The sequence below is a fragment of the Oncorhynchus gorbuscha genome, linkage group LG03, assembly GCF_021184085.1.
Source record: "Oncorhynchus gorbuscha isolate QuinsamMale2020 ecotype Even-year linkage group LG03, OgorEven_v1.0, whole genome shotgun sequence".
Classification (NCBI taxonomy): domain Eukaryota; kingdom Metazoa; phylum Chordata; class Actinopteri; order Salmoniformes; family Salmonidae; genus Oncorhynchus; species Oncorhynchus gorbuscha.
In genome coordinates, this window is record NC_060175.1 from 34,512,418 (window position 1) to 34,584,506 (window position 72,089).

The following is a 72,089-nucleotide window of genomic DNA, read 5'->3' on the forward strand; positions in this document are numbered from 1 at the left end:
TGTGTGTGTGTGTGTGTGTGTGTGTGTGTGTGTGTGTGTGTGTGTGTGTGTGTGTGTGTGTGTGTGTGTGTGTGTGTGTGTGTGTGTGTGTGTGTGTGTGTGTGTGTGTGTGTGTGTGTGTGTGTGTGTGTGTGTGTGTGTGTGGTAGAAGAGGGGACCCCCTGAGTGAGAGGAAAGTAGGGCATCAGGGTCATACAAGAGGAGCCACTGCAGATGTCATGGCATGTGACAGATCAACCATCAATCACACACCTGACCTCTACTACCTCTCACACTCCTATTGTCTCAGACTATACCCATACACCCCTAAACACACACTAAAGAACTGGAATGACTGTAGGCCATGAGCACACACACATACATATGTACAGACACACACACACACACACATACACACACCTTAATAAACTGCACACACCAGTGGAGGCTGCTGAGGGGAAGATGGTGCATAATAATGGCTGCAGTGGAGTCAATGGAATGGTATTAAACGTGGTTTCCATGTGGTTGATATCATATCAATCCATTGACTCCATTCCAGCCATTACAATAAATTATCCTACCCTCAGCAGCCTCCACTGGTACATACAGATGGACACATACACTTTGCCTTACCCGCAGAAACCCTGCTCCAGCCAGGAATGTGATTCAAAGTCAGAAATTACTCTACAGAGATAATTTGGTAGCCATGTTCAGCTCAATCAAACCAAATTGCCTTGACGTTTAACTGTTTGTGCTTGTATCTATTGCACGTACATGTGTCATACATAGTGAATGACGTCTGTTTGGCGCAGTTTTTCCATGCTGCAGACAGTCGAGAGAAGTAGAAACACAGACCGATTTGCATGGGGGAGAGGGAGAGACAGTGATTAGTAGAGCATGCTCATAAGCTCAGTGCTAGGGTTGAAGATTTGCCCCGTATTTCACAAATGTTCAACCTGGTATTTCATGCCCAAACCAGAAGTGTAATTCTAAAGCATATAAATACAGTATGTCTGGATTTGATTAGAGATTTAACCGGCATGAAAATTCCAGCCTGATGCTACCTGAGGGTGTTGAGCCATACATTAAAGACATTTTATTTTTTGGTTGATTCTTTCCAGTTATCTTTTTGTTTTCTTATAATTTGGTTGGGTCTGATTGTGTTGCTGTCCTGGGGTTCTGTGAGTCTGTTTGTGTTTGTGAACAGAGCCCCAGTACCAGCTGGCTAAAAGGACTCTTCTCCAGGTTAATCTCTCTGTAGGTGAGGGTTTTGTGGTGGAATGTGTGGGGATGGCTTCCTTTTATTTGGTTGTAAAATTTAACAGCTATTTTCTGGATTTTGATATTTAAAGGGTATAGTCTCAATTGGGGGCTTGTCCCATTTAGTGAATTCTTGGTTGGTGAGTGGACCCCAGACCTCACAACCATAGAGAGCAATTGGTTCGACAACTAACTGAAATATTTTTTAAGCTAGATCCTAATTGGGATGTTGAGTTTTATGTGCCGTTTGATGGCATAGAAAGCCCTATCTCTTAGAGTGTTCATAGCCTTGTGGAAGTTACCTGTGGTGTTGATGTTAAGGCCGTGGTAGATATATTTAGTTGTGTGCTCTAGGGCAACGCTGACTAGATAGAATTTGTATTTGTTGTCTTGGCAACTGGAGCTTTTTTAGAACACCATTATTTTTGTCTTACTGAGATTTACCGTCAGGGACAAAGTCAGACAGTATCTGAGCATAAGATCTAGGTGCTACTGAACCTCCTTAGCTCTCTCTCTCTCTCTCTCTCTCTCTCTCTCTCTCTCAGATCAGCAGCTGGATATAACGGTAGTGGTGAAGAAAAACAATGCTGTTGAAATGGCAGTGGCACCAGTTTTCTCATAGATGCCTGATTGATGCCTGATTGTCTGCAGCACAGACGTTGGAGTCTGTTAGACCCTGTTAGACCATTGCTCTATGCCCAGCGAATGGTGGAGGAGGTTAGAGCCTGTCTGGCCCAGTAATGTGTTTCATAACTGGGCTGAATGCCTTGCCTGCAGTGTAGTGCGGCCGGGTCCATTGTCCCTGGGCACAGGCCTGTGTGATGGGGGAGTCACCCGGGCCAACCTCACATAACAGTGACTCATCCATCAACCCTGCCTGCCTGGTGACTAGGCCAGAAACTCACCTATTCATTCATGCACATACACATACTTGCTTATACACACACTGGTGCACACAAATAATCAAACAGACACACACCAAAACACAAGCGCTTATGCACACTCACACACATACCAGTACACTAACATACAGTCCAGTGCACTTGATGTTTGGTTAAGTTGGGTGTTTTTCCGCTGGTCCATTTCCCTGCTGGTCTGTCTTCCAGAAAGCTGGATTAGAGTGAGACCGATGTCTCCGATGTAGTGCAAGTCCTGGGATCAGAGGCAACGGGAGCCTACACACACACACATTCATAAAAAGAATACATATTCACCAAGAACTCCTAAATCCGGAAATGGTTTAAATTGTTTCTTCAAAATACATTTTTCCGTCAGGATTTTAGAACTACTTCATATAAGGTCTGTGTTTAGTGTAGGCGTACCCTGGAGTAATGTATTGATAACCGCACAAATCTCCCAGACAAGGTAACTTGTATCAATATATTCGCCTGTAGTCATCACCCCAAAATGAAACGCTAAATAGCCGCTAAATGTGGCTATTATACAGAACTACACATCCTGTCACAAGCGTTGACGTCATCCATCAAAGCAGTAGCAAGTTTTTTTTATTAGTAGCAAGTAACTTTTTAGTTTCTTGTGTACATAACTGTTATTCTTCATGTGTATTCTTGTTTAGCATTTTTTCAAATTAACTAGCTAATTACTTTAGCGTTTCTACTTAAAAAATGTTTTTACCCTGGCCTTTGTAGCTAACCTTAGGTCTCTGTTGATCAGAAGAAAGGATTGTTCTGTGCTATGTACCGGATTGTAACCACTATTCTGATAAGCACATGTGCATTTGATAGTTTCCCAACCTCTGTAAGCGAGAGGCATCGCTGGGGATGTGTGATAAGGTAAGCCCTGTTTGCTAGCTGCTAACAAACTATTTTAGTTAGATCAAAGAACTGTGTTACCTAGATACTTTAAAAAAAATTGCAAAAGAATCAGCTACAGTAGTTACGTATAAAACACACGTTACCTTCCTTACAAGTAATAAAGAAAATCAGCACAGGCTCGCACAATGATTGTCGTCCCCTTTTATTAATCTTTAGTGTGAGCTAGCCAGCTAGTTAACGTTTGCTCACGGTTGGTGTAACGTTAATCATACTTTTTCACATGGTGACATGCTAACTTTAGCCCACCAGCGTAGAGATATAGCTAGGTGGTTAAATATCGACTGGTGGGCTAGTTAGGCACCTTGGCTGGCTAGTTGACTACATTAGCTAGCTAACGTTGCACCTGATCTCAGCATGGTGTAGTTGGACTTTCCTGACTGGCGGTGACATACTAGCGAATCTGCGTAACATTGGCGCTAACGTTAAATATCCCTGCCCTGTTGGACCAGCTAGCAAAGTTAGCTAAATATCCGTGCCCTGGTGGGCTAGCATGTGGCCATATGGAAAAATAACTACACGAACGGGGTAGTCAGTTAAACGGTACCAGTCAAAGGTTTGGATACACCCAATCATTCAAGGGTTTTTCTTATTAATTTTTTTTTCTTCCTACATTATAGAATAGTGAAGACAAACTATGAAATAACACACAGAATAATGTAGTAACCAAAAGTGTTTAAAAAATGTAAATCCTTCAAATAGCCAGCCTTTGCCTTGATGACAGCTTTGCACACTCTTGGCATTCTCTTAACCAGCTTCACCTGGAATGCTTTTCCAACAGTCTTGAAGGAGTTCCCACATATGCTGTGCACTTGTTGGCTACTTTTCCTTCACTCTGCGGTCCAACTCATCCCAAACCATCTCAATTGGATTGAGGTCGGGTGATTGTGGAGGCCAGGTCATCTGATGCAGCAATTCATCACTCTCCTTCTTGGTCAAATAGTCCTTACAGTCTGGAGGTGTGTCCTGATGAAAAACAAATGATAAACCTACTAAGTGCAAACAGATGGGATGGCGTATCTCTGCAGAATGCTGTGGTAGCCATATTGGTTCTGTCTTGAATTTTAAATAAATCAGACAGTATCACCAGCAAACACCCCCAAACATCACACCTCCATGCTTCACAGTGGGAATCACACATGCGGAGATCAACCGTTCACCTACTCTGCGTCTCACAAAGACACAGCGGTTGGAACCAAAAAACTCACATTTGGACTCATCAGATCAAAGGGCAGATTTACACCGGTCTAATGTCCATTGTTCGTGTTTCTTGGCACAAGCAAGTCTCTTCTTCTTATTGGTGTCCTTTTATTACTGGTTTCTTTGCAAGTATTCAACCATGAAGGCTTGATTCACACGGTCTCCTCTGAACAGTTGATGTTGAGATGTCTGTTACTCGAACTCGGAAGCATTTACTGGGGCTGCAATTTCTGAGGCTGGTAACTCTAATGAATTTATTCTCTGCAGCTGAGGTAACTCTTGGTCTTCCTTTCCTGTGGTGCTCCTCATGAGAGCCAGTTTCATCATAACGCTTTATGGGTTTTGTGACTGCACTTGAAGAAACTTTCAAAGTTCTTGACGTTTTCCAGGTTTTCTGACCATTTCTTAGAGTAATGATGGACTGTTGTTTGTCTTTGCTTATTTGAGCTGTTCTTGCGGTAATTTGGACTTGGTCTGAATTACTGAACAAAAATATAAATGTAACATGTAAAGTGTTGGTCCCATGTTTTCACAAGTTGAAATAAAAGATCCCAGAAATGTTCCACCCCACACAAAGCTTATTTCTCTAAAAGTATGTGCCAATTTTGTGTACATCCCTGTTAGTGAGCATTTCTTCTTTGCCAAGATAATCCATCCACCTGACAGGTGTGGCATATCAAGAAGCTGATTAAACAGCATGATTGTTACACAGGTGCACCTTGTGCTGGGGACAATAAAAGGCCACTCTCTAAAATGTGCAGTTTTGTCACAACACAATACCACAGAGGTCTCAAGTTTTTAGGGAGCGTGCAATTGGCATGCTGATTGCAGGAATGTCCAACAGTGCTGTTGCCAGAACATATTATGTTAATTTCTCTACCATAAGCTGCCTCCAACGTCATTTTAGAGAATTTGGGGCATGCATTTTATACATATTCTATAATGATAGGCTACTCAATCAGCTACATCTGTCGGTACAAACTTTGAGGAAATTGTCATAAAAAAAGAACTCCCTCAGTTAAAACTACACCACTGGTCTGTAATGGTTTTTGATGAGAGGGGGAGCCATTATTTTTGTTTTATATTCAGACTAGCGCTCCTACAAGCCCAATTTAGGCCAAGACAACAACGGAGAGCCCTTCTCACCATCAGTTCATATCTCCTATCATCTCAGTTTCTTTGTCCCTCTCCATGCTCTGTATCAGCTGATAAGAATGACAAGCCAAACAGGATAAAAGAAAGGGAAAATGTTTTAACTTTCCCTCTGTGTTCCTCTATCCCCCAGATTCAAATTATCTTCTGCATTGGCATCAGAATGCAAAGTAGAGTTTTGCAGAAGCAGTTACTAATTCAGCAGATATTAACATAAATGTATTTATCCTCCTCTAAATATCACAGGAAGCTGCTGATGGACAAAAGGCTCATAATAATGACCGGAACAGAGCAAATGTAATGGCATCAAACACCTGGAAGCAATGCATTTGATGCCATTCAACTAATTCTGCTCCAGTCATTAACACGTGCCTGTTCTCTGCAATTAAGGTGCCACCAACTTCCTGTAAATACTGTAGATATTTTTTGTCTCTGTCTGTTCCCTAAGCTTGCTTTTCTCCCCTCCCCCACTTTCGCTTGTCTCTCGTTCCTCTTTGTTAGCTTGTTCCTGTTCCTTCCTCAGTGCTTAGTTCCCGCCCAACAACAGCTGCTGGTCTCTGATAGGCTGAAGCTGGGTAGGAGGAGGCGCTGAGGAAAATGTTTTGATCCTTTTCTTGCTCTGAGTTCAGTACAGACGTCAGTTCAGTATCATCGACAGACAGAGTCAGGAACAGCCCACACTCGCTCTCACACAGAACCTACAGCCCCGGAGCTGTCTAAAACAACAATTTGTAGCACTGTGTACACGGGGAGATTACCTTAACCCAAGCCTGGACTATACTACTCTGCTTTTGGACCAGGAAAGAACAGGGAACTAAAGGATTTTTCTCTTTTCTTCTCCTTCCTGCTATGCCCTTTGTTTTCTCCACTGTTGTCTCTGCTGTCCTAGCAGGCGTCCACTAGCGCCTCCCAGTGAAACAGAGTGGTACAGTCAGAGCATAGGGAGCCCGGGCAGCCTCATCGTGGGCCCCTCCAGTTTAGCTGTCCGATGCGGAGTGAGGATGAGTCCTGCTCTAGAAGCCCTCATGCAGGCAGACGGGACACCCCCCTATCCCGGAAAAGGGGTGATGCTTGAGCCTTTTGTGCACCAGGTGGGGGGCCACTCATGCGTGCTACGTTTCGGCGACCAGACCATCTGCAAGCCCCTCATCCCCCGAGAACATCAGTTCTACAAGAGCCTGCCCCCCGAGATGAGGAAGTTCACCCCCCAGTACAGAGGTAAGCTTATTCCCTTATCCCACCCTAAACCCACAATATAACACTCTCATTGGAATAACATCCATTATGCTGTGTGTTTGTGCGCTATTGCTACTGCCCAGTATTAATCTCCCCATATTCCTGCTTCAACCTGGTATCAGATCATTTTGTATTATTCTGTATGAAATCTGAGATACTCCATTTAGTATATGTTACGTTTCGTGTATTAATTTGTGGATGTCCATCACCCATTTCCTATGATATGTTACGAATTTGTCAAATGTACTATAATGTTACGAATGATCACAAGATACAATATGTTACGGATTTTCAAAATGTATTACATGTTACAAATTTGTAAGACGTACTATAGGTTGAGAATTTGATATGTTACAAATTCTGTCCAGATGGCCAACATTAGCTGGCTGGCTAACATTAGCTAGTATGGAGGTTAAGTTTAGGAGTTAGGTTAAAGGGATCGAGGAAGGGTTAGCTAAAAGTTTTGGGGAAGGATTAGCTGACATGCTAAGTAGTTGCAAAGTAGCTAAAAAGTAGTAAGTAGTTGAACAGTTGCTAATTAGCTCAAATGCTGAAGTTAGCCTTGATGAGATTTAACCTCTCAAATCATTGGGTTAATTTTGCCTTAAATAACCATCTATCTTATGTAACCAGACCAAATGTAACATATGATACTAATTTGAGTGTCATGGATTTACGTTTGCTATGTTACGTTTAGTCTATGAGGCCAGGCTGCCTTCTCTCTTTCTCTACCTCCACCCCCGTCTCTCAAATGTATTCTCCCTGGTCCTCTACTGATATGGTCGGCTGGTGTGTTTTGTATTATTGGCTGCATTTAGGATTACAGCAGGTCACTGGAGATGGCACTACCACAGCACAAAGGAATTTGTTTTATGTTGGTGCTTAAGTGAGGGTGGGGGACAGACAGTATGTGACTCCATGATGCATCAGGGCTATGCAGTAGTGAGAGGTCGTTCGGCTATTTATTTTAATTGATCTTTTTGGTGAACCCGAATCGCATCAGTGAAAAAGCTTTTCATTTGTCTCCCTGATCTGCATTTAAAAAAACTTTTATTTAACTAGGCAAGTCAGATAAGAACAAATTCTTATTTACAATGACGGCCTATGCCAACCAGATCCTAACCCCGGACGACGCTGGGCCAATTGGGAGTCCCATAGGGTGGTGCACAATAATGGCCGGTTGTGATACAGCCTAGAATCAAACCAGGGCCTGTAGTGACGCTTCTAGCACTGAGATGTAGTGCCTTAGACCACTGCATCACTCGGGAGCCTACTACTACTGCCCTTTTAAGTTCAAAACAAGTTTTTCTGCAGATAACTAACAAAATGATTATCTAAATCAAATCAAATCAAATTTTATTTGTCACATACACATGGTTAGCAGATGTTAATGCGAGTGTAGCGAAATGCTTGTGCTTCTAGTTCCGACAATGCAGTGATAACCAACAAGTAATCTAACTAACAATTCCAAAACTACTGTCTTATACACAGTGTAAGGGGATAAGGAACATGTACATAAGGATATATGAATGAGTGATGGTACAGAGCAGCATACAGTAGATGGTATCGAGTACAGTATATACATATGAGATGAGTATGTAGACAAAGTAAACAAAGTGGCATAGTTAAAGTGGCTAGTGATACATGTGTTACATAAGGATGCAGTCGATGTTGTAGAGTACAGTATATACATATGTATATGAGATGAATAATGTAGGGTAAGTAACATTATATAAGGTAGCATTGTTTAAAGTGGCTAGTGATATATTTACATCATTTCCCATCAATTCCCATTATTAAAATGGCTGGAGTTGGGTCAGTGTCAATGACAGTGTGTTGGCAGCAGCCACTCAATGTTAGTGGTGGCTATTTAACAGTCTGATGGCCTTGAGATAGAAGCTGTTTTTCAGTCTCTCGGTCCCAGCTTTGATGCACCTGTACTGACCTCGCCTTCTGGATGATAGCGGGGTGAACAGGCAGTGGTTCGGGTGGTTGATGTCCTTGATGATCTTTATGGCCTTCCTGTAACAACGGGTGGTGTAGGTGTCCTCACCCCTAAAGAGGGTGAGTCACTGCAGAAACGATACATAATGGGGAGAGGGCGTCAATCTGGTCCACAAAAATTGTAGCCTACCTTTTGGGCTTTAAATTGGAGATGAATTTTTTTTCAGTGGTTCTAGTTCAATTTTGAAGTATTTTGAACTAGGTGCCGTCAGAATCAAATGAGACGTCTCTTTTACGTGAACGGAGCCAAATGAGACGTCTCTTTTATGTGAACGGAGCCAAATGAGACGTCTCTTTTACGTGAACGGAGCCAAATGAGACGTCTCTTTTACGTGAACGGAGCCAAATGAGACGTCTCTTTTACGTGAACGGAGCCAAATGAGACGTCTCTTTTACGTGAACGGAGCCAAATGAGACGGCTCACTGAAAAGACTCGGAATGCACATCACTACTCTGCAGTGGCAGGTAATGTAATAGTGGAGACTGGAGAGGGGTATGGCAGGATCTTTATCACCTGGCGGCTAGGTGTGACCCCTTTATCAAAGGACAGGGTATTTTGCATTAGACAAAGTGGGAGAGATGACTGTCATGGAAAATAAATACATACACACACACACACACACACCTTGGGTGGAATATCACATTCTGTTTAGTTTTTCCATTTACCATGAAGCTACACTCGTTGCCTCCTGACACTTGCACGCACCACACACACACACACTTTCTATAGCGTCACTCCTACTCCGGTTATGTGACAGAGTTGAGGCGCTAGTATGGTATCAGACTCGGCAGCAATGTATCGTGGGACTATAAAAAGACCCTTGGGATTTGGAGAGGAAGATATAGAAAGAAGAGCGCAGACATCTGACACTGAGAAATATTCCACATCAAACACACATGTTCACTTCTGCTCAAAAACATTTACACACACACACACACCCATTCTCACACGCTTACAAACTCATTTAGGCTGCCCATATACAGTCACTTTCACATACTCACAAAGTACATTAGTCACAGGTTCTCAAACACTCATCCTCACATGCCCTCTGACAGTTGGAACAGGCCTGGGCAGTAGAGGGTTAACTGTTGCAGGGTAGTGTTATCACTGTGCATGACATCACTCAGGGCAGGCTCTGCAGAGGAGAGATAAGCGCTGGGTTCCATTGTCCTTAATGTCACTAGCCCCCCCTAGTATCATCTCATACACATAGGCCCTAATGAAGGATCTGTCTTTATGCTTCATAGAACCTTTTCTCCAGTGCTAACCAAGGATGTTTTGTTGTGTAAATATTACAGAAAGGCTGGGATTTTATTGTTTTGTGCTGTCATATTTTCATGTTTATATCCAATGGGATGATGTATATTCATCTCACTCCCCCTCCCTATCTCGCTCCATCTTCCAATCCCTCCCCCCCTCTTTCTGGTTTATGTGTCAGCTCCTGCAGTTGTGATGTTTTATTCTTCCTGTCTTGAAACCACCAATCTGCAGTAAGAGCTGCAGTACACATGGGGGTTTATTGGGTAGAGCAGGGTCCCCCCCCAGGTACACGTTTAGGTTTTTGCCCTAGCACGGCTGATTCAAATAGCCAATTCATCATCAAGCTTTGATTATTTTTAATCAGCTGTGTAATGCTAGGGCAAAAACCAACACATGCAGGCAGGGGTGGCCCCAGGACCGAGTTTGGGAAACCCTGGGATAGAGGTAGGGGGTGCGTTCATGTTTGGGAAACCCTGGGATAGAGGTAGGGGGTGCGTTCATGTTTGGGAAACCCTGGGATAGAGGTAGGGGGTGCGTTCATGTTTGGGAAACCCTGGGATAGAGGTAGGGGGTGCGTTGTTTGGGGGTTTGGGAAACCCTGGGATAGAGGTAGGGGGTGCGTTCATGTTTGGGAAACCCTGGGATAGAGGTAGGGGTGCGTTCATGTTTGGGAAACCCTGGGATAGAGGTAGGGGGTGCGTTCATGTTTGGGAAACCCTGGGATAGAGGTAGGGGGTGCGTTCATGTTTGGGAAACCCTGGGATAGAGGTAGGGGTGCGTTCATGTTTGGGAAACCCTGGGATAGAGGTAGGGGGTGCGTTCATGTTTGGGAAACCCTGGGATAGAGGTAGGGGGTGCGTTCATGTTTGGGAAACCCTGGGATAGAGGTAGGGGGTGCGTTCATGTTTGGGAAACCCTGGGATAGAGGTAGGGGGTGCGTTCATGTTTGGGAAACCCTGGGATAGAGGTAGGGGGTGCGTTCATGTTTGGGGAACACAGAAATTATCCCTGGACTAAGAAACGGTGTGTATACAGTTATCTATGAAAGTGTTCTGGAGACCACCACCCTCCTCCACACCACTCTGTCAATCCCTCCCCTTTTTCATTTGTTAGTGTGTTTAGATTATTGCCTTCAATTGAACTATATAAAAAGGCAAGTCAGACCTGAAAGGTCTTGTCTGAGAGGCTGTGTATGCAAAGTGCCTCACTTGATGGAACTTTTGTATCTCTATGAAATAATAGAATACCACACTGTTGGGTGAATATGTCTTCATTTCTGGTGTGATGTCATGGTTGTATTTGAGTTTATACAGTGTATCTTTGCTGTGATTTCTATTGGGTTACCTTGAAATGTTGTAGCACTGTATGCGTATGAGTTGACTTGTGGTTCTGGGTGGGTTTAGTATTTGCTTAATAAAGTTTGGACTGAGTGTCATACATTCGAGCCTCCTGTGGTGTTTGTGTATCTCTTTGATTCCTGGGTTCATTCTCACATTTGTATTACTTGTTTATTTATTTAACATATACATTTGAAGTACTTGGACACTGTTTTTGTTGCCACTCAATGATCTCTGCTGTGTCCTTGCCCCCCCCCCCAACCTGCTCTCTCTCTCTGCTCCCTCCATAGGAATGCCTGTGTTTTGTTTGCTTCTCTCTTTACAGAGTGTATTTGGCTGGAGGCAGGACCTAGTGGGTAAGAGCTGCCTATGACAACCCAGTTACGGGGAGGTCTTGGCTTCATCATAACATTATAAAATAAAAACTCCAATGCCGGGTAATAACCACCTTCCTATCCTTCTCTCTCCCCCTTTCCTCCATCTCCCCCTCTCTCAGGTGTGGTGTCAGTCAGCTTTGAGGAAGATGAAGAGGGCAACCTATGCCTCATTGCCTATCCCCTCCACAATGAACCAGAGAACCTGGAAAACAAGGACCCCTCAGCCGACTGCGAGCCCAAGAGCAAGATGATCAAATGGGGTAACAAGAAGACATCGTCCCTACTGCTGGAGAATGACAAATACAGCAAAGACCGGGCCAGACAGAGCACTAAAGAGAACAAGAGCAAAAGGTGAGCTCATACACTTACATCCATACACATACTATATATCCAAACACCAACATGCAGCAAAGATGTATGGTGAGGGGGTCTAACCTCTTTTCCCGCTCTGTGTGTAGTCATAACAGTGCGGAGGCACAGCAGCAGGCTGAGGTTCTCTGCTACAGTCTGGATCAGAAGCAAATTAAACACAACCCCTGGAGTCTGAAATGCCACCAGCAGCACCTCCAGAGGATGAAGGAGAACTCCAAACACCGCAACCAATACAAATTCATCCTGTTGGAGAACCTGACATGGCGTCACGCGGTGCCGTGCGTGCTGGACCTGAAGATGGGCACACGGCAGCATGGTGACGATGCGTCAGAGGAGAAGAAGGCCAATCAGATTCGCAAATGTCAACAGAGCACTTCCGCCTCCATCGGTGTCCGCCTTTGTGGCATGCAGGTGTACCAGTCAGACTCAGGCCAGTTGATGTTCATGAACAAGTACCATGGGCGTAAGCTGAGCCTGCCGGGCTTCAAGGAGGCCCTGTTCCAGTTCTTCCACGATGGGCAGCGTCTGCGGCACGAGCTGCTCTCCCCGGTGCTGTGGAAGCTCAGGGAGATGCAGGAAACCCTGGAGTCCTGCGAGTCTTACCGCTTCTACTCCTCCTCCCTCCTCATCATCTATGATGGGGAGCCCCCCCGCACCTGTGCCCCCACCCGACCCCGCCACCGCGGAGGAGAGGAGGGTGACGATGACGAGCCCTCAGATGAGGAAGAGGAGGAAGAGAAAGAAGGTGCATTTGGGTTCCCCCGTGGATCGCCAGCTGGCAGCAGTGCTGGTGGGAGCAGTAATGGCAGCAGTAAGGGAAGCGCTGGTCGCTCATCCCGCGGTGGAGGAGGGGAGGCCAGCAGCCCGGTGGTGGATGTGAGGATGATAGATTTTGCCCACACGACGTGCCGCCATTACGGGGAGGACAGTGTGGTGCATGAGGGTCAGGACAGCGGCTACATCTTCGGCCTGCAGAACCTCATCACTATCATCTCCCAGCTGGAGGAGCACAGCGCCGACTAAAGACTGAGCCTCCACTCTGGAAAACTCTAATCGAACCTGGGAATAACAGCACTGAGCTGTAGCCTTGGTCTGCCCTCCTCCGCCATTGGCCTGGTCCTAATGGCCACGACACAGCCGGGGGTCTGACCCCCCCCCCCACCTACTGTAGTGGAGATACAGGAAGCTCCAGGGTTGGTGATGGGGTCGGTCCCGTACCGCCCCGAACCAACACCAACAGGACTGCTTGTGCACTCGTTTGCAACTTGTCTCTGTGACTGTTCTTCCTCTTTCTTCCTCTTTATTTTCTATGTAATGGAAGTGATAGTGTCTGAGACTGGTATATTAACAGGCTCAGGGACTCATGTAGCATCCTGTCCTCCTCTCTGTTCCTCGGTTAGACTGTTTTCTTTACTGTATGGTCACTCTGAGAGAGGGACCAAAAGCTGAAGTGTAGTTCTGGAGGTTGTACTTGATGCTTTTAGACTGTATGGTGATGTGAAGTGTTTGTGGATGGCGTTTGGACTGCTGTTCCCCCAACAGCACAGCACACACGAGTGGGGGTTGCTTCTGTACAGGCTGAACGAGGCTAGGCTGGTCAGTTGGCAACTCCTCACTCTCCAATGGCTGATTTTTGTATTTCTTCTAGTGTTTCTGCAGACCCCAGCAACGAACAGAATTTTGTTATACTTTTGGCCGTCTGGATTTACAAAAATAACAACGCATGGAAGGAGAATAAGATTTAGGTGAAAAAAAATGGATTTCTACCTTTTGTCAACAATAACCCCCCGTACTGTTTAATCCCTAAATCAAAGACATTTAAAGTGGGGGTTTATAAGGGTATAACATCATTACTTTGTCATTTTCTTTGTTTTTGTCTGATTTGCTCCTCTTCATTCCTGAAATGGTGACTGAACACAATAATATATTGATAAGGACAATAAATACAAAGACTATAGACTTTATTTATTTGTCATATTTCTTCAAAATAAACAAAGAAATTTAAACAAAATGGAGCAATGATGACTACATTCCATATTACTGTTCTGATAATGACTAGTGAATGTTGTTTTTTGCAAGATACCTCTCTTGTAGACCTGTGTGTCACTAGTATGTTGGAAGAAAAATAAAGACATTTGTGGTAAAAGCACTTTTCTGTCTGTCATTGAGTGCATAGTACTTCTAGGAAAGGGATGGGTGGGGGCACAGGGTGATGGAAAATAAGAGGGGTCAGTGGCAATGTTCCCTCTAATTTTCAGGTCTGCTGAGTGCAAACTTGAACGTTGTGAAAATTTTGTGCAATTTCCAGCACGCGTTTACTGTGAACACTGAGGCTGCACCCACCTTAAGTTAGTTTTAACAGTGGCCAAGTAGGCTACTGTGGCTATTTGAGCTTGACAATAACCTGTTTATGCACTATTGGTGACTGAAAATATTTTTGTGTTGTTTGATTAAAGAAACCACTTCATTAAATAAAATGCATTATTATTCCCTTTCCATTATTACAGAGAATCAGACAAATTATGATACCCTCTGCCTATTGGCTATTCAGGCTTAAATAAACTGTCTCAAAATACAACACTGCCCCTTTGACAAAAAAATGAAATCTTGACCTGACTTGCTTTTCAATGATGGCTAGAAATACAAATGTTTTGTGCTCTTGTAGGAAACAATCACTCCCCACTTGCTTACTACAAATGATCTATAGCTGGGCTAATCTCACCAACTAGCAAAGGATATGAACAAAATGTGCACAAGTGGCTACATGAAGCTCTTGCTTTGATCTCTGAGCAAGCGCATCTACTCTCAACCAATGTTCCCTCAACGGTGCACAGTAGCCCTAAGACTGCGATGGAGCTCCATGGGACTACCTGGCAAGTCCAGAGGAAATATCAGCCCACAGAGAGAAGCACAAGATTGAACTTCACTCAACGTTCTAAAGTTTTCCCTGTTAACACTATCAACGTTTCCATTGGCAATTGTGATCGAATCAACGTAATACTCGCCACTTTTAATGCCAACATACCAAAACAAAACTATGCAAGAGATTTTGTTGTAGGCAGAACAAATCGGAGTAGGATTCTATTACATTGACACGGAGTAGGATTCTATAACATTAACACGACTCAGCCATACTCTGCAGAGACCGGCATAACCAATCAGAGCTGCAGTAGGCCTATATGCAAACAGACCATTGCTATTATAAGCCTGCGTTGAGACAATGATTATCAATGCTTTAGCATTATGCTCACCCTGCACTAACATAAATAACATGAGAATATATACTTCTGCTAAGCTTCCCAGTAAAGAAATGAAAACAAGCAAGCATCCCAGAAAAGTGCTCAAAATAGCCCAAGTTAACAGATGTAGCTTAAGAAACAAGGTTCATGATATTAATAACTTGTTAGTTACAGATGATGTTCATATTCTGACTCTCTCTGAAAATCACGTAGACAATACCTTTGGTGATACTGTGGTAGCAATACAAGGTTTTAACATTTACAAAAAATACAGAAATGCCAGTGGTGGAGTTGTTGCTGTTTATATTCAGAACCACATTCCTGTAAAGATTAGAGAGGATCTCATGTTAAATACTGTTGAAGTAATATAGCTACAGGTTCATCTGCCTCGCCTAAAGCACATTCTGGTGGGAAGCTACTATAGACCACCAAGTGCTAAAAGTCACTATCTGGATAACGTGTGAAATGCTTGATAATGTATGTGCTATCAACAGGGAGGTATATTTTCTGGGTGATTTAAAAATTGACTGGCTTTCATCAAGCTGCCCACTCAAGAAAAAGCTTCAAACATTGACCAGTGCCTGCAACCTGGTTCAAATTATCAGTCAACCTACCAGGGAAGTTACAAACAGCACAGGAATAAAATCATCAACATGGATTGATCACATCTTTACTAATGCTGCAGAAATGTTCTTGAAAGCACTATCCAGATCCATCAGATGTAATGATCACAACATAGTAGTCACATCTAGGAAAAAACTAAGTTCCAAAGGCTGTGCCTAAAATAGTGTATAAGAGGTCATACAAGACGTTTTGTAGTTGATGTGTTGTTGATGTAAAGAATATTTGTTGGTCCGTGGTGTGTAAGGAGGAGCAAACAGATGTTGCACTTCACACATTTATGAAATTGCTTATCTCAGTCAATAATATGCATGCACCCACTAAGAACATGACTGTAAAAATGGTTAAATCCTCATGGATTGATGAGGAATTGAAAAATTGTATGGTTGAGAGGGATGAGGCAAAAGGAATGGCAAATAAGTCTGGCTGCACAACCGATTAGCAAATGTACGGCAAATTGATAAATCATGTAACTAAACTGAGTTAAAAGAAGAAGAAACTACACTATGGAACAAAGATAAATGGCATAAGTAATGACAATAAAAAGATTTGGAGAATCTTCAGTTACATTTTGGAAAAAAGGCAAACTCAGCTCCATCATTCATTGAATCAGATGGAGTACGGGCTGGGTAACAGGGAAAACTAGAAATTTGAGTGAAATTCAATCTGGTGCTTCTCTCCATGGGTTGATATTCTGCTCTCAGCAGAATATCGGGGAGCTGCGCAGCAGCACAGTTTAGAGGGAACATTGGTTTGTGGGATGAAAGACGATAAATTAAAGTGAAAGGGCTGTTAAATTGACCACTGAAATACTGTTGTCACCATGGCACACCACATCTGCAGTAAGTCAGTTTAAATAAGACAACCTGTGGGAAAATGTGTCACTCTGTACAGGCGTGGATGATGGAGTCACCTCATAGTAATCTGATAGTGAATGTCCCTTTACCTGTCATGCACTAGTCTTAGGGTCTAAGAGTGCCCACAGGGAAAATAAGAACGACATGTTTCATTACATGCATCACACTCTTTAACCTCTCTGGGGTATGTGGAACGGTAGCGTCCCACTTGGCCAAAAGCCAGAGAAAATGCAGAGCGCCAAATTCAAATAAATTCCTATAAAATCAAATTTTCATGAGTTCACACATGTAAGATACCAAATTAAAGCTACACGTGTTGTGAATCCAGCCAACATGTCAGATTTCAAACAGGCTTTTCGGCGAAGGAAAACGAAAAATCAAAATCAATCAAATCAAATTTTATTTGTCACATACACATGGTTAGCAGATGTTAATGCGAGTGTAGCGAAATGCTTGTGCTTCTAGTTCCGACAATGCAGTGATAACCAACAAGTAATCTAACTAACAATTCCAAAACTACTGTCTTATACACAGTGTAAGGGGATAAGGAATATGTACATAAGGATATATGAATGAGTGATGGTACAGAGCAGCATACAGTAGATGGTATCGAGTACAGTATATACATATGAGATGAGTGTGTAGACAAAGTAAACAAAGTGGCATAGTTAAAGTGGCTAGTGATACATGTATTACATAAGGATGCAGTCGATGATGTATAGTACAGTATATACATACATATGAGATGAATAATGTAGGGTAAGTAACATTATATAAGGTAGCATTGTTTAAAGTGGCTAGTGATATATTTACATCATTTCCCATCAATTCCCATTATTGAAGTGGCTGGAGTTGGGTCAGTGTCAATGACAGTGTGTTGGCAGCAGCCACTCAATGTTAGTGGTGGCTGTTTAACAGTCTGATGGCCTTGAGATAGAAGCTGTTTTTCAGTCTCTCGGTCCCAGCTTTGATGCACCTGTACTGACCTCGCCTTCTGGATGATAGCGGGGTGAACAGGCAGTGGTTCGGGTGGTTGATGTCCTTGATGATCTTTATGGCCTTCCTGTAACATCGGGTGGTGTAGGTGTCCTGGAGGGCAGGTAGTTTGCCCCCGGTGATGCATTGTGCAGTCCTTACTACCGTCTGGAGAGCCTTACGGTTGAGGGCGGAGCAGTTGCCATACCAGGCGGTGATACAGCCCACCAGGATGCTCTCGATTGTGCATCTGTAGAAGTTTGTGAGTGCTTTTGGTGACAAGCCGAATTTCTTCAGCCTTCTGAGGTTGAAGAGGCGCTGCTGCGCCTTCTTCACGACGCTGTCAGTGTGAGTGGACCAATTCAGTTTGTCTGTGATGTGTATGCCGAGGAACTTAAAACTAGCTACCCTCTCCACTACTGTAACATCGATGTGGATAGGGGGGTGTTCCCTCTGCTGTTTCCTGGAGTCCACAATCATCTCCTTAGTTTTGTTGACGTTGAGTGTGAGGTTATTTTCCTGACACCACACTCAGAGGGCCCTCACCTCCTCCCTGTAGGCCGTCTCGTCGTTGTTGGTAATCAAGCCTACCACTGTTGTGTCGTCCGCAAACTTGATGATTGAGTTGGAGGCGTGCGTGGCCACGCAGTCGTGGGTGAACAGGGAGTACAGGAGAGGGCTCAGAACGCACCCTTGTGGGGCCCCCGTGTTGAGGATCAGCGGAGAGGAGATGCTGTTGCCTACCCTCACCACCTGGGGGCGGCCCGTCAGGAAGTTCAATACCCAGTTGCACAGGGCGGGGTCGAGACCCAGGGTCTCGAGCTTGATGACGAGCTTGGAGGGTACTATGGTGTTGAATGCCAAGCTGTAGTCGATGAACAGCATTCTCACATAGGTATTCCTCTTGTCCAGGTGGGTTAGGGCAGTGTGCAGTGTGGTTGAGATTGCATCGTCTGTGGACCTATTTGGGCGGTAAGCAAATTGGAGTGGGTCTAGGGTGTCAGGTAGGGTGGAGGTGATATGGTCCTTGACTAGTCTCTCAAAGCACTTCATGATGACGGAAGTGAGTGCTACGGGGCGGTAGTCGTTTAGCTCAGTTACCTTAGCTTTCTTGGGAACAGGAACAATGGTGGCCCTCTTGAAGCATGTGGGAACAGCAGACTGGTATAGGGATTGATTGAATATGTCCATAAACACACCGGCCAGCTGGTCTGCGCATGCTCTGAGGGCGCGGCTGGGGATGCCGTCTGGGCCTGCAGCCTTGCGAGGGTTAACACGTTTACTCACCTCGGCTGCAGTGAAGGAGAGACCGCATGTTTTCGTTGCAGGCCGTGTCAGTGGCACTGTATTGTCCTCAAAGCGGGCAAAAAAGTAATTTAGTCTGCCTGGGAGCAAGACATCCTGGTCCGTGACTGGGCTGGGTTTCTTCTTGTAGTCCGTGATTGACTGTAGACCCTGCCACATGCCTCTTGTGTCTGAGCCATTGAATTGAGATTCCACGTTGTCTCTGTACTGCTTGTTTAATAGCCTTGCGGAGGGAATAGCTGCATTGTTTATATTCGGACATGTTACCAGACACCTTGCCCTGATTAAAAGCAGTGGTTCGCGCTTTCAGTTTCACGCGAATGCTGCCATCAATCCACGGTTTCTGGTTAGGGAATGTTTTAATCGTTGCTATGGGAACGACATCTTCGACGCACGTTCTAATGAACTCGCACACCGAATCAGCGTATTCGTCAATATTTCCATCTGACGCAATACGAAACATGTCCCAGTCCACGTGATGGAAGCAGTCTTGGAGTGTAGAGTCAGCTTGGTCTGACCAGCGTTGGACAGACCTCAGCGTGGGAGCCTCTTGTTTTAGCTTCTGCCTGTAGGCAGGGATCAGCAAAATGGAGTCGTGGTCAGCTTTCCCGAAAGGGGGGCGGGGCAGGGCCTTATATGCGTCGCAGAAGTTAGAGTAACAATGATCCAAGGTTTTACCACCCCTGGTTGCGCAATCGATATGCTGATAAAATTTAGGGAGTCTTGTTTTCAGATTAGCTTTGTTAAAATCCCCAGCTACAATGAATGCAGCCTCCGGATAAATGGTTTCCAGTTTGCAAAGAGTTAAATAAAGTTCGTTCAGAGCCATCGATGTGTCTGCTTGGGGGGGGGTATATACGGCTGTGATTATAATCGAAGAGAATTCTCTTGGAAGATAATGCGGTCTACATTTGATTGTGAGGAATTCTAAATCAGGTGAACAGAAGGATTTGAGTTCCTGTATGTTTCCTTCATCACACCATGTCCCGTTAGTCATGAGGCATACGCCCCCCGCCACTCTTCTTACCAGAGAGATGTATGTTTCTGTCGGCGCGATGCGTGGAGAAACCCGTTGGCTGCACCGCCCTGGATAGCGTCTTCCCAGTAAGCCATGTTTCCGTGAAGCAGAGAACGTTGCAGTCTCTGATGTCCCTCTGGAATGCCACCCTTGCTCGGATTTCGTCAACCTTGTTGTCGAGAGACTGGACATTGGCAAGAAGAATGCTGGGAAGTGGTGCGCGATGTGCCCTTTTTCGGAGTCTGACCAGAACACCGCCTCGTTTCCCTCTTTTTCGGAGTCGTTTTTTTTGGGTCGCTGCATGCGATCCATTCCGTTGTCCTGTTTGTAAGGCAGAACACAGGATCCGCGTCGCGGAAAACATATTCTTGGTCGTACTGATGGTGAGTTGACACTGATCTTATATTCAGTAGTTCGATGCTATTATCTGAGGATAGCACCTCCATAAACAAAAGAGAGAAAACATATTTTAACCCTGCAGGTGCGAAACAAAATGCAGAAATAAAAATATAAATCATGCCTTACCATTAACGAGCTTCTTCTGTTGGCACTCCAATATGTCCCATAAACACCACAAATGGTCCTTTTGTTCGATTAATTCCGTCCATATATATCCAAAATGTCCATTTATTTGGCGCATTTAATCCTAAAAACACTGGTTCCAACTTGCGCAACGTGACTACAAAATATTTCAAAAGTTACCTGTAAACTTTGCGAAAACATTTCAAACTACTTTTGTAATACAACTTTAGGTATTTTCTAAAGTAAATAATCAATAAAATTGAAGACGGGGATGATCTGTGTTCAATACAGGAAGAAAACAAACTGAAGCATGCTTTCTGGTCATGCGCCTCTATCAAACAGTACACATGAAGTGACACTCGTTCAAGATGGCCGTACTTCTTCATTACACAAAGGAATAACCTCAACCAATTTCTAAAGACTGGTGACATCCAGTGTAAGAGGTAGGAACTACAAGCAAGTCCCTTAGAAATCTGGATTCCCAATGAACACTCATTGAAAAGAGAGTGACCTCAAAAATAAAAAAATCTGAATGGTTTGTCCTCGGGGTTTCGCCTGCTACATAAGTTCTGTTATACTCACAGACATGATTCAAACCATTTTAGAAACTTCAGTGTTTTCTATCCAAATCCACTAATAATATGCATATCTTATCTTCTGGGGATGAGTAGCAGGCAGTTGAATTTGGGCATGCTTTCCATCCAAAATTCCAAATGCTGCCCCCTATCCTAGGGAAGTTAAGAGTTTATCCTATTACGCAGTTTATGTGTTTTGGTTTGTACATTTTCTGCCCGGCTGAGACGTCTGTGACTCCCACGAGTGTTCTAGCACTTTTATGATCTTCGCATTAGGGCCCACCCAAGCTCGATTATTCTCACCAATCCTGGAAAACAACAAGAATGGAAAACATTTGGCATTGTGTAAAACAGTTGGCTGGTACAACCAGGGAGTGGTGTGATGTTGGCTGATGCAAGTAGTTGCCATGGGAATCTCCCTAAGAAACGTCTTGGGCTTACATGTTCTCTCTGACCCTCGTATTGGGAGCCGTTATTTCCGAGTGGCGCAGAACCTTTATTCCATATCCAAATCCGCTTTCCGGGATTGTAAAATACTGAGCTGGGTAGGGTAAAACCACAGAAGGCTTGATGATGTGGAAAGTATGTGAGGAATGCTGCTTCACATTACAGGCATGGCTCAGCCTGCTGCTTGCTCATAGAAACAAGAGGGATGGGTGGGGTCACCACTGAAAGGCCTGTGAAACAAGATAGATTCCCACTGCACAAAGTGGTTGAACCAACTAGTTTTTCAATGTATTGTGATGTAGAATTCAGTAGCGGGACATGCGTAAAATCACTGGGGAAGACAAGCCCCCCACCCCCCAAAAAGCCATATTACAACCTATGTGTTGTGATAATTGCGTTGTTTGCTCTATAACATGTCAATTCATATGACTTGCGACCGTGATATATAGGCCTAGAGACAGAGACAATAAGAAGACATAGAAGCAGAATAAAACCAGATAGCAGCCTCTGTCCAGTGAAGTCCACAAAGCATATTGCATGTACAGCAACAGACAGTTACATCCCCTAAGCATGGCCAAGCAAGTTAATGGTTATGACATTTTCAGACCTCTAAACAACTATTGATTTAGAAACAGAGAGCGTTACCACAAGTCGCAAAGAAAACAGGAGCTGCCTCCAATATTCCAGCACCATTTCAACTTCAACATTTTAACATCATCAAATCACCTATGCTTAGTCTAATACAGTGACAACTAAAATATACCAAAACAAGTTAGTCCAATCAACGTAAGATAAATATGATGCGTCTGTCCATGGTTCTGATTTCTGTGTGTGTATGTGTGTCTGTGCATGCATGTTCGTGCAAGTAGAAAAACATGTTGACTTACCCTACTCACCCAGGGGCACAACCTTAGTCCAATGTATAAATGTATGATTGGATCAGAATCGCCGTTATAATAATTGGCCAGTACGGAGAATTAAGTAAAACTACAAGTCCATATCACTATCTCCATCCATGGCTAATTTAGAAAAGGGCCACTTTTAGCTAGCCACCGGAGGACAACACAACGAGATGTAACAATACAAGTTTTTCTTGATGTGTGCTCTGAATGGGATTTGATAGGAGTGACGACAAAATCCAAGCTGGTTTCCCCTGACACTATTTTGGGGGTTTGCCAGGACCATTCACAGTTAAACTCGCTCAGTTTAGCTCAACGCTGATTTGAAAATGTTTTATAATGCTAGCTGGCTTCCCTTGCATTCAATGCTACTGGCGGCAACAATATCATACTGGACCAGTCAGCATCAGATAGACGTAGAGAGACAGAGGGGTGCTGTTTCACTCGCTCGGATGCCTTCTCCTGTGAGATACATTCAGCCTCTTGCAAATTGTAGGAAAATAATGAAACACAGAGAAACGCCACTGGTGGAATCTATGTGGAAAAGCCAAACCAAGTCAGTGGCACAGATGGAACCTTCCATCCTTCAAATGTTGATATTTGGTTGTATTGGCAACCAAACACAATTCAATATAACTTTTGAAATACAACAAATAGCCTATTAATTTGTTGACAAGTTAACAAATTCTATGTTGGATTCACATCACCAACTCAACCAAAAATAAAGGTTAAGAATGGGATTAAGCCATTGGCTCAGACGGAACCACCCAAGCAGTAGATACATCTCCTTTAAATGGTTTCATTGTCAAACTAACACATTTCAATATTACTTTTGTAATACAGTAAATAGCCTAAAATTAAGGATATCTTACAAACTAATGTAAAATGCAACCTTAAAATTAGTAACACATCCATGGCCACATTTTGAGGTTACTGTAACTATAAATGTTTTCTTATGTAATCATATAAAACATGCATGTTCAAGATAGCATGCATAGGTCATCGCAGGTGTGTGAAGATAATAATCTGTGCAGAATCTCAAAAGGCATTGATCACTTACACCATGTACTTTTAATGTAATCTCAGCTGCAATCCAGGTCATTAGATGGAGCACAGTGATAACACATTAATCTGTTGTATAATTAAACAAAATGTCATTGTATTCCCATTTTAACTTTGCTGAGATTTTAAATGGTTGAAAGCACAGTGATAGACATTTGGGTGAATAAACCAATAATCAGACATTGTTTTTCCATTGGAATTTGGTTGTGCTTTTAGATGGTTGAAAGCATAGTGATAACACATTGGAAATTCAACCAATTTTTGGCTGTCTTTTTGATGTGGTGAATACTGTATAGGTTGTAATCTCATTGATCAACGTCTCAACCAATTATTACACAATTAACTACATTTAAATGACATGGTGTGCTCAGGGGGTTTATACAAAGACTAGGTGGGTGGCAACAGTTACATATTATTAGCAATGGATAAACAGGATAAGGTTAGTTGAATGTGTGAGATATTTGTAACAGTGTATATAGATAGGCTTAGAGGTTTTTATTAGTAGTGGAGCTGAAAACTGAGCAGTGACAGCTTGCAAAAGTGGTTTAGAAACACCAGATATTCTTTGTACTTGACTGAGAGGCTGATGATGGGCTCAATATGAGGTCTTTAGAGGGAGAGATAGTGGAGGTAGAAAAGTGGAATGATAGAGGGAGAGAGAGACAGTAGATTTCATCCACCCTCAAGGGGCAAATCGAGGTCCATGTTGAATATCTAGTGAATGTGCACACATAGAGACTCAGAGAGAGAATGTTGAGATGGGCCGATGACGTCTGCGAAATCTGATTTGCGGGTGTAATGTTTAGTGGGCTGATGGAGGCCTAGGCTGTGGAGAGCGACTCGATGATGCCCCATGGAGGGCACACAGCGCCTGGGGGAAAGCCATGTGACTCCTGCCCACCCCCACCCCTACGTCCACCACAGTCCGGTCTCAACCGGCTTGAGCTGAGCGACTTACGCACTCATGGCCTGCAGTCAGATGACCTACATACATAGACTATGTGTGTGCACCATCCATTGATTCACCCATGATCCACTGATGCTAGGTCCTTTATGGTACTGTATTATTTGACCCTGCTGGTCATCTATGAATGTTTGAACATCATGAAGAACAATCTGGCCTTAGTGGCCATACTCTCCATCCGGCACTGCCAGAAGAGGACTGGCCACGCCTCAGAGCCTGGTTCTTCTCTAGGTTTCTTCCTACTGTAGGTTCCTGCCTTTCTAGGGGGGTTTTCCTAGCCACTGTTCTTCTACATCTGCATTCCTTGCTGTTTAGGGTTTTAGGCTGGGTTTCTGTATAAGCACTTTGTGACATCTGCTGATGTAAAAAGGGCGTTATAAATACATTTGATTGATTTATTGTACCAAGCCGTGCACTCATATGTGCTAACAGTAAGATTCAAAATCAAGGATTGGAAGGGGGAAGCTACAGAATGAGTCAGAAACTCATCCATTATTGTAGCGCAGATTTCCTGCAGGACACTTGCCATGTAAGGTGTTAATCAAATTGTCAGCCCTGTCATAACTTAGAGTAAGGATACTTAGAGTAATGCCAACAGATAAGATGACTACCTTTGAGCTGCTTTCTCTTCTCAGTGAGAAAAACCTGGAAGAACTCTATCTTAACCTTTGGATGGCCCGAAGAATTGCAGTCACCCTACCAGTAACAGTAGCATCGGCAGAGAGGAGCTTTTCAAAATGAAAGCTCATCAAAAGCTACCTCAGGTCTTCCATGTCACAGGAACGTTTGAGTGGTCTGGTCATCATGACCATAAATCATGATGTAGGGAAACACATGTCCTATGATGACATCATTGATGATTTTGCCTAAAGAAAGTGCAGAAGAGGAATATTTTGATGGTAAGATTTTAATTCAAACATTAAAATGTTTACACACTTAGTAACATGTAAGATTGTATCGCAGAAGTGCATTTGTGTAAATGACTGTTTAACTAACTATGTGACATACTTTCTAGATTTCTTCCAGACAGTCCAGATAGACTGGTGGCCATGCTGATGCTGAAAATGCTCAGGCTGTAGAGGGAACCAAAGTTAATCACACAGCTGTATAAGTTTTATTTGACTATTGTGAGACATACAGTTGAAGTCGGAAGTTTAAATACACCTTAGCCAAATACATTTAAACTCAATTTTCCTGACATTTAATCCATTTAAAAATTCCCTTTTTTTATGCCAGTTAGGATCACCACTTTATTTTAATGGCCACTCCAATACCTTGACTTTTTTGTCCTTAAGCCATTTTGCTACACCTTTGGAAGTATGCTTGGGGTCATTGTCCATTTGGAAGACCCATTTGTGACCAAGCTTTAACTTCCTGACTGATGTCTTGAGATGTTGCTTCAATATATCCACATAATTTTCTTTCCTCATGATGCCATCTATTTTGTGAAGTGCACCAGTCCCTCCTGCAGCAAAGCACCCCCACAACATGATGCTGCCACCCCCGTGCTTCTCAGTCGGGATGGTGTTCTTCGGCTTGCAAGCTCCCTGTTTTCCTCCAAACATAACGATGGTCATTATGGCCAAACAGTTATATTTCTGAAACTATCCGCCGCCATTGTCGCAACCCCTATTACCAGCCTGTTCAACCTCTCTTTCATATCGTCTGAGATCCCCAAGGATTGGGAAAGCTGCCGCAGTCATCCCCCTCTTCAAAGGGGGAGACACCCTGGACCCAAACTGTTACAGACCTATATCCATCCTGCTCTGCCTATCTAAGGTCTTCGAAAGCCAAGTCAACAAACAGGTCACTGACCATCTGGAATCCCACCGTACCTTCTCCGCGGTGCAATCTGATTTCCGAGCCAGTCACGGGTGCACCTCAGCCACACTCAAGGTACTAAACAATATCATAACCGCCATCGATAAAAGACAGTACTGTGCAGCCGTCTTCATCGACCTTGCCAAGGCTTTTGACTCTGTCAATCACCATATTCTTATCGGCAGACTCAGTAGCCTCGGTTTTTCGGATGACTGCCTTGCCTAGTTCACCAATTACTTTGCAGACAGAGTTCAGTGTGTCAAATCGGAGGGCATGCTGTCCGGTCCTCTGGCAGTCTCTATGGGGGTGCCACAGGGTTCAATTCTCGGGCTGACTCTATTCTCTGTATATATCTCTGTATATATCAATGATGTTGCTCTTGCTGTGGGCGATTCCCTGATCCACCTCTATGCAGACGACACCATTCTATATACTTTCGGCCCGTCATTGGACACTGTGCTATCTAACCTCCAAACGAGCTTCAATGCCATACAACACTCCTTCCGTGGCCTCCAACTGCTCTTAAACGCTAGTAAAACCAAATGCATACTTTTCAACCGATCGCTGCCTGCACCCGCATGCCCGACTAGTATCACCACCCTGGATGGTTCCGACCTTGAATATGTGGACATCTATAAGTACCTAGGTGTCTGGCTAGACTGCAAACTCTCCTTCCAGACTCATATCAAACATCTCCAATCGAAAATCAAATCAAGAGTCGGCTTTCTATTCCGCAACAAAGCCTCCTTCACTCACGCCGCCAAGCTTACCCTAGTAAAACTGACTATCCTACCGATCCTCGACTTCGGCGATGTCATCTACAAAATTGCTTCCAACACTCTACTCAGCAAACTGGATGCAGTTTATCACAATGCCATCCGTTTTGTCACTAAAGCACCTTATACCACCCACCACTGCGACTTGTATGCTCTAGTCGGCTAGCCCTTGCTACATATTCGTCACCAGACCCACTGGCTCCAGGTCATCTACAAGTCCATGCTAGGTAAAGCTCCGCCTTATCTCAGTTCACTGGTCACGATGGCAACACCCATCTGTAGCACGCGCTCCAGCAGGTGTATCTCACTGATCATCCCTAAAGCCAACACCTCATTTGGCCGCCTTTCGTTCCAGTACTCTGCTGCCTGTGACTGGAACGAATTGCAAAAATCGCTGAAGTTGGAGACTTTCATCTCCCTCACCAACTTCAAACATCAGCTATCTGAGCAGCTAACCGATCGCTGCAGCTGTACATAGTCTATTGGTAAATAGCCCACCCATTTTCACCTACCTCATCCCCACACTGTTTTTATTTATTTACTTTTCTGCTATTTTGCACACCAATATCTCTACCTGTACATGACCATCTGATCATTTATCACTCCAGTGTTAATCTGCAAAATTGTAATTATTCGCCTACCTCCTCATTTATTTTGCACATATTGTATATAGACTCCCCTTTTTTTCTACTGTGTTATTGACTTGTTAATTGTTTACTCCATGTGTAACTCTGTGTTGTCTGTTCACACTGCTATGCTTTATCTTGGTCAGGTCGCAGTTGCAAATGAGAACTTGTTCTCAACTAGCCTACTTGGTTAAATAAAGGTGAAATAAAAAAATAAAATAAAAAATGGTTTCATCAGACCAGAGGACATTTCTCCAAAAAGTACGATCTTTGTCCCCATGTGCAATTGCATACCGTAGTCTTGCTTTTTTATGGCAGTTTTGGAGCAGTGGCTTCTTCCTTGCTGAGCGGCCTTTCAGGTTATGAAATATAGGACTCGTTTTACTGTGGATATAGATACTTTTGTACCTGTTTCCTCCACAATCTTCACAAGGTTCTTTGCTGTTGTTGTGGGTTTGATTTGCACTTTTCACACCAAAGTATGTTCATCTCTAGGAGACAGAACGCGTCTCCTTCCTGACTTGTATGACACTGCATGGTCTCATGGTGTTTATACTTGTGTACTATTCTTTGTACAGATGAACGTGGTACCTTCAAGCGTTTGGAAATTGCTCCCAAGGATGAACCAGACTTGTGGAGGTCTAGTCAGGTGTGTGCGTACTGGTAGTGAAGTCAGGTGCAGGAGAGCAGAGATTTGTGAACAGGCGCACACTTTATTGAGGCAGTGCAAAACGCACAAAACAGTCACAAGAATTATGTTTAAAAATAAACATCTTCGTGAAATACCACGGAAAAAACAAACCAGTCTGGCGCTTCAACCACAAACACGTGACACAAACAATCTTACACAAAGACATGATGTGGAACAGAGGAATAAATACATGTAGATTGGTTGGGGAATGAAAGCCAGGTGTGCAGGGAACAAGACAAAACAAATGGATACATGAAAAATGGAGCGGCGATGGCTAGAAAGCCGGTGACGTCGACTGCCGAACGCCGCCCGAACAAGGAGAGGAGCCAACTTCGGCTGAAGTCGTGACAGGTCTTCAATTTCTATTCTGAGATCTTGGCTGATTTCTTTTGATTTTCCCATGATGTCAAGCAAAGAGGCTTTGAAGGTAGGCCTTGAAATACATCCACAGGTACACCTCCAATTGACTCAATGATGTCAATTAGCCTATCAGAAGCTTCTAAAGCCATGACATCATTATCTGGCATTTACCAAGCTGTTTAAAGGCACAGTCAACTTAGTGTATGTAAACTTCTGATCCACTGGAATTGTGATAAAGTGAATAATAAGTGAAATAATCTGTCTGTAAACAATATGTTTACATTGTATAGACAAAGCTATTTGTATAATATTTTGAGGACTACACTAATTACCAGGCAGCAGAGCCAAAGCTCAGTGTTATATTTTATTATTTTCTCAATTTTATATTTTCTACAATTTCTTATGTATGTTAATGTTATATTGACTTATCTTAAGATTCTATAGAACATATTCTATTCAATAAATATTTTTTGTTGATACCTCATTCTGTTCTGTATAGGTCCACTTATTCTTAGACCAATAGATGGAGCAAACTGTTTTAAAGGAGGGAGGATTGTAGTGGGAGCACTGGGGTGTCAGGTGTGACTGTGTGGCAATAGCAAATGGTTTACATGGCTCAAAGGTCAAGTATGAGGGCCCCTTAGTAGAATTTTGCTGAGGGCCCCAGGGAGGTCAGGACCGGCTCTGCTGCCCAGTCATTTGAAGTCCATAGATTAGGGCCTAGCGAATTTATTTAAATTGACTGATTTCTTTATATGAACTGTAACGCAGTAAAACCAATAAAATGGTTGCATGTTGCACTTATATTTTTGTTTAGTAAATCAGCACCAGAGATGATAATCTGTTTCTCACATATCTAAAAAATATATTTCATAAATCTGCTATCCCTGCTCGTCACATGAGCTCTGGCTTTGATGACTGACTGACATGATGAGTATTGGAGCTTTTTAATCCTGTAACATTTTAATGTGCATGCGTGTCTGTGTCGGTCTGTCTATTTGTTTGTCTTTGGGTGTGTGTGTGCCTCACCTTTCCACATTTTGGGAATGATCGGGTTGCCATGGTAACTGAATGAATTCTGTAACAACAGCACCAGTATTTATAACAGTGTTGCGGCCCTAAGGCAGAGGTGGGTTGGTGTGTTCCAGAGAACCAAATATTTTAGCATTTTCGGGAAAGAGATGAGATTTCACTTCAGATGCAGCAGAACCTAAAATCCCTGCCCACAAATCTGATCTTGATTTCATGCCATCCTCCTTCTCTTGCGTATTATAGTCACGCCTGCTCCTGCTCTTCCCCCCTGGCGCTCGAGGGCGCTAGGCTGCCCTGCATCACGCACTCCTGTCATTATCAATTACGCACACCTGCCTTCCCTCGTCACTTACATCAGTGATATTGGACTCACATGGACTCACTCAATCACATGTTTATTACCTCCCCTATATTTGTCAGTCCCCAGCTCTGTTCCCCGCTGCTGCATTGATTGTAATTTGTCTGTGTTACCCGTGTGCTGACGCTGTCACTGTCTCGTTCTATGTCCGTTCCCTATTAAATGTTTGACTCCCCGTACTTGCTTCTCCTCTCCAGCGTCATCCCGTGACAATTATTTTCTCGTAGCTTTTCTAGACAGATGATAGTCTTGCCCTTGATCATACTACAAGAGCAACACTTGGCCTGACAGTTGGACTGACCCTGGTAAGCTGACTCTTGGTCTAACTACTGTATAAATCCTCTAGTAACTCCCCATCCCGCATGAGGGAGCGTAATTATCGACTGACACTAATTAGCATAACGCAACAGACATAAATATTCCTATTCATTAAACTCACAAGTGAAATATATTAAGACACAGATTAGCCTTTTGTTAATCACCCTGTCATCTCAGATTTTCAAAATATGCTTTACAGCCAAAGCTAGACAATTTTATCGATAGCCTAGCATAGCATTTTGTCCAGCTAGCAGCAGGTTGGTCACGGAAATCAGAAAAGCAATCAAATTAAATCGTTTACCTTTGATGAGCTTCAGATGTTTTCACTCACGAGACTCCCAGTTAGTTAATGTTCCTTTTTTCCAAAAATATTATTTTTGTAAGTGAAATAGCTCCGTTTGTTCTTCACGAAACATGACAAACTTTGTTTATAATCAATCCTCAAGGTGTTTTTCAAATATCTATTCGATAAGATATCCATCGGGACAATTGGTTTTTCAGTAGGACCGATTGGAATAATGGCTACCTCTGTATTTTACGCGAGTCACTCTGGGAGCATCAGGTGACCAGTTGCGCAATGTAGCCGCTTACGGGTATTCTTCAACATAAATGCATAAAACTACGTCACAATGCTGTAGACACCTTGGGGAATACGGAGGAAAAGTAATCTGGTTGATAGCCCATTCACTGCTCAATAGGGACGCATTGGAACGCAGCGCTTTCAGAACATGAGGCACTTCCGGATTGGATTTTTCTCAGGCCTTCACCTGCAACATCAGTTCTGTTATACTCACAGACAATATTTTTACAGTTTTGGAAACTTTAGAGTGTTTTATATCCTAAGCTGTTAATTATATGCATATTCTAGCATCTTGTCCTGACAAAATATCCAGTTTACTACGGGAACGTTATTTTTCCAAAAATGAAAATACTGCCCCCTAGTCACAAAAGGATAATAATCAACTTGTCACAATCTCACCTGCAGTCCACCAGGTTTTAAGAGCTTTATCAGGCTCTACTGAGAAGGATAATTGTATTGATGTTGGTGACTGATAACATTAATAATGATGCTTATTAAGACCTGGCACAAAGCGATATGGGGGATTTGGCTAAAGCTGCTAGTGTAAGTCTCAGTATTTAACATGGTACATGATTTAACCTCCTGCTCCTTGCTTTAAATGATTAACCACAACTAACCTTTATATTTCAACAGACTAGGAAGGCCTCAGTCATTTAGTATTGGTTGATAAGTAGCTAATGAAATACACAATGGGACACGGTCTGTTGAGTGCCGGAGACTTGGGTTTATTGTAGGTGAAGGGATCCAAGGTTCTGGAGATTTTTGTCTGGGCTGATGTCATTCACCCCTGGCCGCCCTTTATCGTCTAGACTTGTACCATCAGCATTGTACTTTGGCTGTGTGCTTGTGTTCACACAAGTATGAATGAATGTGTGAGAAAGAGGAGCGCCCGCTTTAATAATAATAATAATAATAATAATATATGCCATTTAGCAGACGCTTTTATCCAAAGCGACTTACAGTCATGTGTGCATACATTCTACGTATGGGTGGTCCCGGGGATCGAACCCACTACCCTGGCGTTACAAGCGCCATGCTCTACCAACTGAGCTACAGAATAAACCAAGGCCATGCTGTGCTTGTGGTAAACTGTCGTAAACTGTAAACATTTTAGACAAACTGTTGGAACAGGACATTCAGCAGAGTGACCTTAAACATTGGCAAGACGTGACTCAGAGTACAAAGGCCATGCACACGTGAAACAAATCACATTGAAAGCACCAAGCACAGGTCTGCCTACATCAGGTTTATTGATGTAATCAGTGTGAACCATAGAGGTACCTATAGCTGAGAGACAACCAAAAGTGTTGTGTTGGAGAGTGTAAGACGTGAGTACTGTGCTATATCTGAACATGTGCTTGTTTTACCTTAGAATTATATCACAGCCTGTTAAACAAACCACTTCTATCAAGGCTTTAATAATACCGCTTCACAATCTCCGGTAGTGGGTCCAGTGGGCCCTTGGGGATCAGCTGAGATCTGGCTGTCTAGTGATCACTCTGTGTGAATGTGGGCTACATGACACCTGTTCTGGAGCTGTACACACTGCCCCCTGCCCCTGCTGCCCGTGGCCCACATCAATAGTAGGTCTTATGACTTTGCCCCTTTGCTGCAGTCATAGATTTAGAATGGAATAGCTGATCTGACAGGTGTTATATATTCCAAATTCAAAACCTTATACGTATTTTTATTTTATACACTGTGTTTTGAGTTTCATCACACCTGACCATTAAAACCCATGATACAACATCAGTATAACAAGTAGTAAGGTCAGTAAGAGGACACTCCAATCATTGACAGACAATACCAGAGATCGGGGCTGAATTGGTACACTACATGACTAAAAGTTTGTGGACACCTTCTCGTGGAACATCTCATTCCAAAATCATGGGTATTAATATTGAGTTGGTCCCGCCTTCGCTGCTATAACAGCCTCCACTCTTTTGGGAAGGTGTTCAACTAGATGTTGGGTCATTTCTTTGCTCTGAGACACGGTTGTGAGACACGCTGCTATAACATGGTAGCTAGGGTAGCTCTAGGGTAGCTCTAGGGTAGCTCTAGGGTAGCTAGGGGACTAAAACAATGGAGAAATGTAGCTTTGTGCTTCAATGCTCCTGGTTGTTGCAGACATTTACTCACTACTACTGTTTACTTCGTGCATCTCCCTGAGTCTACCTTTAACCCCCTACCATGAATTTTAATAGCATAATACAAAAATTCCCATCAAAAGGAATCTGTTTTTTATTATTATTGGATGCGTCTCAATCCACCTCATCTGCTGATGTCGCTGGTGAAAGAGACATCCTGAAAATCGGTCTTCTTACGGAAACCTATGTAGCTCCCTAAGAATTTGGCCTGCAAAATAGTATTAAACTTAAATGAAATAAAAACTAGTAAAGTGGATCTGAAGACTAATTGAAACTAAACAGAATTTCAATAAAAATCTTCAAATGAATATTAAGACACAAAACTATAATAACCTTGAACAATACCTCTATAAGAACTATAACACACTGGATCCACTATAAACACACTTTATATTATTGTCCTTTGTTGTTTCTCTGTTTCTTCCTCTCTTTCTCATATACACACATTTTTACATCAATCTTTCTAAAGTTGACTTAATTCACACAAAAACCAAACAAGAGTTTTGTCATTACTGTATAGCTCAGGCTCTGGCCAATGTAATCTTGCTTCTATTCACAAAACACAGGAAGCCCTTATTCATTCACTGAATGTGTAACTAGGGCTGTTATGGTGACTGTATTGAGGTGACAAGTCATGATGGCAGTCAAATTCGACATGACCGTTTAGTCACAGTAATTAGGATTCTCCAAGCTCTGATGATGCTGATAGTCATTAGTAGCCTACCAAACTTGCTAACTGCCTGGTACCCTCCACTCTATTGTCGCTCTAATCACTCTGACATCAATATTATTATATTATTATATTATTATTATATTATCAATGCAAATGCAATCGGAAATCATGACAGCCCATGATCTGATGTTGCGCAACATTTCTATAGGCTCTGCAATTGCATGAGAAAACAGTGATGGCCTCTATTAAAAAGAGGAGGATCCCATCAGCTTTCTATAGACTAGGCCTACTATATTTATTTCTCAACTTTCCTAATATTAAGCACATTGCTTATATTTATAGCCTATAGTCTATAGCCTACCTGGCTGGCATGAATATAACTATAGCCTACCTGGCTGGCATGAAAATGAACCATGGAAAAGCATCCTTCATTCGCATAGATCCTTCAGTGCATAGATGACATGTATTTTTTCTGCTGCCCCTGTTTCGAGACAGGTGCATGATAATGGTCCATTCTAAATCAAAACAAATTTCACACAAATACTATTTAGTATATGTAAAGACAAGATTAAATCAAGAATAGTCTGATGGGCGACAATATTAGCTTGTGAATGATGCCCAGTTTAATGCAAACAGCGCATGCTTTTTTGCAACTCTTTCAAATCAAAGTTGCACACCTCGTGTAGGCTAGCCCATAGGCCTATATGTTTTGATAAGGTTTGTATCACAACTAAAGTAGCCAAATAACTTCTTAAATTAAAGCACATTAATCTTCTTCACAACAGGTGTAGAGCCTAGCTGGCATACATAAGCAGCGCGTGAGTTTCAAGTTTGAGGAAGATCATTTTCACCATAAAAGCATTACACGCATAATCACATTTGTGGTCACTTTTGAGAATGGTGTTTTCCTGCTAATGGAACATACATGCCTATAGCCTACTGCCATGTGTGCATTGCTGCGCTTATAATATGAAGAAATAGCCTAAATAGTTTATCAACATTTTAGCTAAATGTTCTCTTACGTCAGACTCATTGCTTAAAACAGTTTTTTGATACTAGTGATTGTATTCATTTGGGATCCATCGCATCCCACAACTGTCTCAGACTATGTTTGGAATATTTATTTCTCACACAGAATAGGAGTAGATCAACTATTGTACTATAGGGGATAATAGATTGACATAGGCTAGTGCTTTTGCTGTTCGTTAGGCCTCCTCATCTTGTTGGCTAATGAAAAGTAAATGTGGACAGTTCTTCCAATATCTTCAATATGCCCCTCGGAATCGGAAAAGGACGCACGCAGTTGCATCCCTAATGTGTCTGTCTTCACTTGTAGCCTGTGAGAAAGACCCGATCACGTGACTGAGAACCATGTGAGTGAGAGGTGCTTCCATGTAACGGCGTTCTTCGTTTGTCAAAAGAGAGTCGGACCGAAATGCAGCGTGGTAGTTACTCATGACTTTATTGGAAAAAGCGACACATGAAATAAGTATTACAAAACACAAAACAACAAACGGAACGTGAAATCTATTACAGCCTATCTGGTGAAACTACACAGAGACAGGAACAATCACCCACGAAATACAAAGCGAAACCAGGCTACCTAAATACGGTTCCCAATCAGAGACAACGAGAATCACCTGACTCTGATTGAGAACCGCCTCAGGCAGCCAAGCCCATACAACACCCCTGATCAGCCGCGATCCCAAATACTACAAACCCCAATACGAAAATACAATAACATAAACCCATGTCACACCCTGGCCTGACCAAATAATATAACGAAAACACAAAATACAATGACGAAGGCGTGACATTCCACATGCAGCCAAGGGAAGGGAATTATAATTATTATATTCAAAGGCACAATGGCCACTGGCCGCAAAAGGCATTTTTTTAGGGAGAATTATGGCCACACAAAGGGAATGCAGGCGGGAAATTCGAAGCATTATCAAGTGCTTGTCAAATTGTGAATGAGAGACTGATGAAGTGTGTACAGCCTGCTCAAAAAACAAAGCAAAGCGCATTCCTTTCATGCAACTTTTTTCAAATCATCATTAGAGTCACATCATGCAGCCTTAGAATGTATTAAAAATCAACACATATAGGCCAGCATTTGTATCACAACTAAAGTTACATAAATAACTCATTTAGCATATAGGAGTACCTGTTTCGGTCAATTGCCTTGAGACCTGCAGTTATTTGCTTGACAATCACCGGCTGACAAAATTTCATGACCACCACTGCCCTACACTCCTACGTTTAACCTCCATATCTTAATTGTGTAAGTGGCAATCAAGGGCAGCTATGCTGATTGGGTCTTTAATAAACATATTCAATGCCAAAAAAGGTAGAAAATGTCTTAATACAAAGTGAATGATAGGACAGGGCTCAAAATCATCAGATGAGTATAATATTACAAATATGTTACAAATATAATACAAATATGTTATTTAAAGTCACTATCTTTGACTTTAAATAACACAGAAAGGACTAGAGGGGTTGGGGAGCTGTCTTTTACAGCTCTGCATGAGTAGTCTTGAATAATCTGGATTAAACTTTTGGACTGGACAGCAGTACTGAAGCACTGTGCTTACTGAGATTGGGTTATGGCGTTCCTCCATCTGTAACACCACAGCCTGTTAATCAATGGTAGAGAGATACTGCTGACGGTCCCAGGTTAAGTGGGTTTGATTCCCATTACGTTTAACCTGAGCCATAATTCTACAGATCAGAACACAGGCCCTGAGCCCTGAGCCTTTCTGAGAAATGAAGAAGAAATGGCTCTACAGTAATTGTAAATAAAAAGATGTGATGTTATACTGTGCTGGACAATTGAGCTGAAGGTTCATTAAAAAATATGATAGTTTTACATAGCTCTATATGATGTGTATAGATGAGGTACACAAAGTGTATAGATTATAATTAACCATTTAATGGTCATGAACATTCAAAATCATGTTTGTCATGGAATTGGATGATATTTGAAGGAAACCAGAACAAAGTATGATGACCAAAGTATAGAAAATGACTGTTGCTTCAACACTGATAAAGTTTGATCATAAAGTTACTGGTCCCCTCCCACATGTCAAATCAAATCACAACAGTGAAATGCTTACTTACAAACCCTTAACCAAAAATGCAGTTTTATGAAAATAGAGTTAAGAAAATATTTACTAAATAAACTAAAGTAACACAATAAAATAACAACAAGGAGGCTATATACGGGGGGGGGGGGTACAGGTACAGAGTCATTGTGTGGGGGTACAGGTTAGTTGAGGTAATTTGTACATGTAGGTAGGGGTAAAGTGACTATGCATAGAAAATAAACAGCAAGTAGCAGCAGTGTAAAAACAAAGCGGGTGGGGGGGGGGGCTTGGCCCAATGATGTACTTGGTTGAATGCACTGACTCCTGTAGCGCCTTATGTTCGGATGCCGAGCAGTTGCCATACCAGGCGGTGATGCAACCAGGCAGGATGTTCTCGATGGTGCAGCCGTATAACCTTTTGAGGATCTGGGGTCCCATGCCAAATAGTTTCAGTGTCCTGAGGGGGAAAAGGTGTTGTCGTGCCCTCTTCACAACTTTCTTGTTGTGTTTGGACCATGATAGTTTGTTGGTAATGTGGACATCAAGGAACTTTAAACTCTCAACCCGCTCCACTAAAGTCCCGTCGATGTGAATGGGAGCATGTTCAGCCCTCCTTTTCTTGTAGTCCACAATCATCATTATCTTGCTCACGTTGAGGGAGATGTTGTTGTCCTGGCACCACACTGCCAGGTCTTTGACGTCCTCTCTATAGGCTGTCTCATTGTTGTTTGTGATCAGGCCTACCACCGTTGTTTCGTTAGCAAACTTAATGATGGTGCTGGAGTCATGCTTGGCCACACAGTCGTGGCTGAACAGGGAGTAGAGGAGGGGACTAAGCACACACCCTTGAGGGGCCCCCATGTTGAGGATCAGCATGGCAGATGAGTTGTTGCCTACCTTTACCACCTGGGGGCGGCCCGTCAGGAAGTCCAGGATCTATTTGCAGAGGGAGGTGTTAAGTCCCAGGGTCCTTAGCTCAGTGATGAGCTTTGTGGGCACTATGGTGTTGAACACTGAGCTGTAGTCAATGAACCGCATTCTCACGTTGTTCCTTTTGTCCAGGCGGGAAAGGGCAGTGTGGAGTGCTAGCGTCGGTTTGTGGTGGTAAATAGATGGCTACAAAAAAATATAGATTCAAACTTGGTAGATAGTGTGGTCTACAGGTTATCATGAGGTACTCTACCTCAGGCAAGCAATACCTCGGAACTACCTTAATATTAGACATCGCGCACCAGCTGTTATTGACAAAATAGACACACACACCCACCCCTCATCTTACCAGACGTAGCTGTTCTGTCCTGCCGATGCATGGAAAACTGTATATTGTCCGTTGTCCTTCAACCACGACTTGGTGAAACATAGTCTCGAGTGGAGCTTATCCAGTTTATTCTCCAGTGATTGCACGTTGGCTAATAGAATGGATGGTAGAGACAGGTTACCCACTCGCCAACAAAGGCACCCTGATCTCCGCCTCCTGTATTTCCTTATTTCTTCATGCGAATGACAGGGATTTGGGCCTTGTCTGGGAGCAACATTATATCCTTTGCGTCCGTCTCATTAAAGAAAGTTGTCCAGTTCGAAGTGAGTATTCGCTGTTCTGATATCCAGAAGCTATTTTCGGTCATAAGAGGCGGTAGCATCGACATTATGTACAAAATAAGTTATAAACAATGCGAAAAAACACACAAAATAGCACAATTGGTTAGGAGCCTGTAAAATGGCAGCCATCCCCTCCGGCGCCATTGGTGGAGTCTAACACTACTTGGATTGATTTTTTAAGGGGACAAGGTGACAACACCTTAACTCTAATTTTAATTCACCAATGGTAACATGATATTCTCTTACCTAATTTAAATAAGTTTAGCCTTGTAACCTACACACTCTACTGGTGCCTACATTTTACTGTAGGGTGTCAGCAAATACAGAATAATTAAAAGTTGACCCTATTCATCTATGGCAAAGATAGTTATACTGTATGTTTCCCCTTTAATTGGTGTCTCGTGTTAGCTAGTTGGCCTACTACAGGTCAGAGAACAGCAGCTCAGCTACTTGTGTGTAAGTGAGAGAGTGTTTGAGGGTGAATATTTAATCAAGAATTTTCCTTCAAGTCACACAACACTTGAGGTTGTGAGTGGCAATGAGCTCTGTGTTTCTGAAACGTAATTGGTAACAAACAATAGCACGGCCCCCTATAACCAGTAGTAATTCAATGTGGATAATCATGTTCATCTGCTTTCTAAATATCATTTGGCAAAGACTATTACCAAGGGGAACATCCCTAATTTATTACTGTTATATCCTGTGTTTATACAAAGAGCAGCAGTGATAGGATGGTTTTATACAAGACACAACACTGATTACATTTAGTTATAGACTCTCTGATCGGCCAGAACAGGATGAAAACACAGACAACCGCCCATCCCTTTCCATCCCCTGTGACTATGACGTGATCTCAACCTAGCTTAATCCAATCCCCACCTTTCTGACAAATATTGTCCCTCCTATCTCGCTCCCAATAACTTCGATCACACACAGACCTATGCACACAAACAAACCCACAGAGTTAAACACACACTGCATTCAGTCAGAAGAACAATGCTTTTCATTAGTAGTAATGGTAGCGGGAAAGAGAAAGGGACAAACAGAAAGCAGGGGGAGGGATCATTGATCTCTAAGATGTTTACATAATCCCAGGGACATGAGGTCAGCTGGTCAGGGACACAATGTTCCTCCATCTGACTGACCACTGCTGCCGAGGATCATGGGACAGATTAAGCCCACTGAAGTGAATCACTCTGGCCTTGACCTCTGTGGTATGATCGGAGACTGGGCTGACGCTGGTCTGACTGACAGACAGCTGATCATATATGGGACACATCTCATCTCTGCGGGTCACCAGGAAGATAATGGGGGCTGTTTACTTGACGTAGACTAAATATACAAAATTAGTAGAATTGGCTATTTCAGCAACACCTGTTGCTGACAGGTGTATAAAATTGAGCACACAGCAATCTCCATAGACAAACATTGACAGTAGAATGGCCTTACTGAAGAGCTCAGTGACTTTAAACGTGGCACCTACCACATAAGTCAGTTCGTCAAATGTCTGCCCTCTAGTGCTGCCCTGGTCAACTGTAAGTGCTGTTATTGTGAAGTGGAAACGTCTAGGAGCAACAATGGCTCAGCCGCGAAGTGGTAGGGCACACAAGCTCAAAGAATGGGACCGCCGAGTGTTGAAGCGCATAAAAATCATCTGTCCTTGGTTGCAACACTCACTACCGAGTTCCAAACTGCCTCTAGACGCAACGTCAGCACAATAACTGCCGAGCAGCCACACACAAGCCTAAGATCACCATGCTCAGTGCGAAGCGTCGGCTGAAGTGGTGTAAAGCAGTGGAATAGCGTTCTCTGGAGTGATGAATCCCGCTTCACCATCTGGCAGTCCGATGGACGAATCTGGGTTTGGCAGATGCCAGGAGAACGCTACCTTTCTGAATGCATAGTGCAAACTGTACAGTTTGGTGGAGGAGGAATAATGGTCTGGGGCTGTTTTTCATGGTTCAGGCTTGGCACCCTAATTCCAGTGAAGGGAAATGTTAATGATACAGCAATGACATTCTTCCAACTTTGTGGCAACAGTTTGGAGAAGGCCCTTTCCTGTTTCAGCATGACAATGCCCCGTGTGCAAAGTGAGGTCCATACAGAAATTTGGGATTAATTGGAACGCCGACTGCGAGCCAGGTCTAATCACCCAACATCAGTGCTCGACCTCACTAATGCTCTTGTGGTTGAATGGAAGCAAGTCCGCGCAGCAATGTTCCAACATCTAGTGAAAAACCTTCCCAGAAGAGTGGAGGCTGTTATAGCAGCAAAGGGGGGACCAACTCCATATCAATGCCCATGAGATGTTCGCCAAGCACACTTTTGGTCATGTAGTGTATGTTCCCCTGAAACCTCCCATTGGTAAAACAGACAGCAGGGTCCAAAGGCTATAGGCAAGGGCTAACCAAACATAAAGCAGCAAACCCTACTCAGTACACACAATACAGCAACCTATCATTCTTCTTATACTGTTCAGTACACTGTCAATCAGAGAAGCCTCTGTGTGTCAGTCTGCATGCAAAAGTAGTAACCCAAGCCAAGAATAGAACAGAGATAATCTGTTATGAGTTAAATAGATGTTATAATACAGAAAAGAGAACAATGTTTGACCCAGCAACAGGGGATATTATATTACCTAATAATAGAAAAGAACACTGTTTGATTGGGCTAATGTGTTCAACATACATAATATAATGGAATTCTGATAATAACAGGCTAGGGTGACAATCATAATAAATCGTTATATCTGGTATTATTACTGTCAGACAAAAGAGCAGTCGGAGAGAGGACGGAGAGAAAAGGAAAATGATCAAAGGGAGAAATACAGGGAGAATAGAGAGTTAGAGACCATCAGAGTAAGAGAGAGGTAGGGAGAGAAGAGGAGAAGAGAGAAAAAGACCGGTAGAAGAAAGAAAGTGAGTCCTTTGAGTAGGGTCATGTCCTGGGCTGTTTCATTGTTTCATTGTTCCTGGTGTGTTCCAGTTAGCAATCAGACAGATGGGGGAGGAAGAAGAGGAGGTGTCTCTACTAGATGAGAGAAACATGGTAGTCATGAGATTGTGAACTGTGAGCTTGCTATTGGTCTATTTGAAGTAATTGGTTATGTTTGGGTTAATTGATTACAGGTGTGATTGTGACCAGCATCTCCACCTGTTATCTTAAAATGGCTGCATTTCCTGGAGCCAGAGAAAGGGCCTAGATGGTTAGCTAGCTTGGTTGGTGACAAACTATGAGGCCTGGAGAGGGAAGTCAGGAAGCAAAATATGGCAAATACTTGAAATTGAGAAAAATTTGATGAAGCAACAGCTGTGCTGGAATGCAAACAATATGGGTGCTACTTCGGGAACACAAACTCTCGCATCTTTCACAGCAAAGAGCCGGGGGATGACTGGAGGAGCAATGGCGGAAGTATTGTGTGATTCTTTTAGCATGAGTACAGTTGGTGAGAATGAGTGGACGATGGTGAAGAAGAGTAGAGTGAAAAGGGCTAAAGTTGGAAATGAACAGCAATTTATGGTTAGTGCGATTCAGAAGCAAGTATGTTTTTTGGGGTGACGTGTTTGCAGTCTCGAAGATGGTGAAGGACGAATTGGGTAAAATGGAATCGGTTTGAGTGACCAGGAGCCGTATGATGCTGATTTTATGTGTGTCAACAGCGCAAAAGGAGAAGGCTCTGTGGCTTAACAAGATGTCAATGTATGATGTGGAAAGTTATGACTTTCAGAGTAGGGCACCGCTTAAAGGTGTCATCTCTGGTGTTTCGTTGGACATAGAGACTGTGTGGATTAGGGAGAACATTCCAGGAGTGGTAGACGCACATTGATGGAATCGAGTGATGGATGGAAGGAAGGAAGGAAGGAAGGAAGGAAGGAAGGAAGGAAGGAAGGAAGGAAGGAAGGAAGGAAGGAAGGAAGGAAGGAAGGAAGGAAGGAAGGAGCAACGCCTATCGGTGTTACTGTCGTTTGGTGAAGTGTTTCTCCCAACTTATGTAAATCTTGGGTATGTGAGAAATGCAGTGAGACCATATGTACAGAAGCTGTTGCAGTGTTACAATTGTAAAAAGTTTGGACACGTGGCAAGCATTTGTCAAAGGAATAAATATGTAGTAGTTGAAGAGTCAGATGAAGCATGTCGTTGTAATTGTGATGGGAATCACGTTGCCAGGGTGCCCTGTACGGATGGAGGTTGTAGAAGCTAGGATCAGGACCATCTAGTGAGTGTAGAGGAGATGGTAGTGGATGTCCCACAGTCTGCAGTGAATGCCATGCACGAAAAGAATCCTGACATACTAATAGTGAAGAAGGTGGACTTTGTTGTGTTCATAGCGCAAGTGATAAATTGCACTAGTCATTGTGAAGGCGGCAAATGGATGTCTGGCTCTCCAGGACTTTACAGCCAAAATGTTACAGGGAGTACTGAATGAAGAGGTTCCCCACTCCCAAGTTCCTGAGCCTGTGTAGGTTCTGAATAGTACAGTTTTTGTTTGAAACTCAGGGTAGTGGTGTGAATTTGGTTTGTGTATGATTTGTTCATCCAAAATATTTTTTATTACCCCATACAGTAGGAGGTAGCAATACACTTTATGAGTGTAGTCTGCCAATAAACCTCAGAGAAGGGAAAGGACAGGGACAGAACTGTTGCTGTCTCCAAGTCCTTGCAAGGCTGCACCAGCCATAGGACGTGTTCCTCTGCTCAGACGTTGCTGCCGTCTTACAACGCCTAGATAAGTATTTTACATATCAGATAACCACATCATATGTTATAGCAATCTGGTGCCTGGCGGCACAGACGAGGATGTGGCAAGCAACCATTGCTTGATGCATGCAATGTCTGAGCAAGGGAGCATGACCATAGTCTGCAAATCTACATTTCCAGTTTGCTGTTGACAATCCTTTTTCACTCCACGTGTATTTGAAAGTGATAAATATAAGTATTCTTTCTGAGTACAACTTGTTTGGTGTTGGACGTGGAGAGAGCCAGCAAAGGTATTGCTTGTGTTTTAAGGTGTAATTGTACAATTATCTTATTTATTGCAAGAGCAGTCTTTGTTTATTTATCTCTACTTGAAGTATTGTGTGTGAAGTTTACCGTGTCTACTTTGGAGATTAGCTGTGCCTTTTGAGATGCGTTGATTATTTAAGAACAGAACATTGCATGTAAACATTGACTTGCAATTCACTGTAAATTATCTTTGAGATGTTTTCCAAGCTCACCCACTACAGACCTGTTGTTCTATTTTTAAACTTAGATCATTGTTATAAAAGTGATATTTCTATAATCCTGTGTGTGTGTATTCCATACTGGTACCCAGTTGGTTTCTATTGACCCTGCTCTATCCTAGAGCCTGTGGTTGTTACAGGAAGATAAAACAGCAGAGTAGAGCAGGGTGCAGTGACTCACTGCCCAGACCCGTGGTGGTCTTGTGATCTCTACTCCCACTAGTCACACACACACACACACACACACACACACACACACACACACACACACACACACACACACACACACACACACACACACACACACACACACACACACACACACACACACACACACACACACACACACACACACACACACACACACACAGAGAGAGAGAGAGAGGCTTCTACCGGTGCAGAAACACAACGTGGTGTGGTATACTGCGTATGTGCGTGCGTCTGCGTGACTGCATCTGTGTATGAAGTGAAACATACCCCATACTCTCATTATCTAACCTTCACTGCACCTGTCCCTACCACACAACCCCCTAATACCTTGCCTTGAGAGAATCTCAATTGCATATTCCTCTCTCCTCGCCTCCTTCTCAAAACCCATTGGAAGAGAAGGTAGCTTTCTGATCCAGTAGGTTTTGAGAAGGAGAGAGGACGTGAGGAGTATGCAATTGAGATTCTCCACTTGACTTCCTCATACTGTCCTCATTAAACCCCACTTTCACTTTCTGGTTTAAGCGGTGGTTGTCTGAGAACAAACACAACAAGAACAAGCCAAACAAACTCTCAATCAGCCCAGTCAGGAAGACAGGAAGGAAAATAAAGAACATCAGTACAGATAAAACATGGTAGTAAAACCAACATTTGTATTGTAGTCCAATGTATCATTCTGTAGAACGATAATCTATTCCAATGATTCCTTCAGGCTTTGAAAACAAAATGTTATCACACTAAAGGTCTACCATACTGTACTGTAGTACACCATGAATGACTGAAAGGGTGTGAAATGCATGAAAGAGGTAATGTATGGTGGATCATAACACAGGCATGTGCTCTATGACCTAGTTTAGATGGAGGACAGACTAGCTGATCTGTGGAGAAAAAGAATGAAAGAATCACCTGCGTCAGCAGCAAAGTGCTGGAATGTCCCCTATAGACAGACGATAGACAGACGATAGACAGACGAAGAAAGGCAAGGAGGATGAAAATGGAAGTGTGGTGTGTGTGTGACAAAAATATCCTGTCACGTTTGAATATCACAAGTAATTCCAGGAAACCATCACACAACTGTTTGTGTCATTTGGTGATTGGGCCTATTTTACATACACATTTCAACATTCCTTTTTCACAACTGCTTGTGCTTCCTGATCCACAATATTACATTACAGCAGGGGTATTCAACTGGGGGTCTGCATTTGTTTTCCTAAGATAAATAATAGGTTTTTTTTGTTAATGTTTTTTTATGAGTAAATCAAATCAAATTGTATTTGTAACATGCGCCGAATACAACAGGTGTTGACCTTACAGTGAAATGCTTACTTACAAGCCCTTAACAAACAATGCAGGTTTAAGAAAATATTGCCAATATCAGTAACATCAGTAATATAACGGTTAGCCCATAATCATATACACATAATTCATTAAGTATTTCAAACACTGAACCTGAATCTGCCAGAATATGTCAGATGTACTGCTGTAATAATGAGGATGTGCTGTTTCCTGTTGGTGCTTTTGATGACATTATCTGAGGCTCTCAGACAAGCAAACCCACAGCTGAATGTTGCCAGACAAAACAAGTTTGCCTAAGTACACTAGAATGAACAGGACAGTACATTTTTTGTCCCATGATGGGACTGAATCACTGAAATAGTGTGATTCACTTGTATTTCTTTGCAGGAAGTCCTCCATTTATTATTTAATGCCAATGACGTGTCCATATTTTTATATCTCTATATAATAATAATAATAATAATAATAATATCCATCAAAGACATCACATTTTTCATTGAGACAGTGAGATTTCAGTGAGATTATGAAAAAACAGACCTACACTGTACTGTAGGCTACTCTATGTAAACTGGAAACCACATATCCTGAGGCTGCATTTATTGTAGCTGGGGATTTTAACAAGGCTAATCTGAAAACAATGCTCCCTAAATTTTATCAGGATATCGAATGCGCGACCCAGGCTGGCAAAACCCTGGATCATTGTTATTCTAACTTCCGCGACGCGGAAGCCCTCCCCCACTCTCCTTTCGGAAAAGCTAACCATGACTCCATTTGTTGCTCCCAGCCTATCGACAGAAACTAAAACAGGAACCGCCCGTGCTCAAGTCTGTTCAACGCTGGTCCGAACAATCGGATTCCACGCTTCAAGGTTGCTTCAATGACGTGGACTGGCATATGTTCCGCATAGCTTCAGACAATAACATTGATGAATACGCTGATTCGGTGAGCGAGTTTATTAGCAAGTGCATAGGTGATGTACCCACAGCGTCTATTAAAACAATCCCCAACCAGAAACAGTGGATTGATGGCAACATTTGCGCAAAACTGAAAGCGCGAACCCCTGCTTTTAATCAGGGCAAGGTGACAGGAAACATGACCGATAACAAACAGTGTAGGTATTCCCTCCACAAGACAATCAAACAATCTAAGCGTCAGTATAGAGACAAAGTAGAGCCACAATTCAACAGTTCAGACATGAGAGGTATGTGGCAAGGTCTACAGTCAATCAGGGACTACAAAAGGAAAACCAGCCCCGTCACAGACCACAATGTCTTGCTCCCAGACAAACTAAACAACTTCTTTGCTCGCTTTAACACGGCACGCTACCAAAGCCTGTGGGCTCTCCATCACTGCAGACGACGTGAGTAAAACATTTAAAAGGGTTGACCATCGCAAGGCTGCCAGGCCCAGACGGCATCCCCAGCCGAGTCCTCAGAGCATGCGCAGACCAGCTGGCTGATGTGTTTACGGACATATTTAATCAATCCGTATCCCAGTTTGCTGTTCCCACATACTTCAAGAGGGCCACCATTGTTCCTTTTCCCAAGAAAGTGAAGGTACCTGAGCTAAATGACTATCGTCCCGTAGCACTCACTTCCGTCATCATGAAGTGCTTTGAGAGACTAGTCAAGGACCATATCACCTCCTGTCATGCATAGGTGTAATAGGTGGCAGGGAAGTCAGGCGCAGGAGAGTCAAATGGAGTGTAAATATGGAGTCTTTTAATAAAGTTCCACGAGTATGCTCCATAACAATAAATGTACAAACAAACAAAACATGGGTACGAAGACCCGACGCGCACCTATACAAACAATCACACTACACTGACAACAAATCAATCTCTGACAAAGACATGAGGGGAAACAGAGGGTTAAATACACAACACGTAATGAATGGGATTGAAAACAGGTGTGTGGGAAGACAAGACAAAACCAATGGAAAATGAAAAAAGGATCAATGATGGCTAGAAGACCGGTGATGTCGAACGCCGAGCACCGCCCGAACAAGGAGAGTCAACGACTTCGGCAGAAGTCGTGACACCTCCACCCAACCTGACACCCTAGACCCACTCCAATTTGCTTACCGCCCAATAGGTCCACAGACGACGTAATCGCAATCACACGGCACACTAACCCATCCGGACAAGAGGAATACCTATGTAAGAATGCTGTTCATCGACTACAGCTCAGCATTTAACACTATAGTACCCTCCAAACTCGTCAGTAAGCTCGAGACTCTGGGTCTCAACCCCGCCCTATGCAACTGGGTCCTGGACTTCCTGACGGGCCGCCCCCAGGTGGTGAGGGTAGGTAACAACATCTCCACCCCGCTGATCCTCAACACTGGGGCCCCACAAGGGTGCGTTCTCAGCCCTGTCCTGTACTCCCTGTTCACCCACGACTGCGTGGCCATGCACACCTCCAACTCAATCATCAAGTGTGCAGACAACACTACAGTGGTAGGCTTGATTATCAACAACGACGAGATTTTTTATTTATTTTTTATTTCACCTTTATTTAACCAGGTAGGCTAGTTGAGAACAGGTTCTCATTTGCAACTGCGACCTGGCCAAGATAAAGCATAGCAGTGTGAACAGACAACACAGAGTTACACATGGAGTAAACAATTAACAAGTCAATAACACAGAGAAAAAAGGGAAGTCTATATACAATGTGTGCAAAAGGCATGAGGAGGTAGGCGAATAATTACAATATTGCAGATTAACACTGGAGTGATAAATGATCAGATGATCATGTACAGGTAGAGATATTGGTGTGCAAAAGAGCAGAAAAGTAAATAAATAAAAACTGTGGGGATGAGGTAGGTGAAAATGGGTGTGTTATTTACCAATAGATTATGTACAGCTGCAGCGATCGGTTAGCTGCTCAGCTAGCTGATGTTTGAAGTTGGTGAGGGAGATAAAAGTCTCCAACTTCAGCGATTTTTGCAATTCGTTCCAGTCACAGGCAGCAGAGTATTGGAACGAAAGGCGGCCGAATGAGGTGTTGGCTTTAGGGATGATCAATGAGATACACCTGCTGGAGCGCGTGCTACGGATGGGTGTTGCCATCGTGACCAGTGAGCTGAGATAAGGTGGAGCTTTGCCTAGCATGGCCTTGTAGATGACCTGAAGCCAGTGGGTCTGGCGACGAATATGTAGCGAGGGCCAGCCGACTAGAGCATACAAGTCGCAGTGGTGGGTAGTATAAGGTGCTTTAGTGACAAAACGGATGGCACTGTGATAAACTGCATCCAGTTTGCTGAGTAGAGTGTTGGAAGCAATTTTGTAGATGACGTCGCCGAAGTCGAGGATCGGTAGGATAGTCAGTTTTACTAGGGTAAGCTTGGCAGCGTGAGTAAAGGAGGCTTTGTTGCGGAATAGAAAGCCGATTCTTGATTTGATTTTCGATTGGAGATGTTTGATATGGGTCTGGAAGGAGAGTTTGCAGTCTAGCCAGACACCTAGGTACTTATAGGTGTCCACATATTCAAGGTCGGAGCCATCCAGTGTGGTGATGCTAGTCGGGCATGCGGGTGCAGGCAGCGATCGGTTGAAAAGCATGCATTTGGTTTTACTAGCGTTTAAGAGCAGTTGGAGGCCACGGAAGGAGTGTTGTATGGCATTGAAGCTCGATTGGAGGTTAGATAGCACAGTGTCCAATGATGGGCCGAAAGTGTATACAATGGTGTCGTCTGCGTAGAGGTGGATCAGGGAATCGCCCGCAGCAAGAGCAACATCATTGATATATACAGAGAAAAGAGTCGGCCCGAGAATTGAACCCTGTGGCACCCCCATAGAGACTGCCAGAGGACCGGACAACATGCCCTCCGATTTGACACACTGAACTCTGTCTGCAAAGTAATTGGTGAACCAGGCAAGGCAGTCATCCGAAAAACCGAGGCTACTGAGTCTGCCGATAAGAATATGGTGATTGACAGAGTCGAATGCCTTGGCAAGGTCGATGAAGACGGCTGCACAGTACTGTCTTTTATCGATGGCGGTTATGATGTCGTTTAGTACCTTGAGTGTGGCTGAGGTGCACCCGTGACCGGCTCGGAAACCGGATTGCATAGCGGAGAAGGTACGGTGGGATTCGAGATGGTCAGTCACCTGTTTGTTGACTTGGCTTTCGAAGACCTTAGATAGGCAGGACAGGATGGATATAGGTCTGTAACAGTTTGGGTCCAGGGGGTCACCCCCTTTGAAGAGGGGGATGACTGCGGCAGCTTTCCAGTCCATGGGGATCTCAGACGATATGAAAGAGAGGTTGAACAGGCTGGTAATAGGGGTTGCGACAATGGCGGCGCATAGTTTCAGAAATAGAGGGTCCAGATTGTCAAGCCCAGCTGATTTATATGGGTCCAGGTTTTGCAGCTCTTTCAGAACATCTGCTATCTGGATTTGGGTAAAGGAGAACCTGGAGAGGCTTGGGCGAGGAGCTGCGGGGGGGCCGGGGCTGTTGGCCGAGGTAGGAGTAGCCAGGCGGAAGGCATGGCCAGCCATTGAGAAATGCTTGTTGAAGTTTTCGATAATCATGGATTTGTCGGTGGTGACCGTGTTCCCTAGCCTCAGTGCAGTGGGCAGCTGGGAGGAGGTGCTCTTGTTCTCCATGGACTTCACAGTGTCCCAGAACTTTTTGGAGTTGGAGCTACAGGATGCAAACTTCTGCCTGAAGAAGCTGACCTTAGCTTTCCTGACTGACTGCGTGTATTGGTTCCTGACTTCCCTGAACAGTTGCATATCACGGGGACTGTTTGATGCTATTGCAGTCCGCCACAGGATGTTTTTGTGCTGTTCTTAGTTCTGCATTTTTTGAACGGAGCATGCTTATCTAAAATGGTGAGGAAGTTACTCTTAAAGAATGACCAGGCATCCTCAACTGACGGGATGAGGTCAATGTCCTTCCAGGATACCCGGGCCAGGTCGATTAGAAAGGCCTACTCATAGAAGTGTTTTAGGGAGCGTTTGACAGTGATGAGGGGTGGTTGTTTGACTGCGGCACCGTAGCGGATACAGGCAATGAGGCAGTGGTCGCTGAGATCCTGGTTGAAGACAGCGGAGGTGTATTTGGAGGGCCAGTTGGTCAGGATGACGTCTATGAGGGTGCCCTTGCTTACAGAGTTAGGGTTGTACCTGGTGGGTTCTTTGATGATTTGTGTGAGATTGAGGGCATCTAGCTTAGATTGTAGGACTGCCGGGGTGTTAAGCATATCCCAGTTTAGGTCACCTAGCAGAACAAACTCTGAAGCTAGATGGGGGGCAATCAATTCACAAATGGTGTCCAGGGCACAGCTGGGAGCTGAGGGGGGTCGGTAGCAGGCGGCAACAGTGAGAGACTTATTTCTGGAGAGAGTAATTTTCAGAATTAGTAGTTTGAACTGTTTGGGTATGGACCTGCAAAGTATGACATTACTTTGCAGGCTACAACTCCTCCCCCTTTAGCAGTTCTATCTTGACGGAAGATGTTATAGTTGGGTATGGAAATCTCTGAATTTTTGGTGGCCTTCCTGAGCCAGGATTCAGATACGGCAAGGACATCAGGGTTAGCAGAGTGTGCTAAAGCAGTGAGTAAAACAAACTTAGGGAGGAGGCTTCTGATGTTGACATGCATGAAACCAAGGCTTTTTCGATCACAGAAGTCAACAAATGAGGGTGCCTGGGGACATGCAGGGCCAGGGTTTACCTCCACATCACCCGCGGAACAGAGAAGGAGTAGTATGAGGGTGCGGCTAAGGACTATCAAAACTGGTCGCCTAGAGCATTGGGGACAGAGAATTAGAGGAGCAGGTTTCTGGGCATGGTAGAATATATTCAGGGCATAATGCGCAGATAGGAGGTGAGGGCCCTCGGAGTGTGGTGTTGGAAAATAAACTCACACTCAATATCAACAAAACAAAGGAGATGATCGTGGACTTCAAGAAACAGCAGAGGGAGCAGCCCCCTATCCACATCGATGGGACAGTAGTGGAGAAGGTGGAAAGTTTTAAGTTCCTTGGCGCACACATCACGGACAAACTGAAATGGTCCACCCACACAGACAGCGTGGTGAAAAAGGCGCAGCAGCGCCTCTTCAACCTCAGGAGGCTGAATAAATTCTGCTTGTCACCAAAAACACTCACAAACTTTTACAGAAGCACAATCGAGAGCATCCTGTCGGGCTGTATCACCGCCTGGTACAGCAACTGCTCCGCCCACAACCATAAGGCTCTCCAGAGGGTAGTGAGGTCTGCAACGTATCACCGGGGGAAAACTACCTGCCCTCCAGGACACCTACACCACCCGATGTCACAGCAAGGCCAAAAAGATCATCAAGGACAACATCCACCCGAGCCACTGCCTGTTCACCCCGCTATCATCCAGAAGGAGAGGTCAGTACAGGTGCATCAAAGCAGGGACCGAGAGACTGAAAAACAGCTTCTATCTCAAAGCCATCAGACTGTTAAACAGCCACCGCTAACATTGAGTGGCTGTTGCCAACATACTGACTCATCTCCAGCCACTTTAATAATGAATTTTTTTTGTAATAAATGTATCACTAGCCACTTTAAACAATGCCACTTTATATAATGATTACATACCCTACATTCCTCATCTCATATGTATATACTGTACTCTGTACCATCTACTGCATCTGGCCTATGCCGTTTGGCCATCGCTCATTCATATATTTTTATGTACCTATTCTTATTCATTCCTTTACACTTGTGTGTATAAGGTAGTTGTTGTGAAATTGTTAGGTTAGATTACTTGTTAGATAATACTGCATGGTCGGAACGAGAAGCACAAGCATTTCACTACACTCGCATTAACATCTGCTAACCATGTGTATGTGACAAATAAAATTTGATTTGATTTCAATAAAATTTTCACTCTAGAAACTAAAGAAGCCAAAGATGGTGGATAAATTAAGATAATTCACTCATTCAGCCATTTAGGTGGCCCGGCGAAGAGATGTGGCAGGTCGAGGTCAGACGCACGGTTCTTTTGAAAGGGATACAAAGTTGATCAACAAATATACTACCAGGAGATGATTGAACTTTGCTGTCGGGGGTTCCCCAGGTAAATCAAATCAAATTTGATTGGTCACATACACATGTTTAGCAGATTGTGGGTGTAACAAAATGCTTGTGTTTCTAGCTCCAACAGTGCATTAATATCTAACAAGCAATATCTAACAATTTCACAACAATACACACAATACGATAGACACATATCTAAAGGAATGGAATTACGAATATATAAATATTTCCACAAGCAATGTTGGAGTAGCATAGACTAAATTACAGTAGAATAGAATACAGTATATACATATGAGATGAGTAATGCAAAAACAACCAAGCACACCCAAATTCTCATAGACCGGGCTGTAGTAGAGCAGATTGAGAGCGTCAAGTTCCTTGGTGTCCACATCACAAACAAACTAGAATGGTCGAAACATACCAAGACAGTCGTGAAAAACCTTGACAAAACCTATTCCCCCCCAGGAGACTGAAAAGATTTGGCATGGGTCCTCAGATCCTCAAAAGGTTCCACAGCTGCATCACCGCCTGGTACAGCAATTGCTCAGCCTCCGGCTGCAAGGCACTTCAGAGGGTGGTGCGTATTGCCCAAAACATCACTAGGGCTAAGCTTCCTGCATCCAGGACCTCTACACCAGATGTTGTCAGAGGAAAGCCCTAAAATTGTCAAAAACCCCAGCCACCCTAGTCACAGACTGTTCTCTCTGCTACCGCATGGCAAGTGGTACCGGAGCGCCAATTCTAGGACCAAAAGGCTTCTCAACAGCTTTTACCCCCAAGACATAAGACTCCTGAACAGGTAATCAAATGACTACCTGAACTATTTGTATTTTGTCCCGCCAACCCCCTATTTTACGCTGCTACTACTCTCGATTACTCTGTAATCACTTTAACTATACCTACAGTTGAAGTCGGAAGATTACATACAACTAAACCAAATACATTTAAACTCAGTTTTTCACAATTCCTGACATTTAATCCGAGTAAAAGTTCCCTGTCTTAAGTCAGTTAGGATCACCACTTTATTTTAAGAATGTGAAATATCAGAATAGTAGAGAGAATTATTTATTTCAGCTTTTATTTCTTTCATCACATTCCCAGTGTGTCACAAGTTTACATACCCTCAATTAGTATTTGGTAGCATTGCCTTTAAATTGTTTAACCTAGGTCAACCGTTTTGGGTAGCCTTCCACAAGCTTCCCACAATAAGTTGGGTAAATCTTGGCCCATTCCTCCTGACAGAGGTGATGTAACTGAGACAGGTTTGTAAGGCCTCCTTGCTCGCACACGCTTTTTAGTTCTGCCCACAAATTTTCAATAGCATTGAGGTCAGGGCTTTGTGATGGCCACTCCAATACCTTGACGTTGTTGTCCTTAAACCATTTTGCCACAACGTTGGAAGTATGCTTGGGGTCATTGTCCATTTGGAAGAGCAATTTCAGACCAAGCTTTAACTTCCTGACTGATGTCTTGAGATGTTACTTTTCCTCCAAACATAACGATGGTCATGATGGCCAAACAGTTCTATTTTTGTTTCATCAGACCAGAGGATATTTCGCTAAAAAGTATGATCTTTGTCCCCATGTGTAGTTGCAAACCGTAGTCTGGCTTTTTTTGTTGAGGTTTTGGAGCAGTGGCTTCCTCCTTGCTGAGCTGCCTTTTAGGTTGTCGATTTAGGACTTGTTTTACTGTGGATATAGATAGTTTTGTACCTGTTTCCTCCAACATCTTCACAAGGTCCTTTGCTGTTGTTCTGGGATTGATTTGTACTTTTGCACCAAAGTACGTTCATCTCTAGGAGACAGAACGCGTCTCCTTCCTGAGCAGTATGACAGCTGCGTGGTTCCATGGTGTTTATACTTCTTCATCTGTACAAACAATAGTGCACGTGGTACCGTCAGGCGTTTCGAAATTGCTCCCAAGGATGAACCAGACTTGTGAAGGTCTACAATATTTAACTGAGGTCTTGGCTGATTTCTTTTGATTTTCCCATGATGTCAAGCAAAGAGGCAGTGAGTTTGAAGGTAGGGCTTGAAATACATCCACAGGTACACCTCCAATTGACTCAAATTATGTCAATTAGCCTATCAGAAACTTCTAAAGCCATGACATCATTATCTGGAATTGTCCAAAGGCACAGTCAGCAAAGTGTATGTTAACTTCTGACCCACTGGAATTGTGATACAGTGAATTATAAGTGAAATAGTCTGTCTAAGCAATTGTTGGAAAAATGACTTGTGTCATGCACAAAGTACTTGTCAAAACAAAGACTTGTCAAACCATGGTTTGTTAACAAGATATTTGTGGAGTGGTTGAAAATCAAGTTTTAATGACTCCAACCTAAGTGTATGTCACGACTTTCTTCCTGGGAAGGAGAGGCGGACCAAAACGCAGAGTGGTTATATTTCATGGTTCTTTAATAAGAAAACTCAAACATGAACAAACTACAAAACAATAAACGTGAAACCCGTAACAATCCTAACTGTTGCATAAAACACAAAGACAGGAAACAATCACCCACAAAACACCCAGAAAATATGGCTGCCTAAATATGGTTCCCAATCAGAGACAACGAAAAACACCTGCCTCTGATTGAGAACCAATCTAGGCAACCATAGACTTACTGAGACACCTAAACTGAACACAACCCCATAAATCTACAAAAAACCCTAGACAAGACAAAACAAAACACATAAATCACCCATGTCACACCCTGGCCTAACCAAAATAATAAAGAAAACAAAGATAACTAAGGCCAGGGCGTAACAGTGTATGTAAACTTTCGACTTCAACTGTACATGTACATATTGTCGCACCCTGACCTTAGAGAACCTTTTTATTTCTTTATTTGGTGAGGTCAGGGTGTGATGTGGGGTGGGCATTCTATGTTTTGTATTTATTTGGTTTTGGCCTCGTGTGGTTCCCAATCAGAGGCAGCTGTCTATCGTTGTCTCTGATTGGGAATCATACTTAGGTAGCCTGTTTTCCCCACCTATGTTGTGGGATCTTGTTTTTTGTTAGCTCTGTGAAGCTGGCAGAAGTATTAAAGATCATGAACACTTACCATGCTGCACCTTGGACTATTTCTTCAGACGATCGTCACACATATTACCTCAATTAGCTTGGCTAACCGGTCCCCGCACATGTCTCTGTACCAGTACCACCTGTATATAGCCTCACTACTGTTATTTTTACTGTTTTTGGGGGGTTGGGGGGTGTTCTTTCTCTACTTATCTATTGTTTACCTAACACCATTTTTTCCCCTTAAATTGCATTGTTGGTTAGGGCTTGTAAATAAGCATTTCACTGTAAGGTTGTATTCGGCGCACGTGACAAATAAACTTTGATTTGATTAAGAATAATGGTGGAAAATGTAAGCAGAGTGAGCTGTACGTTGGATCGAATACAGGAGAAATTATGAATCTGTTAAAGATGATTTTGTGATGGAGTGACATTTTTGGAAAAAGTGGATAGTTATCTTTTGGCTGATCCATGTGTGGTTTCAGGGTTGGTGAAAACAGAGTTGGGTGTTGTGGAATCGGTGAAGGTAACCAGAAATGGTCTTGTGATAATTGTTTGTGTTTCTGCTGATCAGAGGGAGCAGGCAGTCCGCGTCAAGCGAATGGGGACAAGTGATGTAAATTGTTATGATTTCAAGAAAAGGGCACCATTGAAAGGAGTGATTACTGGGGTAGTGGTGAATGTGAAAGTTTACCAACTGAAAGGGAAGGTTCCTGGTATTTGTGATGCTCGTCGTTTGGTGCGATGCAGACAGGGTGGCGTGAATGGTGAAACAGAAAAGTCGTTGTCTGTTATTTTTAGTTTTTTGCTGAATACATTACCTTGTTACAGGTGTCAAGCTTAGGGGCTTGTGGCAGCTGTGTGTAGGAGGGATATTCCTAGGTGTGAGAAGTGTGCAGAAGGGCATGAGACAAAGGAATGTGTTTGGGGAAAGAAGTTGTATGTGTTTATTGTAGTGGTGCCCATATGGCTGGGGTTCAGAAATGTCCGGTGTGAGAGAAGTGCAAAAGTTGTTGTGTTCTGAGGTGGTGAAGAAAGTAGAGGAAGATGGGTCAAGGTGGAGGGGTCCTGAGAGGAGTGGTGTGAGTAGTAGATCTCTACCAGTACAAAGGAATAAGCCAACAAGTGATATGTTTCAGTAAGATTTTATGTTTTTGTTGCATTTATAGCAATGGTTATCAACTGTACTGTAGAGATGGAATGTAAGTTGCAGAAAATTGAGGTTGTGGTGGCAGCTGCAGAGAAGTATTTAGGTGTACGAGACTTGACATTAGAAGAGTTACAGAGTGTGTTGAGTGATGGTGTCAGATCCTTTCAGGCTGTAGTACTTGATAGATTTAAATAGTGGAGTATGGTGGTGGGTGTTTAATGAGTGTAAGGTTAGATGTTAGGGTATTTGTTGATTTATTTTGTAATTTTTTTAAATTATTATTTTTTAAGCAAAGTATAAGGGAGTTATACTCCAGTCGAGTACGTTGCGGTAATGAAACATTTATTGGATGCCGTTAACCATTGAAAAAGCGTTAGTTCCGGTCTACTTAACGGGGTGTGACACCAATGCAATAGTAGCTGGGTCTGGTATTATTTAGTTCATTGAACCAGGGAAAAAAACGATTGTGTGTCTCGCTTCCTCTTCCGTTTCTGTTGGGGCGCTTGTGTCAAATATTTTTATAACTAAACCAAGATAGACCACTGCTTGTCGTTTCCAATAGGAACAAATGAGGCATAGTGGGCAGAACAAGCAAAGGATGGGGGCAGAGCCAAGCATGCATTAGCGATATCCATTTGCGCGTTCTATATAGTGGCATATTTCCCGGAAAGGACCGCCTACTCTGTGAAGTGCGCGTGTGCAATAACAATTAGCCTTTGCACTCCTAAACAGCGCGATTTCTACGTTTGCAAGGGGTAAGGTCTAGAAAACTTAGCCCACCCTGTTCATAACCGATTTTGGGAACAGAAAACCGCATTAAGATCAAATGTTTAATCGCTGAGAAAATGTCGACCAAAATTCACCTCGTTCCCTCTTCTTCCGCTGCGCGCCAGTAGGCTTCTTCTCGCTACCAGATTTGGTAGTGAGTGGAAACGCCAACCGGATGCTTCACATTTATACATCCAGTGAAATATCTGTTTCATTGTTCTATCTTTGCTTGTGTAGTGTTGACGTGTCTCTAACGCGATTTCTTTCTCAGCTGTAGAGCATTTCGCCGGTAGTCAGAACGAAAACTGGAGAGACCCATTGACACATAAGGACCACACACTCAAAGATCGTAACGCTTGGGAAATCATCATGGGCAGTGAGTATCCCTCAGGATAAAGTAGATAAAGTAGATAAATCCAGCTAGCTAAATTTAAGGACGATTTCACATGATGAATCCGATGCAGGCTATGTCATTTTTCAATGATTGGATCTAAGGCCATTTTCATTGGAGCTAGAGCTAACTGTTAGCTAGCTGGATGACAAGTGGTCTTTGTTTCACGCATATTTTAACTCCTGTCTTCAACAGCAATGCCTGCAAGAAAATGGCTAGTTTTGTCAGTTGTCAAGAAACGGAAGTTTAAAAGAGCTAGCTAGTTAGCCAGCTAACGCGTTAGCTATCAGTGTCACTTGCTAACTAACGTTAGCTAGCTTGCTAACGTTAGCTGTACAGATGTTAACTACTTTTTATTATGTCCAGTCAGCTAACGTTACATTGATATCATATCAACCAGTGTTACATGGTAATTGATATATCGGAGTATGATAACTGCTGCATGCTAGTTAACATGTAACGTTATCTAGATAGTATAGCTAACGTTAGCTATATTGGATGCAGACCGACACATCCAGATTAGTGATGACGACGCTTAGCTAACAGCCGGTGTTTGGCAAAGGTTTAAATATCTCGTATCATAAGCAGTACATGTTTACTGAAACACATTGGCTGTATTGCTAAATGTTTTATATTGGATTAACAATTGTGAAAAGAAAGAAAAAGAAAATAATCTGTTTTCATAGTGAATTCGCTTAGTTTATAGCCAAAGATATGCCACGTCCCCCTATACATTGTTAGGTCATTCACTGGGCTTGATTTATGTTTATTATGGCGAGTCTATTGAATAACATCCCTCCTTTTGTCTGTTTTCAGTCAAATTCCTGGAGGTAATAAAGCCGTTCTGCGCAGTATTACCTGAAATCCAGAAACCTGAAAGAAAGGTACAGTATTTTACTTTATGAAGACAAGTATGTTTTACTTTCAACTGTATTAACCTCTGTTCCTGCTGTCATTGTTGCTTCCATGTCTCACTGTAAATGTATTGTTCAACAGATCCAGTTCAGAGAGAAGGTACTATGGACAGCCATCACTCTCTTCATTTTCCTTGTCTGCTGCCAGGTAAATATCTGATGTATTGTTCACACACACTTTTTTCTAGCATTTTAATCGAGTAGAATAAAAAGTCACTTCTGAACGTCTGTCACCTATCCTCCAGATTCCCCTTTTTGGCATCATGTCCTCAGACTCTGCAGATCCCTTCTACTGGATGAGAGTCATTCTGGCCTCCAACAGAGGTGGGTTGTCATTTCTGCAATGTAGAGACAAGTGAATAAATGTCTCTGTGAATTGATACATCAATAAAGGGACATGGCAATGAATGAGTCAATTAGTAACTGTGTGAATTGATAGTGTTGAGTGAATGATGAATTGATCAATAGGAGTGATCATTTTATCTCTGACCTGAGTGGGTAGTTGGTATTATTTCTGATTGAATGGCTGAACAACTCTATGGCTCTGCTCTCCTGTTAACCTACCCCGCGTCTCTCCTGTCCATCCAGGTACCCTGATGGAGCTGGGAATCTCTCCCATAGTCACCTCCGGCCTAATCATGCAGCTCCTGGCCGGAGCTAAGATCATTGAGGTGGGAGACACCCCCAAAGACAGGGCCCTCTTCAACGGCGCACAGAAATGTAAGACCACAAGCCACACTTCTTGTTCCTAGTTAGACCTAATTCTGTCAAGTTTAAGCATTACTGTGAATGAGGCCATATCATTTCTAACCCATTGCTATCTCCTACAGTGTTTGGTATGATCATCACCATTGGTCAGGCCATCGTGTATGTGATGACTGGAATGTACGGAGACCCCTCCGATATGGGCGCTGGGATCTGTCTGCTCATCATCATCCAGGTGAGCCCCCCTCTCCACCCCTCTGTCATATTCTTATCACCCCTCAGATTCAGGCCTTGGTCCAATACTCCTTCCTTGCTACCTTTTCAGAGGTTATCACTATGAATCTGTAAGTGATTGGATAATTTTAAAGCGAGGTTCACATCCACAAAAGGTACAGTGGGGCAAAAAAGTATTTAGTCAGCCACCAATTGTGCAAGTTCTCCCACTTAAAGATGAGAGGTCTGTAATTTTTATCATAGGTACACTTCAACTATAAGAGACAAAATGAGAAAAAAAATCCAGAAAATCACATTGTAGGATTTTTAAATGAATTTATTTGCAAATTATGGTGGAAAATAAGTATTTGGTCACCTACAAACAAGCAAGATGTCTGGCTCTCACAGACCTATAACTTCTTCTTTAAGAGGCTAGTCTGTCCTCCACCGTTACCTGTGTTAATGGCACCTGTTTGAACTTGTTATCAGTATAAAAGACACCTGCCCACAACCTTAAACAGTCACACTCAAACTCCACTATGGCCAAGACCAAAGATCTGTCAAAGGACACCAGAAGCAAAATTTTAGACCTGCACCAGGCTGGGAAGACTGAATCTGCAATAGGTAAGCAGCTTGTTTTGAAGAAATCAACTGTGGGAGCAATTATTATGAAATGGAAGACATACAAGACCACTGATAATCTCCCTCGATCTTCTGGGGCTCCACGCAAGATCTCACCCCGTGGGGTCAAAATGATCACAAGAACGGTGAGCAAAAATCCCAGAACCACACGGGGGAACCTAGTGAATGACCTGCAGAGAGCTGGGACCAAAGTAACAAAGCCTACCATCAGTAACACACTACGCCGCCAGGGACTCAAATCCTGCAGTGCCAGACGTGTCCCCCTGCTTAAGCCAGTACATGTCCAGGCCCGTCTGAAGTTTGCTAGAGAGCATTTGGATGATCCAGAAGAAGTTTGGGAGAATATCAGATGAAACCAAAATATAACTTTTTGATAAAAACTCAACTCGTTGTGTTTGGAGGACAAATAATGCTGAGTTGCATCCAAAGAACACCATACCTACTGTGAAGCATGGGGGTGGAAACATCATGCTTTGGGGCTGTTTTTCTGCAAAGGGACCAGGTGAGTGAAAACCTCCTTCCATCAGCAAGGGCATTGAAGATGAAACGTGGCTGAGTCTTTCAGCATGACAATGATCCCAAACACACCGCCCGGGCAATGAAGGAGTGGCTTTGTAAGAAGCATTTCAAGGTCCTGGAGTGGCCTAGCCAGTCTCCAGATCTCAACCCCATAGAATTTGTTTGGAAGGGAGTTGAAAGTCCGTGTTGCCCAGCAACAGCCCCAAAACATCACTGCTCTAGAGGAGATCTGCATGGAGGAATGGGCCAAAATACCAGCAACAGTGTGTGTGAACCTTGTGAAGACTTAGAGAAAACGTTTGACCTCTGTCATTGCCAACAAAGGGTATATAACAAAGTATTGAGGAACTTTTGTTATTGACCAAATACTTATTTTCCACCATAATTTGCAAATAAATTCATTAAAAATCCTACAATGTGATTTTCAGGATTTTTTCCCCTCATTTTGTCTGTCATAGTTGAAGTGTACCTATGATGAAAATTACAGGCCTCGTCTTTTTAAGTGGGAGAACTTGCACAATTGGTGGCTGACTAAATACTTTTTTGCCCCACTGTCTATTTAAAGGAAGTCAAACAGGGCTCCAGTGTGAGTGGTTTGTCTCAGTCTCTAACCCACCTGTCTCCCCCTCTAGCTGTTTGTGGCAGGTCTAATCGTGCTGCTGCTGGATGAGCTGCTGCAGAAGGGCTATGGTCTGGGCTCTGGTATCTCCCTGTTCATTGCCACCAACATCTGTGAGACAATTGTCTGGAAGGCCTTCAGCCCCACCACTGTCAACACTGGCAGAGGTAAGACACCAGAGTAGACGGCTGTGGGAGAAGGACAGCAGGTCTCACGGGCTAAACTGAGACATTGAAACTGATGTTCTGTTTTGGTGTACATTTAGGACAGACTTACTAATTTCCACTATCAGAGATAATACCTGGTTATATGCAAGTGGTAATTTCACAAGACCAACTATGGCTCCTATAGATTGACTTGGCCTTGAGAAGAACCCCAGGGGTCAAGGTTAGTTTAGGTGGTCTCTAGATGTGAGGCTGATGTTTTAGTCTCTTGTGTTTAGGTACAGAGTTTGAGGGAGCCATCATTGCCCTCTTCCACCTGCTGGCCACGCGAACAGACAAAGTACGCGCCCTGAGAGAGGCCTTCTACCGCCAGAACCTGCCAAATCTTTTGAACCTCCTCGCCACCGTTTTCGTCTTTGGTGTAGTCATATACTTCCAGGTCAGTAACTGTCTTTCTTCCTTTAAACCTGTTAAAGAACACATTTGTTATTGTCAGAAAACAACACAATGCATACATTTAAAAAAAAATAAACTTTTTATTAATGACTATTTAGACACTGTATATTTATGATGTGGGTATGTTCTACCCTCTCTTACAATATCTCTCTTCCACCCGTCTCTCTACAGGGCTTCAGGGTGGACCTGCCCATCAAGTCTGCCCGTTACCGTGGCCAGTACAACACTTATCCCATCAAGCTCTTCTACACCTCCAACATTCCCATCATCCTCCAGTCTGCCCTCGTGTCCAACCTGTACGTCATCTCTCAGATGCTCTCCACTCGCTTCAGTGGCAACTTCCTGGTTAACCTGCTGGGCACCTGGTCTGTAAGTACACACCATTTTAAACCATTTCTCTGAACTACCATGTCCGAACTCTAAACTCAAGGTTTGTCACATTAACAGCCCCACAGTACCCTGAACTTAAGTCACTGTTACTAGCTGGCTACCATCCGGCATTCATCCCTGCACCTTAGAGACTGCTGCCCTATGTACATAGTCATTGAACACTTGTCACTTTAATAATGTTTAAATACTGTTTTACACACTTCATGTGTGTATATACTGTATTTTGTAGTCAAGACTCATCGTATATAACTGTTGTACACACCTTTCTCTATACTGTCCATAATGTCTATACATACAGTATATATTTATATTCCGGACTCTGACATTGCTCATTCTAATATTCCTGTATTCCTTTTTATTTTGGGGATTTGCGTGTATTGTTAGGTATTACTGCACTGTTGGAGCTAGGAACATACACCTGTGATGTGTACACGACCAATCAAATCTGATTTGAACATATCACGCAACACAGAATGTATAAGTTGACCAGACTTGTGTGTTTGTAGGACACATCGTCAGGCGGTCCAGCTCGTGCCTACCCAGTGGGTGGGCTCTGTTACTACTTCTCTCCCCCGGAGTCGTTTGGCTCGGTCCTGGACGACCCCATCCACGCTGCCATCTACATCTGCTTCATGCTGGGATCCTGTGCCTTTTTCTCCAAGACCTGGATCGAGGTGTCTGGCTCTTCTGCCAAAGATGTAAGTCCTTCTACCATATGTCCTGTACATTTGTTGGACTATGTAATCATAAATTCATAATTTTGATGTAGCAATCTCCTAAAATGTCTACGGCATTTCAGGATGGCATGTTTCAGAGGACCTGTACATGTAATGTAATCCATGAGTGTGTGTTTGCTCTCCCAGGTGGCTAAGCAGCTAAAGGAGCAGCAGATGGTGATGAGGGGACACAGAGAGACCTCTATGGTTCATGAACTCAACAGGTAAACTATCTTAGTCAAAACTCTAACCTTTTAGCCATAACAATCCATGTCTTAATTTAACAGGGTTTAATATTACACTTTTCCAAACATGCTTAGTTCAGGTAATGATTGGTGCACTACTACTTGAGTTTTACTTCTGTATCAAGCTGAAATCTTGCCTCTGTGCTTTCCAGGTACATCCCCACAGCGGCGGCCTTTGGTGGTCTCTGTATTGGCGGTCTATCTGTCATGGCGGACTTCCTGGGTGCTATTGGCTCTGGCACGGGTATCCTGCTGGCCGTCACCATCATTTACCAGTACTTTGAGATATTCGTCAAGGAGCAGAGTGAAGTGGGCAGCATGGGAGCCCTGCTCTTCTAGTCTGACACCTGGCTGCAACACCTGTGACGAAGAAACCGTCTTAATGGACATGGACATGCCCCAGATAAGACCAAGTCCTACAAAACTCTTATTATTCACATTATTTTATGTCCATTTACATTTTTTAAAATCTGCACAATGAATCTGTTCTCTCTTGTCATTTTCCGGATGCTTTCTGGCATCTCCCCTGACATGGCCTACAGGAGGTTCAGCCCAAACAGAATTGTGTGTGTAGTGAAGTGGTGGGACTGACTACATCCTGACATTCACAACACTCTGATCAACTGCTCTGTAACAGTTTGCCTGAGACTGGTTAGCCTCCTCAGGGTCATCTGAAGTGTTTCATATCTATTAAAATGGTCTGATCCACAAGCGTTTATGAGGGGGGCCGGGGTGTTGTCCCTTTTCAGACTGCGACAATGGCTCTGTAGTATACATGCATGTATACTGCACTGGGATGAGGGAAGTCCCTCTTACTGGGCTGACGTCATACAACCAACACAGTATACATAGGAACGCTTTGGTTTTCTGCTTAAATTACATCACCTCAATTACCTGGAGGATATAGGCATGAATGTAGAGTGTACCTTCACTGGGCTCTTTAGTATGTTTTATTTTTGAGTGGCAATCAGATTTTGACCTGATGGCCACTCATTTCACTGAGTAGCAAGGGAAGGTTTGGTAAAGACTCTCTGAATATAACCATGTTTGTCCGCCAGACATGTGACTGTTTAAAGCCACGCTCCAATAATACTGTAGGATCAGAAAGTTGAGCGTAGGGCTCTTAGAATGTGGTGCAGCTTTGTCAAGTGTTTACTTTTTATGAAAGTGTGCATTGGAAGAGTTATCAAGTGAACCACTCATAGGTCCTCTGTTGAAACTGGGCTGAAGGGGGGTGGTGTACGTTTAGGGAGATGTAATCGTACTTATATGCCACATTCATACCTTTTTGCTCATTTTGTTGGGTGAGGAAAGATTGTTTTTGTTGTGTTTTGTCTGCTTTGAGCATGACTGTATTAAACACTTTCACACCTTGAATTTTGGTTCTGTATATATACCAAGCATTGAATTCATCTACAGTGTAAAATAACAGGGTTTTTTTTATATGTAAAAATGCTGTTCTGAACAAATGTATTCTGGGAAGAAAAAAAAACAATTCTCAATAAACTCATTTTGGGGAAAGTTTTTGTTTTTTCTTTGAGTGAAGACTGTAGAGATTTTCTTCTCTGATGAACGTTTCAGTGTTTCTTGCCATTCTGTACCTTTCAGCTCATGTTGCTGGCCTCACCCAGAGCTCCCTTGTGTGTGTGTGTGTGTGTGTGTGTATATATTTTTTTTCCTGAGTTTTCCCAGCATAAGGCGCTAGTAGATTCAGGCGCAGCTGGGAACTTTGACTGTTCGTTTGCTCTTAGATTAGGGATCCCTATTGTTCCTGTTGATGTGCCCTTCCCTGTACATTCCTTAGATAGTCGTCCTTTAGGGTCGGTTCTGATTAGGGAGTTCACAGCTCCACTATGTATGATAACGCAGGAGGGTCATGAGGAGAGAATTAGTCTCTTCCTGATCGATTCTCCTGTGTTTCCTGTGCTGTTGGGGTTTCCCTGGTTGGCCCATCATGACCCCACTATTTTGTGGCAACAGAAGGCTCTCAAGGGATGGTCACGTCAGTGTTCAGGGAGGTGTATAGGCGTTTCCATAGGTGCAACTATGGTGGAGAGTCCAAACCAGGGCTCCTCCATCTCCCTGAATATGCCAATTTGTCTCTCGCCTTCAGTAAAAAGAAGGCGACTCAACTACCACCCCATCGACGAGGGGATTGTGCGATAAATATCCTGGTAGACGCAGCACTTCCCAGGAGTATCCTCTGTCACAGGAGGAGACGGCGGCTATGGAAACACCAAATCTCTGGGACAGGGATACATTCGGCCTTTCACTTCACCTACTTCCTCTAGTTTCTTTTTTGTGAAGAAGGACGGAGGTTTACGCCCGTGCATTGACTATAGAGGTTTAAATCAGACTACGGTGAAGTATAGTTATCCTCTGCCTCTCATAGCCAGTGTGACTGAGTCATTGCATGGGGCGCACTTCTTCACCAAATTGGATCTCGGGAGTGCTTACAACCTGGTGCGTATCCGGGAGTGGGATGAGTGGAAGATGGCATTTAGTACCACCTCTGGGCACTATGAGTACCTCGTCATGCCGTACGGGTTGATGAATGCTCCATCCGTCTTCTAATAATTTGTAGATGAGATTTTCAGGGACCTGCAGGGTGTAGTGGGGTATATAGAGGACATTCTAATATATTCCGCTACACGCGCTGAGCATGTGTCTCTGATGCGCAAGGTTCTCGGTCGACTGTTGGAGCATGACCTGTAAGTTAAGGCTGAGAAATGTCTGTTCCTCCAACAGTCCATCTCCTTCCTAGGGTACTGCCTGTCCGAGTCAGGGGTGGAGATGGAGAATGACCGCATTTCAGCAGTGCGTAATTGGCCGACTCCAACCACGGTAAAGGAGGTGCGGTTTGCAACTACACCCGTTTTGTGTTCACTCTGTCCTACAGACCAGGTTTCCAGAACGCTAAGGCCAGGTTACCAGACACACTGTCTCGGATGTATGACACAGCGGAGTGGTCCATGGAACCCACTCCCATACTTCCGGCATCTTGCCTGGTGGCACCTGTGCTATGGGAGGTTGACGCGGGCATTACGTGCGGAGCCCACTCCCGTCCAGTGTCCAGTTGGACGTAAGTACGTTCCATCTGATGTTCGTGATCGATTGATCTGTTGGGCTCATACGTCACCTTCCTCTGCTCATCCTGGCATCGATCGGACAGTGCGCTGTCTTAGTGGGGAGTACTGGTGGCCAACTTTAGCTAAGGACGTGAGGGTGTATGTTTCCTCCTGCTCGGTGTACGCGCAGTGCAAGGCACCTAGACACCTACCCAGAGGGAAATTACAACCCCTACTCGTTCCACAACGGCCGTGGTCACACCTATCGGTGGAAACACCACGATTCTGGTTGTTGTGGATCGTTTTTCTAAGTCCTGCTGTCTCATTCCTTTGCCCGGTCTCCCTACAGACTGGGTAGGCCCTGTTTACACACGTCTTCCGACACTACGGGGTGCCTGAGGATATAGTGTCTGATCGGGGTTTCCAGTTCACATCAAGGGTCTGGAGGGCGTTCATGTAACGTCTGGGGGTCTCGGTCAGCCTGACCTCAGGGTTTCACCCCGAAAGTAATGGGCAAGTGGAGAGAGTTAACCAGGATGTGGGTAGGTTTCTGCGGTCTTATTGCCAGGACGGGCCGGGGGAGTGGTCGGCTTTCATCCCCTGGGGAGAGATGGCCCAAAACTCTCTCCGCCACTCCTACACTAACCTGTCTCAATTTCAGTGTGTACTAGGTTATCAGCCGGTTCTGGCACCGTGGCATCAGTCAGATCGAGGCACCTGCGGTGGATGAATGGTTTCGGCGCTCGGAGGAAAACTGGGACGCTGCCCATGTACATCTGCAACGGGCCATCAGGCGACAGAAGGCGAGCGCCGACCGCCACTGCAGTGAGGTCCCGGTGTATGCACCGGGAGACCGGGTCTGGCTCTCGACCCGAAACCTGCCCCTTTGCCTGCCCTGCCGGATGCTGAGTCTGCGGTTTTTGGGGCAATTTAAAGTCCTGAGTAGACTGAACAAGGTATGTTATAGGTTACAGCTTCCCCCTAATTATTGTATTAACCCCTCGTTCCATGTGTGTCTCCTCAGGCCGGTGGTGGCTGGTCCGCTCCAGCAGTCTGCGGTGCGGGAGGTTCCTCCGCCCCCTCTGGACATTGAGGGGGCCCCGGTGTATACTGTGCGAGCCATCATGGACTCAAGGCGTCGGTCGAGGGGCCTTCAGTACCTCGTGGAGTAGGGGTATGGGGTATGGTCCGGAGGAGAGATGCTGGGTGCTGGCGGAGGACATCCTGGACCCTTCCTTACTGCAGGAATTTCATCGTCTCCACCCAGATCGCCCTGCGCCTCGTCCCCCGGGTTTTCGCGCGGCTGCGCGGGGGGTTCTGTCACGACTTCCGCCGAAGTTGGTACCTCTCCTTGTTCGGGCGGCGTTCGGCGGTTGTCGTCACCGGCTTTCTAGCTGCCACCGATCCACGCTTCTTTTTTCCATTTGTTTTGTCTTGTGTACACACCTGGTTCCCATTACGTTATTATTATTTGTTAGTTAGGTTTGTGTTAGTCGTTTGTGTTAGGGTTAGGGTTTGTTGTCCCTGCGTGAATTATTTTGTCTGATTTATTTTTCAGAGTAAAGTATGTTATTTTACTCAGTTCTGTGTCCTGTGCTTGACTCTGTCCTCACCTCTGCACAACTGACATATGACACACCTCCAATAAAATCACTTAGCCGATCTATAAATATACAATCACTGTAAAAACACCCTATATTGTGTACTTACATGAAATGGTATATATAGTTAGTGTGTGTAATGTAGAAAAAGTGTTATTGTCCATCAATAATGACAAATCACCTGGTATTGACAACTTAGATTGGGAACGCTACTGAGGATGGTGGTGGACTATATTGCCACTCCTATTTCTCATCAATTTTATTTGAGTCTGGAGAAAAATGTTTGTCCTCAGACCTGGAAGGAAGCCAAAGTCATTCCACTATCCAAGAATGGTTAAACACTCTGCTGGTTTTAACAACCAACCAATCAGCTTGCTACCAACTCCTGGCAAACATTGTAAAAAAAAAAAGTGTTTGACCAGATAAATGCTATTTCTCTAAATAAATTAATAACAGACTTTCAGCATGCTTATAGAGAGGGGAACTCAACATGTACTGCATCGACACATGATTATTGGTTCAAATAATGAAGGTTATGGGCGCTGTACTGTTAGCTTTCAGTACAGCCTTTATTATTGGTCATAAGTTTTTTCAAAAACAGGTTATGGCTTTTCAGCTCTGTCAAATTGTGGATTTAAAGCTATCTACTGTGTCTAATAGAACACAGGTTTTCTTTAATGGAATCTTCTCTAATGATAAACATGCCGCATGGCAGCTCTCTTGGCCCTCTACTCAATTGTATTTTTACCAATGACCTGCCACTGGCATTAAACAAAGCCTGTGTATCTATGTATGCTAATGATTCATCCCTATACGTGTCAGCAACCACAGCTAGTGAAATCACTGCAACCCTAAACAGAGTTGTAATCAGTTTTAGAATGGGTGGCTAGTAATAAAACTAGTCCTAAACATCTAAAACTAAGAACATTGCATTTGGTACAAACCATTCCCTAAGTTCTAGACCTCAGCTGAATCTGGTAATGAATAATGTGGCTGTTGAGCGAGACTAAATTACTTGGTGTCGCCTTGGATTGTAAACTGTCATGGTCAAAACAGGGCAGCAGCTACTCTTCCTGGGGTCCAAACACACCAAAGCACCCACTTTACATATAAAACAAAAGATAAATCAGTTGAACTATGTTTGTACTGAATGAGCTAAAGATAAAACAGTACATCACATAACATCCCTACACCACCACATATCCACAACACAAAAGGTTCAATACCACCATACAACAATACCCCAATTTGTGCATATTGATTCAATGGTTGTGAAAATGGGCAGAGGTCTGTCTGTCATAAAAATATGCTCTGCTTTTTTGACACTCCACACTCCACAAATCAAGTCATGCAGGGTCTAGTTTTATCTTATCTTGATTATTGCTCAGTCATATGGTCAGGTGCTGCAAAGAAAGACCTAGAAAAATTACAGCTGGCCCAGAACAGAGTGGTACATCTTTCTCTTCACTGTTATCAGAGGGCTAATATCAATACTATGCATGCCAGTCTCTCTTGGCTAAAAGTAGAGGAGCAACTGACTGCATCACTTCTTGTTTTTCTAAGAAACATTTATGTGTTGAAAATTCCAAATTGATTGCATGGTCAATTTACACACAGCACTGACACCCACACTTACCCCACCAGACATGCCACCAGGTGTCTTTTCACAGTCCCCAAATACAGAAAAAAATTCAAGAAAACTTAGAGTATTATATAGAGCCATGATTGCATGGAACAGCAAACCTGGTTTTTAAAAAACAAAACATATAAAGCAACACCTCACCGCACAATGCCTGTCCCCTATTTGACTTAGGTATTTTGTGTGTATGTACTGATATGTAGGCTATGTAGGGGAGAATATAATATCTATATAATGCTATGTTTTAAATGTATGTAGTTCGGTCCTTGAGCTATTCTTGTCTCTTAATGTTCTGTATTATTTAATGTTTTGTGTGGATCCCAGGAAGAGTAGCTGCTGCGATCAAAATAGCTAATGAGGATCCTAATAAAACACCAAATACCAAATGTAGCATCACAGTGTGGTCAAAGACTTATTAACTTAGTTGAGGTCATGATCTGGTTACCTATAAGAACAAAAATAGTTAGGTTTTGGGGTTATTACATATTTATTAACTTATTTCCAGATATCTTCTAAACTATCCACAATGTACCATTTCTCAACATCATATGTAGGATCTACTCAGTGCTATCTCAGTAGCTAGCTCAAGCTGACTAATGTTAGCCACACCTCATGCACTTCACAGACATTGTGCTGTGTTATCTAGTGGGAACCCGTTAGCACGGTAGGCTCTGGTGCCTTCTTGACATGGGCTCAAAATGAAGAGAAATTCATACCTTCTCTAATTGTGTAGTACCTCGTCTGTTCTCCTTTTAGTTTTGTAAATTGTTCAGCATGTTTTCTGTGAAGTAGGCTTCGGGAGTTTTGTAACTTTTTCCACCTTGGCTTAATGCTAGAGCACTAGCTGACTGACATCTGGAATCTATATATATATATATATTTTCCAGTTTTCAGGATTTTCCTGACTCTCTACCGCGCCGTTGAAGCACCATCTCCCCCTCGCTTTGGTTGCTAACTCAGCCTGCACTCTTTTAAAAGTTTTAACATCAGATGGGCCCCAGCCATCAATCTGTAAGTATCTGCTCTCTCTTTGTTTATGTTTTAGTTGTGTATCATTAATTGAGTTCTAGCTGGTCTCCAGTAGTTGGGCTCTAGCTTGACAACCATAACCATGGTGGTTGACTAGGCTGGTTAAGCTAATAGCTAGGTGGCTAAATAGCCAACGTTAGCTTGCTGGCTAGCTTGCTGGCTAAGATAACTGCATAAAGCTAACATTCTTCGATAACTGGTTAGATGGCATTATGTTTTTCCAAAACGTTGGTTTATTTTAATGTAGCTGCAAACTAAGTGTTGATAGCAACTGGCTGACTCATTCAGTAATAATGTAACGTTAACAGTCTGGTAGGGCTAACATTAGCAAGCTAGTAGGGCTAACGTTAGGAGGCTAGTTGGCTGGCAATCTTGCAAGTTGATTTGAATGTTTTCGTGAGAAGACAGATTTTCGGGATGTCTCATGGTCTGACAAACACTGCTGTAGCTTGGCCACCATCCACTGCAGATGCGGAAGGCTGACATATGCTGATGCGATGGAATGAGACACAGACCATGTAATTATATTATTATTATAAAAAACATGATATCTCTAGCTTAAACAGACAGAATTTGATGGGGATTTCTTTATTACGTTACTTAGATTGACTAACGGGTGGACTTTTAAGTATTACAACACAATCTATATTTGAACTCCATACAACTGGCCTTGAGTTCTGGATCAGCAATGTGTGGCTGTGAAATGACTACTTCTACTGAAAGGAACCCTGTCAGTTCTGAGCATGTGCAGGCTAAATGATGAAGACAGGTGACCATGACATTTCTTGGGGGGTGAAATGAAGGAGAAAATGTTTTTAAGTTGATTGCATCCCAGACATAATTGTTTCCTACCCTTATTAATTAACCTATTTTTTAATACTTAGTTATTATTATAGGTGGTATTTTCCTTATTAAGATGTGTTTGTGTGGGGGTAACATGGGCCTGGCCAAAGGTTCTGTTTTTATTTTGTGTAACTGAGTTACAAGTTTTAGCTGAGAGGTCAGAGGTCAGTGCCCGTTTGCGTCCTAAATGGAATCCTATTCCTTAAGTAGTGTCCTACTTTTGAATAAAGCCCATAATGCTGGCTCCAGTCAAATGTCATGCACTACTTAGGGAATAGGGTGCCTTTTGGGATACATCCCCAGTGTTTGTCGACTGAAGCGTGTGCCACATCATGTTCACTAGAAAATAAATTATTACCACACACCCTTCTCTGGCTCTGCCCTGCTATTGGTGGGGTGATAAGGGGAAAGAGGCCAGATAGCCAATGGGAATGGCGAGAGGAGGGTGACCCTTATCTCAACCTTATACAGGTAGCTGTCCCACAGACTACAGACCCTTTACTCTGATAAACAGTGGTCAGCAGTGAGCTACAGAGCTGCGTGCCCATTTTTCCTGTGTTCCCAGACATTGTGTGTCTCTCTGGGTTTGTCTCTCCTCTGATCCTGCTTAAATCCTCCACAGTGTGACAGAACACAGTGGACAGGATGTCAAACCTGAAGGAGTTGTGTAGCGGCCTGCCTCTGGAC

At 43.4% G+C, this 72,089-nt stretch overlaps 3 protein-coding genes across 5 annotated transcripts in view; all 3 read left to right on the plus strand.

The window, feature by feature from the left end:
• Positions 1-2,754: 2,754 nt before the first annotated feature.
• Positions 2,755-14,159, plus strand: LOC124031256 (inositol hexakisphosphate kinase 2-like). 2 transcript variants are annotated; one of them, XM_046342309.1, is made up of 5 exons: positions 2,755-3,032; positions 6,316-6,641; positions 11,552-11,617; positions 11,758-11,989; positions 12,097-14,159. In XM_046342309.1, exons 1-5 carry the CDS (start codon positions 2,935-2,937, stop codon positions 13,031-13,033), a joined length of 1,659 nt encoding a protein of 552 aa, XP_046198265.1. In that variant the 5' UTR covers positions 2,755-2,934; the 3' UTR covers positions 13,034-14,159. The 2 variants fall into 2 exon arrangements, with proteins under 2 accessions (XP_046198265.1, XP_046198266.1); XM_046342310.1 differs by lacking the exon at positions 11,552-11,617 and having other exon boundaries at positions 2,762-3,032.
• A 42,934-nt stretch (positions 14,160-57,093) lies between these two features.
• LOC124031257 (protein transport protein Sec61 subunit alpha-like) lies at positions 57,094-64,743 on the plus strand. Of its 2 annotated transcripts, XM_046342313.1 has the most exons (13): positions 57,094-57,235; positions 57,520-57,624; positions 58,456-58,523; positions 58,636-58,701; positions 58,799-58,877; positions 59,142-59,273; positions 59,384-59,493; positions 61,265-61,418; positions 61,694-61,854; positions 62,043-62,240; positions 62,768-62,959; positions 63,125-63,201; positions 63,375-64,743. In XM_046342313.1, the coding sequence occupies exons 2-13, from the start codon at positions 57,618-57,620 to the stop codon at positions 63,559-63,561; spliced, it is 1,431 nt and encodes a 476-aa protein (XP_046198269.1). In that variant the 5' UTR covers positions 57,094-57,235; positions 57,520-57,617; the 3' UTR covers positions 63,562-64,743. The 2 variants fall into 2 exon arrangements, with proteins under 2 accessions (XP_046198269.1, XP_046198267.1); XM_046342311.1 differs by lacking the exon at positions 57,094-57,235 and having other exon boundaries at positions 57,472-57,624.
• Positions 64,744-71,898: 7,155 nt separating this feature from the next.
• Positions 71,899-72,089, plus strand: part of LOC124031259 (urocanate hydratase-like) — a 10,874-nt gene continuing 10,683 nt past the window's right edge. The window contains exon 1 of the mRNA XM_046342314.1: positions 71,899-72,089. This exon is cut by the window's right edge and continues 84 nt beyond it. Within this exon, the coding sequence (XP_046198270.1) occupies positions 72,048-72,089 (42 nt within the window). The 5' untranslated portion in view covers positions 71,899-72,047.

What these genes read in the sequence shown, in the direction of transcription:
- LOC124031256 (XM_046342309.1), top strand. Translation starts at nt 2,935, where the DNA reads ATGTACCGGATTGTAACCACTATTCTGATAAGCACATGTGCATTTGAT. An exon ending in CTGGAGGCAGGACCTAGTGG is followed by an intron (nt 11,618 to 11,757) that starts GTAAGAGCTGCC and finishes CCCCTCTCTCAG; the next exon opens with GTGTGGTGTCAGTCAGCTTT. An exon ending in AAAGAGAACAAGAGCAAAAG is followed by an intron (nt 11,990 to 12,096) that starts GTGAGCTCATAC and finishes CTCTGTGTGTAG; the next exon opens with TCATAACAGTGCGGAGGCAC.
- LOC124031257 (XM_046342313.1), top strand. An exon ending in TTTTCCTTGTCTGCTGCCAG is followed by an intron (nt 58,702 to 58,798) that starts GTAAATATCTGA and finishes CCTATCCTCCAG; the next exon opens with ATTCCCCTTTTTGGCATCAT. An exon ending in GTGTAGTCATATACTTCCAG is followed by an intron (nt 61,855 to 62,042) that starts GTCAGTAACTGT and finishes GTCTCTCTACAG; the next exon opens with GGCTTCAGGGTGGACCTGCC.